The 67,500-nt window shown below is 33.9% G+C and overlaps 2 protein-coding genes and 1 long non-coding RNA gene across 11 annotated transcripts; all 3 read left to right on the top strand.

Moving 5' to 3' along the window:
* The first annotated feature begins 1,866 nt into the window (after positions 1 to 1,866).
* LOC134254928 (uncharacterized) lies at positions 1,867 to 2,516 on the top strand. The gene is made up of 2 exons (XR_009989411.1): positions 1,867 to 2,131; positions 2,279 to 2,516. It is a non-coding gene; the product is annotated as an uncharacterized LOC134254928 (long non-coding RNA).
* A 4,244-nt stretch (positions 2,517 to 6,760) lies between these two features.
* Positions 6,761 to 32,845, top strand: LOC134254930 (disintegrin and metalloproteinase domain-containing protein 10-like). Of its 7 annotated transcripts, XM_062737455.1 has the most exons (19): positions 6,761 to 6,899; positions 8,038 to 8,176; positions 8,774 to 8,895; positions 10,665 to 10,851; positions 13,683 to 13,788; positions 14,062 to 14,241; positions 16,216 to 16,365; positions 16,745 to 16,940; positions 18,309 to 18,481; positions 19,022 to 19,220; positions 19,688 to 19,859; positions 20,099 to 20,200; positions 20,910 to 20,994; positions 22,816 to 22,948; positions 23,358 to 23,483; positions 25,454 to 25,593; positions 25,764 to 25,940; positions 26,708 to 26,737; positions 30,213 to 32,845. In XM_062737455.1, the coding sequence occupies exons 1-19, from the start codon at positions 6,842 to 6,844 to the stop codon at positions 30,327 to 30,329; spliced, it is 2,592 nt and encodes an 863-aa protein (XP_062593439.1). In that variant the 5' UTR covers positions 6,761 to 6,841; the 3' UTR covers positions 30,330 to 32,845. The 7 variants fall into 7 exon arrangements, with proteins under 7 accessions (XP_062593439.1, XP_062593440.1, XP_062593441.1 ...); XM_062737456.1 differs by lacking the exon at positions 26,708 to 26,737; XM_062737457.1 differs by lacking the exons at positions 6,761 to 6,899; positions 8,038 to 8,176; positions 8,774 to 8,895 and adding an exon at positions 9,637 to 9,677.
* Positions 32,846 to 38,068: 5,223 nt separating this feature from the next.
* On the top strand, positions 38,069 to 64,410 carry LOC134254929 (disintegrin and metalloproteinase domain-containing protein 10-like). Of its 3 annotated transcripts, XM_062737452.1 has the most exons (18): positions 38,069 to 38,192; positions 43,696 to 43,831; positions 48,097 to 48,218; positions 49,061 to 49,244; positions 50,622 to 50,718; positions 50,934 to 51,110; positions 52,242 to 52,400; positions 53,242 to 53,443; positions 54,925 to 55,097; positions 55,823 to 56,003; positions 56,354 to 56,513; positions 58,411 to 58,512; positions 59,048 to 59,132; positions 59,424 to 59,565; positions 59,811 to 59,927; positions 62,157 to 62,296; positions 62,832 to 62,954; positions 63,840 to 64,410. In XM_062737452.1, exons 1-18 carry the CDS (start codon positions 38,132 to 38,134, stop codon positions 63,966 to 63,968), a joined length of 2,490 nt encoding a protein of 829 aa, XP_062593436.1. In that variant the 5' UTR covers positions 38,069 to 38,131; the 3' UTR covers positions 63,969 to 64,410. The 3 variants fall into 3 exon arrangements, with proteins under 3 accessions (XP_062593436.1, XP_062593437.1, XP_062593438.1); XM_062737453.1 differs by lacking the exons at positions 62,832 to 62,954; positions 63,840 to 64,410 and adding an exon at positions 62,527 to 62,795; XM_062737454.1 differs by lacking the exons at positions 62,157 to 62,296; positions 62,832 to 62,954; positions 63,840 to 64,410 and adding an exon at positions 61,792 to 61,859.
* The last annotated feature ends 3,090 nt before the right edge of the window (positions 64,411 to 67,500 follow it).

The following is a 67,500-nucleotide window of genomic DNA, read 5'->3' as shown; positions in this document are numbered from 1 at the left end:
AATATGTATCCTAGGTCAAGCGATCAGAGGTAAAAATTAATGGTAACCAAATAAAAGGTCTTAATTGTCACAAGAAATAAACCTATAAAATGTGGAAGCCATTTGTATAGCCCATCCCACTTAAAACTTATGGGCAAGGTTATAATTTCTGCAGACAAATAGACAGACATAATATAAACACAAGAAACAAAATATGTACATATTAATTAGTCAAATGGAAAAAAATATACTATTTAATTGGAATCACAAAATAGATTGTTATTTCAGGGATAGGGAGTGGGTAGGGAGATTGGATCCCCCCCCCCCTGGAATTTCCTTTGTTATTTAAACAAGACTAAATACTGAAGCAAATAAAAAATGACTTTGGACATCCTCCCCCTAACTTAGAAAACATTGACCCCACTATCATTGTTTTTATTTTGTTTATTTGTTTTCAGTTTATGAGTTTTTTTTCTCCTGCTTGTCAGGAAATTCTAGGCTTGAATTTTTTGACTGAGATGTGAACCCCCCTCCCTACTCCCGAAAAAAATTCTGGATCCGCACCAGTATTGGCAGTAACTGAATGTCACATCGACAAGGGGAGATAACTTCACAATATGAAATTCATCTAGTGTGGGATGCGATGATCTTTGACCCTTTTTGAACTTTAACCTAATCGTTTGGGTTTATTTTACCCCCCACTATACTTAAACTTGTACTTACCGACCTCCATAGGTCTGGTAAACTTCATGAAATATAAATCCAATTATAACACAAAATTTAATGAATTAATCCAATGCACACCATTCTGCAGCATGTTATAATGCTATTCCATTCGGAAAACCTTCGTGCCGTCGATTCCGTCACCTTATCAGATGAAGTGGGAATCGGCCGAGGTGTACCGAATGGAGTTTAATCTAAAAATATGATAATGGGTGACAACGTGATGTGATGTAGAATTTACATGTCAAGAACAAATTTTAAATTAATTCATAACAAACAATGTTTTAACAAAACTGTTCCATCTAGCCTATTCCAAAAAGTATGTACTGTGTGATTGTGGTGTCGAGGGGGGGGGGGGGATTAGTAAATTTAAAAAGGTCCTATTATGAGCAAAACATTTATCAAAATCTAATTTACATCATTAATAGAATTCAAACTGGTATATAATGAATTAAGCATGTAAAATAAATATAAGAGGTTCTGAGTTATAGGTCACAGGGATAATTTCATACTCAATTTGATGAATACATGTAAATTACAGGCACGTAGCAACCGGGGGGGGGGGGGGGGCGGCCCCCCTTTTTTTCCAAACATTACCTGTACTATAAGAAAATGTCCATTGAAAAGATGGTTGCCCCCCCCCCCCACTTTTTACCACAGTGTATACATAGCAAGGAAATATGGGGAAAAAATTGGAAGTGAAAGTAATTTTGCCTTGAAAAAAAGGTGGCCACTCCCCCCCCCCCCCCCATTTCATTTTTTTTCCTTGTTAATTTTTTTAGGTAAGTAAAAAAAATTTTCTCAGGTTGGGCCCCCCCACTTTCAAAAACGATGCTACGTGCCTGAATTATATAGAATTATTTTGACTTTTTCCTTGGTAAGCCGCACGTGGGATTGTGTATTTAGAGGCAAACACCTTAGTGCGGGTATTACTGTCTCATGACAGCATCTAGTTTAAAATTATCTCTGTTTGCAGAAAACATCACCTTAAACTGCGTATCTCAGACGTACTTCAGTATTCAGATTAATGTAATGTAAATTAATAATTATTATCTCTGTTCTATGTTCTATCTAATTCTGTAGGTGTCAGTATGAAAGACACCGGGGATTGACAATTAGATCTGATATAAAACAATTATCTCTGTGATTCCTTTTGTTTAATTTTACAGGTGACTCTATGTTAAACACAGGGAGTTCTTACAGAGATCTGTCTGGGATGTCCTTCAGTACCCCAGACAGAGACAATGACGGGTGGAGTGATAACTGTGCTGCTAACAGTGGCGTTAGAGGAGGCAGGTGGTTTAACAACTGCCACTACGCCTTCCTTAACGGTCAATGGTCCCCGGGAGACTGGTTCTACCCATGGCATCCTACAGTAACGAGTGGGACGTCAGTAAAGGGGACCACCATGATGGTCAGACGGCACTAGGTAAACATCATTAAATCCTAATATAACAGGGTTTTTTTTTTCTTTTTGTATTACTGTGAAAATTTCAAAAGGTTATATGAGGTTTTACAAAGTAAAATATGTTCTTATTCCTGTGAAACATTAATTTAATTCTAATTTTTTTAACAGACGAAAGATCATCCATCAATTAGACGAATCCATTTTGATCCAAGAGACGGTTTTAAATTTAACATTCATCACGGGGTTCTTTATTTTGTAAGACTGTTTAACATCAAGTGACTAAACAAATATGTTTTCAGGGGATAAAGGATTATGTAAAGCAATAAATTATTGTAATTTTGTTCTACTGAATATATTCTGTAAAAGATGTACTTTATATGTGTTGTAATAAATTTGAAATTAGAAATATTTTGTTGTTATTCACACTAATAAATGAAGATGTCTGGACGGAGAATAAAGATGTAGATTACATTATTGTCAAACCTATGACAGTGGAACCTGTTTAATCCGACACATTTGCAATACATTTTACTGTGGTGTCCGCCATTCAATAAATGCCATGCAAGAGCAATGTCATAAGCGAAAATCAAAATTTGAAATCATTTAAATTTATTGTTATTTAGGTTAGAGATAATTCAAGTAAGTTAAAAAAGAAATCAAATTTGCAAAACAAGACAAGGAGTTAGAAAAAAAAGCACTGTTTCATTATTTTTTGAAAGATGTTATCTTATATCTGCAACTGTCTTTGCAAATGAAACTTAGCGAGCTAACAATAATCAATATGTTTGCAAATACTTTTGCAATTATGAGACTACATCTTTTAAAAGAATGATTCAATGCTTAAATAATGACACAGCTAAAAATCGATATGTGTATTAAGACAATTCATTCTATTTTATGCGATGCGTGGACTATGGTTTATATATATCCAAAACTTTGATTGACTACAACTTGGAATTTTTTGTTAAACTAATAGGAAAAGTTTAAGGAGATAATGATAAAAAATCAAGATAATTTTGTGAAACAAAGCAGCTTATGATGAATGTTGTCGTTTGCAGGTCAAACACCAAGGTCAATATAAAATTATTTTTGGTGTTATTTTTGATTCACAGTGAATCTACCTTCGAAAAATAAAAGCTATAAAAGCAGCAACAGTTCAGTAATTATGACCGAAGTTAGAGATTTCAAAAGTAGGTCAAACTGGACAAGGTCAAGGAGTCAATATAAATAATACCCAAAGGAATTTCACAAAGAATACACAGGTGAAATATAACAGAGTCACAGAATCAGCCATTCAAAAGTCCTGACCGTAGTAACGTATTTTTTTCAAAGTATGGGGTCCTAGTAGAAGGATAAAAATGTTGGTATTCAAATTAAGCTCTTACCACAAAAAATAAACCGGTAAAATAGTTATCCCTTAGCACTAAATATCTAGGAGATACGGTCAAAGTAAACTTTTTGAAAAGTAGGTCAAATCCATAAGTTCAATGTCAAAGGTCATTGCGTTGCGGCTGAAACTCAATAGTATGTTTTGTCAAATTGATCATGAGGAGGATATCACTTGACTTATCCGTTCAATAGCTATGGTTTAGATTGAAATTTTGAAAATGTCATTAAAATTAAAGTCACTACTGCTAGTACTTACGAGAAGGTGTCAACAAAAATGAGCAATTATTATTTAACCCTGCATGCGCGGATCTAGAGGAGGAGGGGGAGGTGTCGGGGATCCCTTATTACACTTTATCAGACTATTGTTCTTGGGGAAATGTTATTTATTTCCAATAATTATACAATAATTATTCTTGTTGGGATCGGTTTAATTTTGATCAGGACTGGCCAAAACTAAAAAAAAAAAAATTCTCTCAAATTTGGCCATTCCCTTTCCAGGCACGTAGCATCGTTTTTGAAAGGGGGGGGGGGGGGCAACCAGAGAATTTTTTTTACTTACCTGTAAAAGTTGACAAGCAAAAAAAAAAGGAAATTGATTGCACAAACTCAAAATCCTATTTCTTGGGAAGGGGGTGGGGGGTAGTGGCCAACTTTTTCAAGGCCAAATTCCTTTCACTTTCAATTTTTTTTGCATACAATAGTACATTTCCTTGATATCACTATACTGTTGTAAGAAAGTGGGGGGAGGGGCAACCAACCTTTCAATGGACATAGTAAAGGTATTGTTGGGAAAAAAAGTAGGGGGCCAGGCCCCCTGACCCCCCCCCCCCCCCCCGTTGCTACGTGCCTGCTTTCCAATTCTTATACAAATATGATTAACATTAAACATGTTCTCCCTTGTTGTGACTGGTTTTAAGAAGATTTTAACCACAAGTCTAAAAAATATGCACAAATTATGTGTTTTATTTCCACAAATATATATATTTTAAATATTTCAAAATCTATACGGCTTTTCTTAACACATCAAGTTTTATTAAGTACTCATGTGATACATTCATTTTTTTTTTTTTCATTTTCTTTGAAAAAATACAATAAATAATTAAATAAATAAATAAATAAAATAATGAAAAGCTAATTTTGGCCTTTCAGTGCTGAAACCATTGTTTAAAAGGTTGCTTCAGAGATCTATAAAATAAAAAGTTGGTGCGGTATTCCTCTTTAATGTAGGTAACTTAATTACAGCTTAGACGAATGGGACTGGTCTTTTACTTTATTCATTATTGGTCACTTTTATAAAAAATACAAACATAGCCTTAATCCGAGATTCCTCTGACTCTCTCCCCTGCTTTTTATATTGTGACTTGTGCAGGGTTCGCACTGAGGGGTTAATTAAAATCAGAGGAATCTGTGTTGTGTTTGATTATTTTTTCCTGGGGGTAAATGCCACGTACTATATAGTGAAAATTAAATAAATTAGCTCAATATTAACACCTTTACACAATATATTTTTCAAAAGGTCAAACAAATATTTTGAATTGGCGTAGAGAGGGTCCTTAACTGACCTAATAAGACTACAGTTCATGGTGGTAACCCGAGACTGTAGAAAAGGGGGGGGGGGCAGAGGAATCTCGAATTAACTTTATTAACCTGAGACTGTGGAAAAAAGGGGGCAGAGGAATCTCGAATTCACTTCATAGGCGTCGGAACCGGGGGATAGGGGGGGGGCTTAGCCCCCCCCCACTTTCTTCCAAATATATACTTAGTATAGACATTGAACATTGCTTCGTAGGTTTAGCCCCCCCCCCACTTTCCACAGACACGTCGCAGTATAGGTTAAAAATGGGGAGAGTGGTGATGTTTTGAAAAAAAAATGGTACTGAAGTCTGACATCCGCCCCCCCCCCCCCCCCCCAACGAAATTGGTTTTTCGTTTTTGGGCAATTTTTTTTTTTTTTTTTTTTTTTGCTTGTCAAGTTTTTTTTTGAAGGTATAATTTTTTTTTTACACTTAGCCCCCACACTTTCAATTTGCTTCCGACGCCAATGAACTTAATTAATTGACCTGAGACTGCCAGTGTGGATATATCCAACGATGTTAAGAAAAAGGGGGATGGCAGAGGATTCTCGAATTAACTTAATTAACATGAGACTTTGGATATATCCAACGATGTTTAGAGAAAAAGGGTGGGGTTCAAATTTCTTATCATGTTTAAAACCTCTAAATCAGCTGATGGGATTTACTGTCTGTTTAAGTTAGATGCTACCGATCAGACAAAAAAATATGTATGTACATTCTGTTGAATTCTATCATTTGTTTTTATTTTATATTGTTCGATCCGCCCCAAGGAGTAGATGAATCACCGGGCTATTTATAAACCGGAACCTTCCTTTCGTCACGCCGTCGGCCCACTCGATTGGGACCCTTCTTATTCCAGAATAACCATTCTGTCTGCTCGATTGGTTTGGTAGAGTAGACTTAGAAGGCCATGGGACCCTTCTTATTCCAGAATAACCATTCTGTCTGCTCGATTGGTTTGGTAGAGTAGACTTAGAAGGCCTTCTTAGCCTTCCACGTCAGAGATGGAAGGATAGCATTCTAATATGGCGTCAAGCGGTTTGTTGAAAACTTGTGGGATTTTTATTATTGTAAATAAACCAAATTTAAAACAAAATACAGTTGCAAAGAAGTATTTTTATCATGTATGAAGAATAATTCTGTTAAGAAGCATTTTTTCTGTTATGTAATTGCAGTAAAATCAACCATTGAACACAATTTCATAATTTACCATGTTATATGGGGTGCAGATTTGAGCCGTAAATAGGTCCCTGATTTGACCATAATTATTTTATTTTTTTTTTACATACTCTTTAATATTCTTCTGTCTCAGACACTTGATGTTTTAAATCTTTCTTTACATAAATAAAAAAAAATTCCCATGCAATACTATTATATTAAATTATTTTTTTCCACTCTTAATTATCTCAAGTTTCCCTTTCGAACTAACATTTAATGCTTTAAAAAAACGGATTCAAATTCTTGAAATTCAACAACTGCAGTAATTCGAAACATTGCAGATAATATTCCATCCTATTCAATATCCTTCTGAACACTCGATTTAGACATACATATTCCAACCCCTCCAACATTCCCCTCTGCTTTTAGAAGGGTTCCAATTCGAGTGGGCCCACGATGTGTTGTGTACATCTCGAGCGCGCATGTGCGGGAAAGTGACTTCCTTGTTATTAGTGAAGAAAGAAGAGATGGGAAAGTTAACATAGTCCAGTTTTAGTCTGAGGAGAATTTGCTGATTTTTTCCTTTTTTTTGGGTGGCGTGGACAACACAATGCGGATTGTACAAGTTTCTGTGTTTGTCTTTGTGTACCTGGGGTTGAGTTTGGCGGGTAAGTTCACGACCTGTGTGTAAGCTGATAGAATTTATAACACCGGGCGGGGTGTGTCTCGCGTCACAGACGGGCGGGTGTCGCTCGGATGTTTTGTGAAAACACTTCAGCCTCAGGTTCAGGAATATAGAGGCTTATAAATTATACATTATACATTAATTATACACAGTTCATGTAGGAATAATTAATAATAAGTATAACTTGGGTTGGCTTAATCTGCTATAAAGTTATAACTGAAAGCAGTGTATATACCATTACATACCAATGTTGTATATGTAGTATGGAAAGGAGGAATGAGTTGACATACATTGAAAATTCATAAATACATATATAATGAAAACATACGGCTGGACCGGGAATTGAACCCGAGACCCCTGTATTTCTAGTCAGGTGCTCTTAACCTGGCTTTGATATCCAGACCGATTTCCTCAGTCTAGCCTAAATTATCTGATTGTTTACAAATAACTTATAAAAAGCCCCAATTTGATACATCATTGATCATATACATTAATGTAAACATGATGTATATCATGATTCTGAGTTTACATGTATATGACTTACATGAGAAATATTATGTAAATTTATAGTTGACAAATTAAATGTCCACGTTAAATCTGGAGATGAAACAGTTTTAAAATAGACAGAGGATTCATTTTAAATAGATTTACCATTGCTAGATGATTTCATTTAAGAAATGTTATAAAGTTTTGTGTGTCAAGTAATTGGTGTGTAAATTATACAGACTTTTCATGTAATGGGCATATTTGACGAAGCACGTTACGTAAAAGTCATGTAAGGTTTACACAGCAATAACTCGCACAAAACTAAAAACATTATTCATCATGTTTATATTTACATTTTACATGTCTAAAAGCACCAATACTATACAAAAATGTTTGAATTTCTCACTGTCCTTAGTGTCCTATACCATTTTATATTTACAAACGTCTCTGTAACCTTATTGTGACGTCACATTAGCGTACGTTTCTCTGAGTATATTTTTACGGGTGAGTATACACGAAAATGGTATTCAAATCAATTTCACAGTTGGCTTAGTAGAAAAACAGCGAATGTAGATATTAATCGATTGCTGGATGGTTACATAAAACATTACTGTATCATGTGTATGATATTGTAGAATTGCGATCGCTGGATGATTACATTAAACATTACGAGGAATTAAGTTATGACACACATGATCTACATAATAAACATCTGAGGTCAAAAAGGTCAACGCAGAACAAGAAGATACAGCTGAAATTTAAAGCTCACAACAGGTATGTCTATATGTTATTAGTGATACAGTTATTAATTACACACCTATCTACTCATATGATTTCGTCATATTTTGTATGGATTTTTGTTTGAAATACGTCTAATGTTTTACTATCATGAAGATACGGAAAATCGGAAATACTTTCATTTGGTTTTTAGCAGTCAGTTTCTGTTATGGTCTGTCTTAGTTTCAAGCTTTTTAAATCACTAAAAAAGAGAAAGATTTCAAACACAAAAGTGATGTCGGGGTTGCCAAAATGCCTTTGTGTTATAGAATGACAAAGACCATGTTGTTAAACCGTGTTTTTGTAATCATAAAAGCAGTTGTTTTCTTCTAATAAATATTTAATTCATTGAAAGTGAAATCTTACTGTCTAGTGTCAAATCTCACGGAAAAATTGAATAAAAAATACTGAGAGACAACAATATGGGTAAACAGATCTGTAATTACACTTAGTTTCTTCAGTATAATATCTGATTATTCTCTATCAAGTTTAGGTTGCTGGTGTATTTAAATCAATGTTAAATTTAAGGAAAATAACCCCCAAAACTTCAGCACCTCTTTCAAGTAATTATCGTTTTCTTAATCTTTTTTCCAGAGATTTCCATTTAGATTTGAAGCCATCAACCTCTGTATTTACGGAAAACTTTAGATCCACCCACAACAATGGAACGGAGGACCCTGTGGATCTGTATATAATATACGAGGGGTCAGTGAGAGGTATGTCAGTGTAACGGTCTGTCTGTCTGTATATCTGTCTATAATATACGAGGGGTCAGTGAGAGGTAGGTCAGTGTAACGGTGTGTCTGTCTGTTTATCTGTCTATAATATACGAGGGGTCAGTGAGAGGTAGGTCAGTGTAACGGTGTGTCTGTCTGTTTATCTGTCTATAATATACGAGGGGTCAGTGAGAGTTAGGTCAGTGTAACGGTGTGTCTGTCTGTTTATCTGTCTATAATATACGAGGGGTCAGTGAGAGGTAGGTCAGTGTAACGGTGTGTCTGTCTGTTTATCTGTCTATAATATACGAGGGGTCAGTGAGAGTTAGGTCAGTGTAACGGTGTGTCGGTCTGTATTTCTGTCTATAATATAAGAGGGGTCAGTTAGAGGTAGGTCAGTGTAACGGTCTGTCTAAAACTGTAGATCTGTGTATAATATACGAGGGGTCAGTGAGAGGTAGGTCAGTGTAACGGTTTGTCTGTCTGTAGATCTGTGTATAATATACGAGGGGTCAGTGAGAGGTAGGTCAGTGTAACGGTCTGTCTGTCTGTAGATCTGTGTATAATATACGAGGGGTCAGTGAGAGGTATGTCAGTGTAACAGTGTGTCTGTCTGTAGATCTGTGTATAATATACGAGGGGTCAGTTAGAGGTAGGTCAAGGTGACGGTGTGTCTGTCTGTAGATCTGTCTATAATATACGAGGGGTCAGTGAGAGGTAGGTCAGTGTAACGGTGTGTCTGTCTGTAGATCTGTCTATAATATACGAGGGGTCAGTTAGAGGTAGGTCAGTGTAACGGTGTGTCTGTCTGTTTATCTGTCTATAATATACGAGGGGTCAGTGAGAGGTAGGTCAGTGTAACGGTGTGTCTGTCTGTAGATCTGTCTATAATATACGAGGGGTCAGTTAGAGGCAAGATAATCTAAAAATGTTCCTCCAGGACAAAATGCTATTGATTTCCTTGATCCGTTTTAATTTTTTCATAATCCATCATCAAATTTCAAAATTACATCTAATAGACGACTTTCAAATTGATTTTCAAAAGTTATTCCCCTTTGCGGGGTTAATCTGGGGTCAACCAGCATAAGGCACCGTTTTCTCTGTATACATGGTAAACCTTGCCATCTTTAGGGGTCAGTATCTGAGAAGTAAAATTGGTATGGATAGGTTTTTTATGTTTTTTTTGTGTTTCCCCATACTCTGGGATACAGGTACAGATCAAAATAGACTAAGTCTGATAACGTTTGAAGTTTTAAAATATCAACAGGTAACTTTACAAAGGATAATGTGGGAAAATGACCATTACGCAAACAATGGGAGATAATTCTTAGGAATATGAAATTCATCTGATAAATACATTCTGAAATTATGGATTTTTTAAATTAATTACTTCTTAATGAAAGAAAATGGTGTATGCATCTGATACTAGCCAAATAAAATGAAGAAGAGGTGATCAAAACCTGAAAGGTGCATATGTAGAATGTTTCAAAGAAGCAAAACAACAAAGAAAACATGTTAAATATATTTGAAATCAGAATTTTCTTAATACTGTATACAGAGTTATTTTTGCCCCATGTTATTTTCGCTCCTACCTGACTGTATTAATTGTTTGAGATTCTTCTACCATCTAGTTCATCAGTAATCAATATGTATGAACTACGATATATCAGAGTTGACACTACTACCATTCTTTTTATAGTAGACTTTCTATTGGTCTGTAACACTGCACATTTTGTGAAATATTCGGATCCACCCGTTTGTTTTTCCAGGTGAGCCAGGTAGCCATGTCCATGGCGCGGTCATTCTGGGAATTTTTAGGGGGACAATCCGTGTCCCCGGAGACACCTTGTACCACATAGAGCCAGCGTACAGATTCTACGGCCTCAGCGAAGCACAGAAATTACCGTACCATTCTGTTATTTATAAGGATGAACATCTCAATATAGACCCATATAGGTAACAATAAAACTGTGTTAACACCTCAATATAGGCCCGCGCGCATCTGTTTTGACTATCCTTGTTTTATTGTAATGTTTGATAAAATAAAAAGTTGGTATTGCGGAGACCAATCAGGGAAAAAAATTTCTGACCTCATTTGTTTTGTATTTTAGTATTAAAATATCACTTCCGGTAACCATTTACAATGAGAATTTGGCTACTTCGTTTGAAAATACATTCGAGGACATTATCTAAGATGTTTACACGCTATTAAGCAATGGATAAAGCAGACATTTTGACCGGAAATGGAAAGTATATCTGTGATTAAAAATATTATCTTTATGTTAAAGAAAATTCGGAAATTAAAATTAAAAAAAATACTTCCCTCATCTACTTTATTGCCAATAAAATGAAAAATAAAATGCCGCCCTCCCGCATTTGTTTTGGAAAAAATTGGCCTGAGAACCAAGGAATCAAATTTAGCTAGCCTAACTATCCCTGTGTTAGCATCTCAATATAGACACATATAGGTAACTATCACTGTGTTAACATCTCAATATAGACACATATAGGTAACTATCACTGTGTTAACATCTCAATATAGACACATATAGGTAACTATCACTGTGTTAACATCTCAATGTAGACACATATAGGTAACTATCACTGTGTTAACATCTCAATGTAGACACATATAGGTAACTATCACTGTGTTAGCATCTCAATATAGACACATATAGGTAACTATCACTGTGTTAACATCTCAATATAGACACATATAGGTAACTATCACTGGGTTAACATCTCAATATAGACACATATAGGTAACTATCACTGTGTTAACATCTCAATATAGACACATATAGGTAACTACCACTGTGTTAACATCTCAATATAGACACATATAGGTAACTATCACTGTGTTAACATCTCAATATAAACACATATAGGTAACTATCACTGTGTTAACATCTCAATATAAACACATATAGGTAACTATCACTGTGTTAACATCAATATAAACCCATATAGGTAACTATCACTGTGTTAACATCTTAATATAGTCACATATAGGTAACTATCATGTCACTGTGTTAACATCTCAATATAGATCCATATAGGTAACTATCACTGTGTTAACATCTCAATGTAGACCCATATAGGTAAAACTGTGTTAACATCTCAATATAGTCTTATAAATCATCACTGTTTAACATCTCAATATAGACCCATATAGGTAACTATCACTGTGTTAACATCTCAATATAGACCCATATAGGTAACTATCACTGTGTTAACATTTCAATATAGACCCATATAGGTAATCATCACTGTGTTAACATCTCAATATAGACCCATATAGGTAACTATCACTGTGTTAACATTTCAATTAGTGTTGGCAACGAGTACCCGGTTAACCGGTTAACCGTCGAACGTTGCGAGTATCGGTTAGTAAAACTGCTATTCGGTTACTCGGATAAAATTAATTCTACATAGTAAAGGCATAGAAATGATTGTTTTATAATTTATATATGTATACTAACTTACTCATTTCCCTAATTTTAGGTACCGTTTGACTTGATCTAGTGCATGGTTGAAGTGAATCAAATTGTTTTTATAAGTTTTCACAGTTTATATAATTGATAGCTTTGATTGCTTGGGGTATATATTTTTTGAAGGCCTGAGGTATAATTACCTCATTTGATAATTTAACGAGATGCCGCCACAGACATAATAAGCTTGGAGTTGTAACAAAAGAACAGCTGATTCAAAATCTGTGAAATCACCTAAGCTTAAATTATTCGGAAACCAGCGATTTACTAGACACTCCACATACTAACTATTAATTATGGAGTATGTAAATAATTATTCTCCTTGATTGCGACATATTGCGGGGGCTGTAAAAGAATGTGTAAAATGGTGATCGATGATGACGTATTTATTTGTCTTTGTTTGTCCAATTCCCTATTAATTTTCTTTATTTTAAAATGGATATCGTATTTGTGTATTGTAAATATAATGTCCCAAGACAGTATATTTGTGCATTACTACTACCGATAAGTATAGAATAAGATAAATAATAGATATTGATATATTTACCAAAAATCATCCGAGTAACCGGGTACTCGATCGGAAGATGAAGCGAGTAACCGGTTACTAAAAATCGTCCGAATTGCCAACACTAATTTCAATATAGACCCATATAGGTAACTATCACTGTGTTAACATCTCAATGTAGACCCATATAGGTAACTATCACTGTGTTAACATCTCAATGTAGACCCATATAGGTAATTATCACTGTGTTAACATCTTAATATAGACACATATAGGTAATCATCACTGTGTTAACATCAATATAGATCCATATAGGTAACTGTAACTGTGTTAACATCTTAATATAGACCTATATAGGTAACTATCATGTCACTGTGTTAACATCTCAATATAGACACATATAGGTAACTAATATGTTTTACGGTGTGACCGTTGGGGCGAGCACAGTTTCTTTACTATCATAAACCTACACATGAATTGTCTATCATTCAAGAAATAGAAAGAAAAAAGAATAAAAGAAATTATTTTCTAAGCATCAGTATCGAGATCTCAAGTAAATAAAAAGCACTTATGTGAAGTTATCTTTTGTCTTTTCAATATGTATTCTTATATGTTCATGAATCTCCAATGAGAGGAAATAAAGAAAGAATGAAAAGGACATGAAAGCTAATCTGGATGTTAATTTTTTTATTTGATGTAATCTACATTCTATGAGTTTAAATGTAGATAAAGAATATGAGAGCTAATTTGGATGTTAATTTTTATTTGATGTAATCTACATTCTTTGGCAGACACAAGCGTGAGGCAGATTCCGAGGCAGCGCAGTGTGCTTTTGATAAATATAGAAACTGGATGGTCCGTCAAACGGAGGCGGAGGTCAATATACGACAGAAAAGAGTGAGTAGTTTATAAATAGAACAGTCTAAAAATAGAATAGACTAGAAATATAAATAGTCTATGTATAGAATAGTTTATTAAATAGTCAGAGGCAGAAGTCAATATACCTCAGAAAAGAGTGAGTATTCTTTGAATAGAATAAAATAGAATAAATATCTACATCACATGATGACATGGAGAAGTAACTAAAATAACTTATTCCTTTAATGATGAAGATGAATATTTTTCAAATGCTTGATTCAATGAAGATAATGTATCCCCTTTTCTTTTCAGTCATATTTTAGTTATAAGGACTCGGTCAGACACAATAAATACTCAGCGGAGAGTAACACCTACAATAATCGCCAGCGTCGAGCGACGGCCAGCTGTAGTATCGGGTCCCAGAACACCTGTATTCTCTACATGAGGTCCGATCCCATACTGTTCAACAAGTTCAAGTCTGACTTAAATGGGGTAAGTTATAACACCTGTATACACTACATAGGTATGATCATTATTGTTCAACAAGTTCAAGATCTGACTTAAATGGTAAGTTATAACACCTGTATACACTACATGAGGTCCAATCCCATACTGTTCAACAAGTTCAAGTCTGACTTAAATGGGGTAAGTGTAAACACCTGTATACACTACATTCCGATCCCATACTGTTCAACAAGTTCAAGTATGACTTAAATGGAAGTATACAACACCTGTATATTTTAATTACTGTTCAACAAGTTCAAGTCTGACTTAAATGGGGTAAGTTATAACACCTGTATACACTACATGAGGTCCGATCCCATACTGTTCAACAAGTTCAAGTCTGACTTAAATGGGGTAAGTTACAACACCTGTATACACTACATGAGGTCCGATCCCATACTGTTCAACAAGTTCAAGTCTGACTTAAATGGGGTAAGTTACAACACCTGTATATACTACATGAGGTCCGATCCCATACTGTTCAACAAGTTCAAGTCTGACTTAAATGGGGTAAGTTACAACACCTGTATACACTACATGAGGTCCGACCCCATACTGTTCAACAAGTTCAAGTCTGACTTAAATGGGGTAAATTAATATACTGTAGAAGTACTTTGTTCTGTGTGTTATCAATTTACACTATGTACACAATCACAAACTTGTCCCATCTCATTTAAGACACATGTAAGGCATATAAGGAGAATCTTAAGATATCCGCGTGATTTTTTACCTGCGGATTAAACAGAAATAGTTTTTGTAAAAATTTTGACACCCTCAAAAAAAGTACATCTACAGTAAAAGGTGTGTGATATATTTCCAGTATAATTAGTCCAATCTAATTAAAATAAGATGTTTGATCCGCTTGTATACCTGCCGCAGAGGGTCACTACAGAAGTCAAATTCAGAACAACTCCAGACTAATTGGCCTCTCAAATGTACGATGATTTGATTGGTTAATAGAATTTGACCTCTTACGCGACCCTCTACAGGATTTTGTTAGATGGTAGTAAAGCGAGTATGTGAGAGGATCTGACATCTAATTCTAATTGAATTGGGATAAAGTCATAAGAGTTAGAAAAGTTAGGAAAAAAAACACAATAAATTTTCTGGATAAAGTATCAGTGTAAAAATAAGATACATTTAGCTAATTGTACGGTGTTCAAAATAATCAGTTGTCTGTCAGTATACTATAAATGTAAACTATAATTTTCAGCACATACACTTATTCAACATGATAAATACTGTTTAATAATTAATTTTTGTGGGAGTTTAATTTTCAAGGTACGAGACTCACAAATTAATTTTCATATATATTACCACTGAACAATTCTTCAACCACGAAATCAAATCCTCATGAACGAATTCATTTTCCTCAAACCATGAAAATCTGACCCTTGAAAATATGTGATTTTACAGTTTATTATTTTTCTGTATTGTTCCAACTATCTGATTGGCTCAAACTGGATCACATGATCAAGTATAAAAAGTGTTACAGACTCGATGTTTCTATTTTTAAAATTTATAAACCTGCTGTTTCTAAAATTGGAAACGTTCTTCTGTGAAGCAACAATAGTGCTGACGTCACAATAGTCTTTATAGACTGGATGTTTCTAAAAACAGATACTGCAGCTGGTGTTCATTACTGTGACGTGATAATGCAATGACATAACAATGCCTTGTATGAGAAGGTACTGGGTATTATAAAGAAGGATTTTAAGACACTTCTTATTAACAGATAAAAAATAATAAAACAATTGTAGCCTTTTGATTCGGTACAATCCCTCGATATATAGACCTTAGAGAAAGCATATCAACCTCGCACTTCGTGCTCGGTCGATATGCTTTCTCTAAGGTCTATATATCGAGGGATTGACCTCATCAAAAGGCTATAATTGTATAATATTGAAATATGATATTTTTAAGTTTAGACTGTTTGACTATGAGGTGAGAATCTAATTTCAGAATGAGATCGCAGCCCGAGATGAAATTCTCTCCTTCTTTGCCAGCCATGTTGCTGCTATTAACGATATTTACGGCCAGACCAAATTCTCGCCCCTCAATGGACAGTCGCCGTGTTTTCAGGGCGTCCAGTTCCAAATTCAGAGAACCACAGTAAGTACATCACACACCAGTGTCAAGTCTTTTCTCCTTTTAGCTGCAAACCACTGATTTTTAGGATGAACATCCGACAAGCACTTGTGTACCGGTATTGACCTCTCCAAGGTAGTGAGGTATGCTGTTAAGTACATGTAAAACATAACAATTCAAAACTCTAAAATTATTTTGAACTTTGGATTGTTAATATATTAGTTCGAATTTCTAAATTTCAAAAACTCAAACTGCTTTGGTATATTGGAAATTGATATGTTATTTCAAAAATCTAAATTTTCAAATTTCCAAACAGGTTTTTAGAATTTTAAGTTTCTTAGGATTGTAAATGTAAATATCAATGTTTAGATCTTAAAGACAAGGCAAGTGATCTCTGTTACAGATTATGACGGACGAGACAGAGAAGTGTGGGAATGTTTTGGAGAAGACGGCGTTCTGTCAACCCAACATTGACGTCAGTAACTTCCTGAACCTGAATTCGCTGACCAATCACGACTCATTCTGTCTGGCGTATATCTTCACGTATCGTGACTTCTCCCACGGTACCCTAGGTCTGGCCTGGGTGGGATCATCTTCAGGTAAGATATGTTATATAATGTTAATATTTACTGACCAATCACGACGTATTCTTTCTGGCCTACATCTTCACGTATCACGACTTCTCACATGGTACCCTGGGCCTGGCCTTGGTTTATAAACTTTGTACAATAATGTATAGATTGATATGTAAACTACAGTGATTTTGGAATCCCAAGTTTTTTTTATGTACAAGCTTGAAAGGATTGTTCATTGCTGAACATGAAAAGTTGCCTTTCCCTGAAATTATTTTGCTTGTAGACGGAAAAAATGTTGTGAATTGCATAGATTTTTTTTTAGTAAACTTTTTTGAAAATTAGATTTATTTTTCAGCCGGTAAGTATTTTTAACATTCACAATATAGAGTCTGGAATTTTTGAATTTCTTAGATTGTAAAGTTGTACTTGCTTATTTATTATGTGCACGTGATGACAATAATATCTTATTAAGAAGATGTTCTTTATTAAGATTCAGATAGAATATATTTATTGTTTTCGTTATTATTGCGAGTATGCATATAACCCACAAAATTTTGAATATTCATTATATCATGAATAATCAACCACTTAATTCATAAAATATTTGAATATGCATCTCATGAATAATCAATGAAGTAAACTGTAAAATTTTGAGACATTCTTATCTCATGTATAGTCAATCAAGTAAACCATTATTCTTTTTGAATATTCATATCTTCTGAATAATCAAGTAGGTTTTAAAATTTTGGAATATTCATCGCGTTCATATTTCACAAATAATCAATCAAGTGAACGATTTAAATTTCATTTATTATACATTATGCCCTATCCTTAAACTCTTCTTTTTTTTTCTACCAAAACATAGTATTTGTAAATTATAATTATACTGTAAAAGCAGAAATATTTGTGGGGGATTAAAGTTGGTTTATTTCATTGTTAACAATTATAAACAAAATTAAATCCTACACAAAATTTTTATATGACTATATATTGAAAAGGGGTAGCTTCAAAACAGCGAAATTAAATTCCAACAAAATTCCAACAAAACTATTTTAGATGACAAATCAACGGAATATTACCCACACGAAAATTTGTGCTTCTACCGTAAACAATTCATAAACCATGAATTAAAAAATACATGTATTAGAAGAAAAAGTTTTTGTTGTATGTAGTGAAAATCCACCTGACACAACCAAGAAAAGGTCTTGTTTTCTGCAAGTGACTGCCATTCTATTATTTAAACCTCACTCTAAAGTAATGCCAAAGTGGAATTCTCCATCTGCACCTCTTTTTTAATGTTTTCATAACTTGAAATGCTTATATTTCATGCACAGTTTTGAATCAAATTTATTTCATCGAAATTAAATTATCCGTGATGATGTTTATTTTTAGCATCAGCAGGGGGGATATGTGAGAAATACAAATCCTACACGGAGGGGAACCAGCAAATCAGGAAAAGTCTAAACACGGGAATCGTCACCATCATCAACTACAACAAACGCGTGGCTCCGCGGGTCTCACAGCTCACGTTCGCTCACGAAGTGGGGCATAACTTTGGATCTCCGGTAAGAGTAGCATAACTACAATAAAGTGATTAGCGAATGCACTAACTGCTTAATAAATGCGTGGCTCCATTAATAATTTAATGCATTATATTAGAATTTTGAGAAAATTGTTTTTAAAAAGTGCACCAAATGATAGCTTGTGATGTAAGAGAGGTAACTCTTGTTAAATTCTAGGACAGCAACAAGTCATGTTTTGAAAAAAATGGATGTTTATTTGCTTTGACAGTAAGACAATGCCAAATTTTCATGTAATGTGTCATTTTTAATTTGATATGTAAACAAACAAGCAGTTACTATAAATCTCAGACTCACAAATTTTAACGATTCGTGGAAGAAGTTGTAACCCGGAAAGATCCAAAGTGAAAGAAGAATATTTTAACTTTGGGACCTTTAAAATCTTGGTTATCTATAATGTTCTTCGAAATGAAATGTTTCAATGCACCAGTTCCATTCTTTTAATGAACAGACCAAGCAAATCTTCCTATATAGTATGTTAGTTCAAGCAACATCTTCAGCAACATATATTTTTTATTTCCTCAGCATGATGATGGTCAGTACTGCGCCCCCTATGGTACGTCCCAGCCGTCATCCAGTCAGGGGAATTACATCATGTTCGCCAGCGCCACCCAGGGAAATCTGGGGAACAATGATGACTTCTCCCCGTGTAGCCGTGACAACATCACATATGTCCTTGATGCGGTCATCAACCAGCGGAGTGGCAAGGTCAACTGCCTAACACGTAAGTACACACTTACCAAAATGGTCAACTGCTGAACACATAAGTACACACGTACCAAATGGTCAACTGCCTAACATGTAAGTACACAAGTACTGAAATTGTCAACTTTCTTACACGTAAGTACACAAGTACTGAAATGGTCAACTGCCTCACACATGATAGGCTTTACATGTATGTACACACATACCAAGATGCTCAATAGGTTTTCAAATTGATTTGATAGTTGATGTTTACATTTGTGATGTGATGCATTACAGAGGGATGCACAAATTTAGTACAAAAAATTAATGTGCAGTACACAGACAATTTCTCTTGTTTATATGTTACAGAGTCCAACATGGCGTTCTGTGGTAATATTAGTGTTATATCTTACAGAGTCCAACATGGCGTTCTGTGGTAATATTAGTGTTATATCTTACAGAGTCCAACATGGCGTTCTGTGGTAATATTAGTGTTATATCTTACAGAGTCCAACATGGCGTTCTGTGGTAATGGTATCGTAGAGGAGGGCGAGGAGTGTGACTGTGGTTATGATACGGACTGTACTGATAAATGTTGTAATCCACGGAGGACGGGGACCTCTAACACTGACGCCTGTACACTCAAAACCAACCAAGCTGGTCAGAAATATGTATGCAGGTAACGTAATATAGAAACGTATACACACCTTTACCTTCAAAATCCAAAATCTTCAACAATTAAAAATATGTATGCAGGTAACAAACCACACATGTATCCTAAAACAACCCAGCCATCGGTTAAAAATATTTCTGCAAGTAACGTACATATACCGAATCCAAAATACTGCTGCTGGTAACACATGAAGTGACAGTGTTTTCTTGAACTGAAGAATTGGTTTTGTTTTGTTTAATTTGTAGTCCATCCCAGGGTCCCTGCTGTAATTCTGAGTGTGCTTATGTAGCGCAGAATTCCCTGGAGTGTCGAGCCAAGACAGACTGTATGAGGGCCCAACAATGCGAATATCCTTTTTTTCTGTGTACAATACCTAATGATGAAGTGCACTAATGTCGATTCCTAAATAAATGCGTGGAATTTATTTTTGAGTTATTTCATGACAGGCACCACATGCGAAATAGAATTACTCGCCTTTATTTTCATGGTGCTGAAATCTATGTAAAATCTCTTGACAAACCTTCCATTTGCAAATTATTCTTCCTATGATTTGACATTGAAGAGTCCATTCGTGATAATTAATACTTGTGAAAAATAAGAAATCTACAGTTCTTACTCTATTCACTTAAGAAATAAGATATCATTTTAAAGTTTCATTTGGAAATGGTATGAAGTTGGTCACATGATCAAAGGTGCTATAGAAGCGTAGATTACATAACAAACTTCCAAGTCATATGATTATCCCAATGAAAATCTGAAAATGATATTTTATTTTTTATATTTATATTTTCATATCTTATCACATAACAAAGAAAAAATGCACTTTTTAGACTTTGTTGCAGTGCAACATAACAGAAATATACGATGTCATATGACGTCACAATCAAGACTTTCCAATGTCTTTTTGCGGTTTTCTTTTAATCATGTGACCAACTGCATGTCATTGAAAATTGAATGTCAATTAAATTTGTATTGTCATGTAAGAAAAGACAAATGTATTATGTAAATATTTAGCAGTCTATTTTAGAGATAAGATTTTCTTTAACTCTTAATCACTGGGACTAAAGCAACATGCCCTGATTCGGTGAGGGAACCAGAACTCACTCTGTGTAACGACAACTCTCAAGTGTGTGTTCAGGGGGTAAGTAATAATTCTAAAATTATTTTAGTTTAAATTTAGGTGGTTTTCATTTTTTAGATTGTATTTTTATTTTGAACTCAAGTACATGGAGAAGTTGTAAATGTCTTAGAAAAGGGTCTATAAAGGTTTTAATACCCCCGCTCCGAAGGAGAGGGGGGTATACTGTTTTACCCTTGTGTGTCTGTCCGTCTGTCCGTCCGTCTGTATGTCCGTCCGTCTGTCTGTGTGTCCGTCCGAAACAAATTTTCGTCACAGTTTTCTCAGCAACTACTCATCCTAGATGCTTGAAATTTTAACACAATATTCTCTGTGGTATGCCATATCGTGGGATACATTTTCGCACAAATCCGATGTCAACTTCCTGTTTGTCTGTGCGTCTGTCCGTTTCATACATCACAAATTTTCGTCACAGTTTTCTCAGCAACTACTCATCGTAGATGCTTGAAATTCTAACACAATATTCTCTGAGACATGCCATATGGTGGGATACATTTTGGCTTAAATCTAATGTCAACTTCCTGTTTGTCTGTGTGTCTGTCCGTTTCATACATTACAAATTTTCGTCACAGTTTTCTCAGCAACTACTCATCGTAGATGTTTGAAATTTTAACACAATATTCTCTGAGACATGCCATATGGTGGGATACATTTTCGCACAAATCTGATGTCAACTTCCTGTTTGTCGGTGCGTCTGTCTGTTTCATACATAACAATTTTTCGTCGTAGTTTACTCAGCAACTACTCATCCTAGATGCTTGAAATTTTAACACAATATTCTCTCATGCATGCCATATGGTGGGATACATTTTCGCACAAATCTGATGTCAACTTCCTGTTTGTCTGTGCATCTGTCTGTTTCATACATAACAAATTTTATTCGCAGTTTTCTCTGCAACTTCTCATTGTAGATGCTTTAAATTTTAACACAATCTTCTCTAAGGCATGCCATATGGTGGGATGCATTTTTTTTAAATTGGATTTCAACTTCCTGTTTGTCTGTGCATCTGTCTGTTTCATAAATAACAAATTTTCTTTGCAGTTTTTTCATTACCTATTCATAGCAGATACTTCAAATTTTATTACACTCTTTGTTTAGGCATGTCATATGGTGGGATTAATTTTGATATGAATCTGATGTCAACTTCATATTTTTCTGTTCATCTGCCTGTAATTGAACTTGTGTGTATTAACATGATAGTGCTTATTTACATCAGAGCGGGGGTATTACTAGTGAGCATTGGCTCACAGATTTCTTGTTTTCTATAACTTTGTATGTTATATATATATCTTAAGATTTTCTCCTGATGTTTGTTACAATGTTTGCACGCTCTTTGACATCCCTCTTTTTCATTCATGTGGAGTTGCCACCACTTGCCAGTGGAGAGTTGTAAATTTCAACCTTTTTTTGGCACTCAGGGCCCCTGAGCAAGGAAGGTTGGATCTTTTCCGTGCCAGCACCTACTGCAACACGGGACCTTGGTTTATAAGGTCTCATCCAAAGGAACGGTCTCTGCGTCCCGCAGTGGATTTGAGCCGTCCAATGATTTACTTTGTTACTCTAGAGCAGATATTCTTAACCATGCGACTTTTCCTTAATAGTTTGTATATAAAGATATATCTTTAATGGTTTGGGCCATGGATATTGGCCTGGATAGCTCAGTTGGCAGAGCACCTGACTGAGCTATCATGGTTGATACCCACGGCCCAAACCATTAAATATATATCTTTACATACAAAGAATGATGCAGGGGTCCTAGGTTCGATTCTCAGTCCAGCCATACATTTTCTCCTTTCCTGTTACATATCTGTTTTCTTTTCCAGTTCTGTTCTGGGTCCCTGTGTTTGAGAATTAACAGTACTACAGGTCGACAGAGAGAATGGGAGGAATGTTTTATTACAAAGGAGGGGGACCTGACGGTACAACAGAAGGAGGAACTCTGTTACCTAGCCTGTAGTAAGTTACACAATGTTATTAAAGCCTCAGTTAGGGTTAGGTTGCCTGAGAATTAACAGTACTAGAAAGTCAGTTCATAAACTACGTTTACTTTACACAGTGTTCCCTAGTCTGTAATAAATTTGTTATACTGACTGTAACTACTACGTTTACTTTACACAGTGTTCCCTAGTCTGTAGTAAATTTGTTATACTGACTGTAACCTTGAGTGTAGCAAGAAAGGCAGGTCATATACTGTACGTAGTTTACACAATGTTATCTAGTTTGTAGTATGTTTTGTGATAAGGGTCCAGTCTATTGGTATGATGGACTGAGTTTAACATTTTTTGAAAATATCAAGACCCCTCAATCTATTGTTCCTTTCGTGACAATTTCTTATCTTTAAATAACTTGTTGTAATATTTTGCAGGAAAGTCCAATAGCACAACATGTTTTGCATCCAATCAGAATTTAGATCAGGCTCCAGAATTTAAGGCGCTGTTGGATGAAGTCAACAGAAATAAAGGATCGTCTGGGGGCGTGAAGCTACCAGCAGGTATATAGTGTATCAACACATACTGTAAAGTCACATGTTTTCGTGGGGACAGTGTTTTCCCTATAAGAACCGATTACCGGCAAAATTGACCACTTCAACTGACAAAAATGCCGCTTTGGAATAAAGATTTGTGGTAACATCCATAGAGATTCTGTTCATAAACCTCAGCCCCTAGCCTGTTACAATTGATCTATAATTCTTTACATTGAAATAAAGGGAAAACACTAGGGGTCACAGTGATTGGGATAAGCTAGGGAGTAAATGTGACAATGGCGCACTCCAAGTCAGTGTCAATGTGACATTTCAAAATTCAATGCGCCAAACAGACTTTTTAATGGGACATTTCCTAGTTACGAACTTGCTGTTAGAATTTCAGTTGACTTGACTTAATTGAAATTGTCAAATTATAGAATGACAACATTAAAAGATACAAAATTAGTATATTTAAATTCACAATTGTCAAAAAATAAATAATCACTGCAAATTAATTTCAATTTTTTATTTTTTGTCTCCGATGTTTGACATCTTTAAAATGAATGAAAGCCTGGTTTAGATCAATACCGCTTCCCTCAGATTCATGTTAAATTTTTGTTTGGTTTTTCCGCCGAGACTACATCAGTCTTACCGCAAGATTCATCTCCATTCGTTCTGTCAGCATGTTATACTTCTTCCGGGTCATTTTCTACAGAATTACTTCAATTCTGTTTGTTAGGATTGTTAAAAATTAAGAAAAGTCTGCCTTTTTATCAGTATGAGGTATTTTCTTAGGCAGCATGCTGCACGCCAGACACCAGTTTATTTCGTGCGCATTAGCCAATCAGAAAACACGTTACTGTTTGATTAGATACTGGAGAAAAGAAAGTCATAAGAACGCTTTAATTGAACGACATTAAATACTATTTTATCAAGCTTAAATTGACAGTGATTGTTTTGGGAAGTACTACAAGCGCTTGGGGGAAAGCTCAAAGTTTAAAAGTATGTAGTGCATGATTATATATGCGCCACGGTGGCGCAGCGATTTTAATTTTAATGTGACATTTTGAAATTTAATGGGACTATGGCGCAGGGCGCGTGCTTATCCCAATCACTGGGTCAAATTTTCAAGGTTTGAGAAACAAAGTATATACAGGGTTATTTTCTCCCCATCTTATTTTCGCCCTTTCACACTTGCAAACAATTTTGCCCTGTTTTAAATTAGCCCAGTCATAGTTTTGTTTAAGAAATTATACTGTATTCTTTGAATTTGCCCTGTTTGAAATTCGCCAAAATGATAGTAGGGTGAAAGGGGCGAAAATAAAATGGGGGCAAAAATTTCCATGTGTACAGTATATTGATTGGTGGGGATTTGAATTCGTGGTTGGAAACTGTTATGCATAATAATGCATACAGAATTTTACATTTTGTGTTGGTCGTAAGTTCGTGGGTCTATCATTACCTCGAAAACAATGAAAAGGTAACCCCCATAAAAATTAGTGCTTTCACAGTAAAGCTACCAGCTTGTAACTATGTAAATTACACAGAAGTGACACAAACCTTTAAAAGGTTCATGTTAAAATAAATCTACTGACAGGAAAATTCAATCAATGGAAGGTGGAATTTTCTTGCATACAGTACTGGTAATAGTGAAGAAATGGTACATATGTTTTTATGTCCCCAGTGTAGAAGGGTGGGCAAATTGCATGGCAACTTTCTGTCAGTCTGTCTGTTGGTACACCAATAGTTTCCATACATTCTCTTTGCAGAGGTTACACATGCTGAAAAGAAATTTGGTATACTGGTTTATTATAAGAATATCTAGGTCAGGGTTTGTTTTGGGTAGGCTTGAGCCATTTTTGACAGAGTTATGCTCCTTGGACTCTGAAAAATTCCAATTATTTTAATTCCTTCAGATAAGGGTTAGGGGTGACAAGCTCATTTTAAGTATATTTTACTGTGTACAGAATAAGAAATAATTGCTTATTATGTTTCAGGTTCACCGTGTAATAATTACCAGGGTTACTGTGACGTATTTTCACGTTGTCGAGGAGTTGACAATGAGGGACCACTACAAAGACTTAAAAATCTAATATTTAGTGAAGAAACGCTCACCAACATCAAAAACTGGATAATTGTAAGTATAGGCTGACAGTCAATAAATACACAATTGAAAAATCCCTGGATCTTATTAAGTACAGCGCAGTTTTTAATTGTATTAAGCATGTTAAGTTGACATTATTTACAGGAATATTTGTAAAGTACTGGTGGACTGATTTATTTACAACATGTCTGTTTTGTCTATAGGAATACTGGTGGGCTGTGATGCTGATGGCCATTGGTCTGATTTTATTTATGGGTCTATTTATAAAATTCTGTGCCATCCATACGCCGAGCTCTAATCCTAACGCCAAACCAGCTGTAAAACTGACAGACACGCTCCGGCGCAGACGGCGACAACCCGACCAACAATACAGAGCTCAGGTAAGCAAGGAATGCTGGGATAGGTGGGCGGGATGAATCCTGTTGTTACCGTAACGATATCTTAATACCTGTCAGTGTGTCTGGTTACTAACATTCCAATATTTGTTTAGGGTAAATAAAAAATAGATAGCAATACAAGTTTATAACTTTTGCAGTTAGAATAGCTTTTGCTTTGAGAGTTGTGAATATACATGTAAGTTAAACCTGTAGGAAAAAGTGCCAAAGGGGGGAGGCAACTTCTGAAAACATCTGAAATATGTCAAGCAGAGTACTTTTTATGGGAGGATTCTAATTTTGGCATCATGAACGAGGGTGCCGAGATCTCATATATTGAATAACCCTAAAAATAAATTGCGTTTTTAGTTGTGATAGCTTATTTAGTGAGCTTTTAATATCGCTAAAGTTACTTCTCGCTAAAAGTAAGATACAATTTTTTAAGGAACAAAAAATTTGTGTCTAGCTAAAATTTCCACTGATATGGTAAGAAAAAAAAAACTATTCATTTGGGGAGTGCAGGTTACAAGAATAATCTGACAAGCTAAAAAAATACTTAGTGGAATTTCTTTAACCTAACATAGAATGAAGTTAAGGGGGCTATAAGGTATATTACTGATTTAGAAGCTTAAAGATATACTTAAAGAACGAGGGGAAATCCCCTTCCACATTCTAATAAGACTTAAATACAAACGGAAACTTGATGTAAACAAAAGAAACCATATTAAGTATTACTTTATCAACTGAGATGATAGCATGTCAATATCTTTTAGAATCCAGAAGCTCAAGGATATTTATTAAGTGTAAGTATATAAACAAAGGCAAATTCTGTGTTGATAACCCCCACTGTAACCAGTAGTGGCGCCATACATGTGTATTTTAATTAAAAGTAACACCGGTAGAGAAAGCCTAATGCATCCATGTGTATTTTGATTATGTTAAACACAGGTAGAGAAGCGTAATGCATTCATGTGTAATCTAAGTGTAACACGTGTAGATACGTAGAATCTTTGTAAGCTCTCATTAACCCTGGTTTTGTTGGATTCTGTGTTGTTTACTTAATCAGAGACTTTTCACTGAATTCTGGCACGCCACAAGGAGATCCATTCTGACCAGTGTTATTTATTGTTACTTATTTTGTGTTAGTTCCTTAAGAACATGATTTTTCAGTTACCCTTGTAGTGTAAGAATTTAATGCTTTCTATGTTTTCATCCTATTTAAGCAGCTTATAATAATTCGAGCATCTATATAAATTTTACTATATGGAATTTATTTTTTCCTGTGTCAATGAAAAATACAAGCAAAAGCTTTTTTTGGAACAGTTTCCTTCCTTCATTTTTCTCTGTTCTGATAATTCAAACAATTGCGCATTGCTCAAATTCTATATTCCTTTACTAGTTAGGCTTATCTCAGTTATAACTGAAGCAAAATTTAAGTAGACTTGAAGCTTATTGTTAGTAGAGTTGAAGCTTATTTCAAGTAGACTTGAAGCCCTACCCAAACGTTATCATCTCCCTGGCGTCACTAGACCTTGATGTCAATATACTGTGTTTGGTTATGGACGCATTATTTGTCTTTGTTTTAAATCCTTGCATTCCCTGGCGACGCTAGTCATAAAGGCAGCAGAATTTATACACCGGGTATTTGATTTGAAAAACAAGTTGCTCTGCTCTCATATTTGTAATTTTGAATTTGTGAACAGTATTATGGTTTAATGGTTGTTTTAATATGGAGAATGTATAATTACATACTAATAGGTAAGTTTCCATAGAAATCATGCATAGAGCATGCGAAATTGGTTGCTCGAATGGCATTGAATTGGTTTACTGGTACTTTGTGATAACTTATGTAAATTAATGCCTACCATGACAGTTTCTGTAAAAAACAAAGATAACGGACACTTGATTTAAAGAAAAAAAATCTACAAACATGACAAATTTTGAAAAAAAGGCATAAATCACAGACTCCTAGAAATTCCTAGAGGTGGGATCAAGTGCATAGGAGGAGTGAGCATCCCCTGTTGACCGGTAACACCTCCAAGTAACTGGATGTCCTAAAAAAATAATACTTTCATAATTAACTGAGAACCAATTAAAATTTATAATAATTTTAATCATGGAAAACTTATGTTTTGATTATTTCTTATGATTCACAGTGAGATATCATTAGTATTGATTTAAGATAGTGAAAGGGAGCTTTAAAATAGATCACAGCTCAGCACGCTTCACATTGCACTTTGATAACCATGGTAAAGTTGTGTACTGTTGATCTGGTAACCATGGTAACCTCTCATACTGTTGACCTGGTAATCATGGAAACCTTTGGTACTGTTGACTTCTCCCTGTCCCTCTTCTGACTTTATATCAGTGCCGCTACCTCTGTTGTTTGTGTTCTATTTAGACCATTTTAAATCAATCAAATTAAAGTAGATTTTAGATCCGCTCTCATACTCGCAACTCAAACATATTTCAGAATCCCATAGAAGGTCAGATCAGAGGTCAAATTCTATGAACCAATCAAAGTGTTGCCTGCAAATTCATCTTATATTTGTTGAAGCAGTTAACATGAATAACTTTACTGTTGTTCCCTTGACCTTTGTCTTGACCTCTGCCTTGACCTCCATTGTGACTTCTCTCTTGACCTCTATCATGACCTCTGCCGTGACCCTCTATAGGATGTTAGATATAAGTGAAGCGAGTATACCAGAGAATCTTACATCTAATTTTAATTTGATTGATTTATAGTCTTAACTAATTTTTTCCAGTCATTGAAAACTTTGACTGATAAAAAGTCAATAGTACTTTCATTTTCAGTAAGAATTGTCTAAACTTGACCAGATATACCGAAAATATATAATTCATTAGTAGTTACTAGTAGGCTTACAGAATTTTCATCCCCCCCCCTCCAAAGTTCCATTTTCAAATGGCAATTACATTAAGTTTTTATATTTGCTTACGCTTAAGTAGTGATTGTATATTTGGTCAATAAAAATAGAAAATTAATAATAATTATTTTGTTTGAATTATTTATTTATAAGCCGCCAACCACAACCTCCAAGTTTTAGGTTTCTCGGTAAATACAAGCAATCAGCTTTATATAACATTAGGGTGCTTAGTAACAGTAAGCGGGTGGCGGGAAAACTGAGGTTCAACCAGGAATTTATAAACTCCCTGTATGCTATACTATATATAGTGTTGGATAGGATATGTCCAGGTTTTTTTTTATTATTGGGTAGAATTCTATTTATTTCATCGGTAGTTTGCATTTTGTGAGGTTTTATCAGAACATTGGTTAAGATCTGGAGGGATGGGTGGTTGTGGACATTTTTTTAGACTGTATTGGTCTCTTTTAGAAGAAGAACTCCATATATAGATACACAAAAACTTACGTAATTTTATAACTTAAATGTATTTTATATATTTGCTGAATGATGGTTTAAAATTTTAGATATCATATCTAAAAAATTAAGCTATAATATCTGATTGTGAATTTAATAGCAGTTTCGGGTTACAAATGTTATTATACTTGTATTTATCAACAAATGTCAGGGATTCTATTTCTCAATTCGATTCCTGGTAGAACTGTCAACGATCTTTGCTTAATTAAACTATTTTGAGAGGCACTATCTTCTTTCTAGAAAATAGGACTTACAAACTCAATTTATTTCCTTTAAATCATTCCATAAAAAGTTAATAGACATCAATTTAAGTTAATGGAAACAATTTCTGAATCTAAGTTGACCATTTTATCAGCTTCATTTTTAATTACATTAAATTTATTTTTAAAAAAAAGGGGGGGGGGTAACATATTTCATCATGAATATGATTTTTGGTACATGTATTTCAACAGCTTATTCTTTTTGTCATATTTTTTGGTCTTCTCTTGGTGAAACATACAAATTAATTATATTTTTTTTTTACTTTTGATTTGCTCACATTATTTAATTGTTCATTGTAGATTATATTCAGTGTTAAATAGCTCATTCAAGTGGGGGTTTAGATTTTGTGGTTTTTTGAGGTAAAAAGAGACCCATGAATTTCTGTGCACCATGAAATGTTTTTTCCTCATATATTAGTACTTAAATATTCTCCATCCTTAATAATAAATACTGACGAACCAATATATTTTCTCAAACCAGGAAAATTTGACCCCATATAATTATGCGATTTTACAGTATATATTGGAACTCATATAAACTAGAACTACATGATACATTGACTTTTTCTCTTACAAGCTCCCTCTGCCGGGTGTTTCATTGTTGTTTTTATTTCTTGTAGGGCCCTTCGGGACCCCCTCCACCATACTCAGCTCACGGGGGCCCCCCACAGGGGCATCGGAAAGGGGGCGGGGCCAAAGGCGGGAGATACAATAACTTAGAAATGAGGAAGGTTTGAACAAAGTGTGGATTTAAGTTTTATTTAGTCATGTTATTTTATTTTATACATAGTTTACGTATCATTTGATTGATGATTCCATTTTTTAATGTATTTACTCAATGTACATGTATGTATTTTCTAATGAAATTAATTGAATGGTTACTTCATGTATGAATATGTACTATTGAAGTCTATAAAAGTGACTGTACATACGTATTGTGAGTTGAAATGAAAATTCAATGTAAATTAGTTATAAATAAACTACTTACTTTTAATATTTGCCTTTAAATGCTACAAAAGAATAGATAACTGCTGTAGTTGTAGATCAGGAATATTGAAAGACTCGCTAATTTATGCTTACAAGGAATTAGAGCAGCTCGAAAATCATGATAAAATTCAAGACGTGCTTAAAAAGCGTCTATTTAATTTTTTTTTTCTATTGCATTTGTTGACTTGCATTGTTGATCAAATTTCTCTTTTTTGTATGCTTACAGCTTATATATATATATTTAATTATCAGAATTGATGATGTTCTTGTACCTTGTGATGTTGTAATACATTAAGCTTTTGTTACCATGTTTCAAACTTTGTTGACTTGGTGCAAGTAACTGAGTACTATTTATAGACAGTCTGAATACTATTTATAGACTGAGTACTATTTATAGACAGTCTACTATTTATAGACAGTCTGAGTACTATTTATAAACTGTGTTTCTTTATACAACATATCTCCTGATTTGCATTATTATAACAGTTTTTAAACTTTAATGTAAGATGGGTTTTTTTGGTTATTTTTCCTTCTGTTTTGATTTTTGTTTTTATCTTTTATGTGGTAAAAATGGTTTCTGTAACAATGTGAGTCAATGTGAGTCACTGGTCATATTTCATCATATAAATTAAATTTCCATTACATTAAAATAGTTTTTACGCAAGTACCATTGCTACCATGAGAGTTACCGGTAGAATAGTTTGGTTGTACAGAACATGTCAATTTTAGTAATTTATTTAATTATTCATCAAAGATACTGTATAATTATGATTTAAAATTTGAAAGTAGATTTAAATTTAAAAAAAAGCTTCAACAAAAGTAGGGACATTTATATAAAATTTTGTTGATTCCATGTCCAAAACCTACTGCTTATATACATCAGCGTGATTCATTTTCATAATAAGACACAATTGTTTATCATGTTCTGTAAGTTATTAATGTCCTAACAATGTCTAACCAATGTTTGTATTATGAATATGCAGAGCATTCGTTATCCTTGGTATTCATTGTTTATATAACGGATGTGTAATTTATACTTTAACATGAATGACTTTAAAACTTCAGTCCCCAGAAACCCTCACTACTTTATAACTTTTGTTATGTACTGTACAAATCTATGTGTATCCCAGAAACACCCACTACTTCATAACTTTTTGTATTGTACTGTACAAATGTATGTGTATTCTTTAAAATGTGATTTTGTTTGCTCTGGTGCATCTGTCCTTAAATTCATGTATTTTTACCCTCGCTGTTATAAATTGAGCATTACTTTGCCACGTTTTTTATTAAAGTTTAGATTTAAAGTTCTAAGGTAAGTTCAAATAGAACATAAATAATCAACAATTATTTGCTAATACGGTTTATTTAATTTTTCTTAAGGTTCATAAACCCCCTGCTCATTCATATAAAATGTTGCTTCAAAAAATATATCTTATAAATAAAATATAAACAATTATAGCATAGCTTGCGGGGCAAAAATTGGACATAAAGACAGTTCAACTTTGCAAATCTATAAAGGAATAATAGACATTTATGTCATTTAGAGTTATCTCTCTTATCAGAGTATCAATGTACCTTAAACTTTAACTTAAACTTTAAATTGAGCCCCAGTCTGTAGGAAGCCGTAGCAATGATAATAGTTTTGTCAAACTTAAATCATTCTCAGCCTGTTATTTTACAAGTTGAATCTCACTCAAAGTTTTTTTTTTTTAAACTTTTTTTTCTTTCGTTTGGGATAGGGATTTTGAATGACGATATACTGCGATTGTTTTTTTTTTTACAATATGTATTTCAATATTTTCAATGAAATAAAAATGCACACATACAACACCTTTCAACCATAATGTTTTGCACAATATCAAACATTTCTGACAAGTCATGCATTATATTAAATTGTAGAAATCATGAGTCTAAGCATTTTTTAATTAAAAGACTTTTGTTATCGTACATGTACCACAACAAACTTGAAAATGGATTGTTTTTCATGCATACTAAATTTTTGTCTTTTTTATGAGTTTGGTGCTGAATTTTAATTGGTATAATAAGTGCATAAAATTTGATCTTTTCTTTAAGTACAGAAATATATCGTAGATGGAGATACTAGAAAATTTTTACCAGAACCATCTTATATGTAAACGAAACCTTGTCTGATTCCATACAGTCAGTTAATAATGACAGACTCTATGTCATACCTTAATCTCTAGAAATATTGTCAGTCAATGCTGATTCGTGTTATTTATGCATCAATAAATTTATATGTATGATATACCTCTTCTTTTTTGTTAGCTCACCTGAGCCGAATGCTCAAGTGAGCTTTTCTGATCACATTTTGTCCGTCTGTCCGTCTGTCTGTCTGTCTGTCTGTCCGTAAACTTTTCACATTTTCGACTTCTTCTCAAGAACCGCTGGGCCAATTTCAACCAAACTTGCCACAAAGCATCCTTGGGTAAAGGGGATTCAAGTTTGTTCAAATGAAGGGCCACGCCCTTTTCCAAGGGGAGATAATTATGAATTAGAGAAAAATTAATGGCATTTTTAAAAAATCTTCTTCTCAAGAACCACTGGGCCAGGAAAGATAAAACTCATGTGGAATCATCCTCAGGTAGTGTAGATTCAAGTTTGTTCAAATCATGACCCCCGGGGCTAGGGTGGGGCCAAAATGGCCGACCCAAGTTTTACATAAAAATATAAAGGAAAAATCTTTAAAAATCTTCTCAAGAACCACTGGGCCAGGAAAGATGAAACTCATGTGGAATCATCCTCAGGTAGTGTAGATTCAATTTTGTTCAAATCATGACCCCCGGGGGTAGGGTGGGGCCAAAATGGCCGACCCAAGTTTTACATAGGAATATATAGGAAGAATCTTTAAAAATTTTCTTCTCAAGAACCACTGGGCCAGGAAAGATGAAACTCATGTGGAATCATCCTCAGGTAGTGTAGATTCAAGTTTGTTCAAATCATGACTCCTGGAGCTAGGGTGGGGCCAAAATGGCCAACCCAAGTTTTACATAGTAATATATAGGAAAAATCTTTAAAAATCTTCTTCTCAAGAACCACTGGGCCAGGAAAGATGTAACTCATGTGGAATCATCCTCAGGTAGTGTAGATTCAAGTTTGTTCAAATCATGACCCCCGGGTCTAGGGTGGGGCCAAAATGGCCGAACAATGTTTTACATAGGGATTTATAGGGAAACCTTTTAAAATCACCTTTCAAGTACTTCAAAGCTATGATTAGTGATATTAATATGGAATCATCTTCAGGTAGTGTAGATTCTAGTTTGTTCAAATCATGAACCCCTGGGGGGTTAGAATTCAAGCCCCCCCCCCCCCAGGTGAGCGCTCTGGCCCCTGGGCCTCTTGTTTATTTTGACTTTGTTGCAGCATTATTAGAAAGAACTTTGAGTGGTATTTATAGAAATGGACGACACATGCTACTCAGGTTAGACAATCTATATTCTGACATTTTCTCATCAGGGTTATATACAAGTACAAATATAAAAGTATCCGATGTTTTTTAAGCTCACCTGAGCGGAAGTGAGCTTTTCTGATCAAAATTTGTCCGTTGTCTGTCGTAGTCGTTGCCGTAAATTTTTCACATTTTTATCTCAAGAACCACCGGGCCAATTTCAACCAAACTTGCTACAAAGTATTCTTGGGTAAAGGGGATTCAAGTTGCTACAAAGTATTCTTGGGTAAAGGGAATTCAAGTTTGTTCAAATGAATGGCCACGCCCTTTTCAAAGAAGAGATAATTATGAATAGAGAAAAATTAATTGCATTAAAAAAAAATCTTCTCAAGAACCACTGGGCCAGGAAAGATGAAACTCATGTGGAATCATCCACAGGTAATTTAGATTCAAGTTTGTTCAAATCATGACCCCCTGGGCTAAGGTGGGGCCAAAATGGCCGATCAAATTTTTAGATAGGAAGATATAGGAAAAATCTTTAAAAATCTTCTCAAGAACTACTGGGCCAGGAAAGATGAAACTCATGAGGAATCATCCTCAGGTAGTGTAGATTCAATTTTGTTCAAATCATGACCCCCGGGGGTAGGGTGAGGCCAAAATGGCCGACCCAAGTTTTACATATTAATATATAGGAAAGTCTTTAAAAATCTTCTTATATCAAAAACCACTGAGCCAGAAAAGATTAAACTCATGTAAAATTATTCTCAGGTAGTGTAGACTCAAATTTATTCAAATCATAACCCCCGGGTCTAGGGTGGGGCCAAAATGGCCGATCAAAGTTTTACATAGGAATACATAGGAAACATCTTTAAAAATCTTCTTCTCAAGATCCACTGGACCAGGAAAGATGAAACTCGTGTGGAATCATCCACAGGTAGTGTAGATTCAGGTTTGTTCAAATCATGACCCCCGGGACTAGGGTTGGGCAAAAATGGTCAACCCAAGTTTTACATAGGGATATATAGGAATAACTTTTAAAATCTTCTGATTAGTGATATTTATATGGAATCATCCTCAGGTAGTGTAGATTCTAGTTTGTTCAAATCATAACCCCTGGGGAGGGAGGGGGGTAAAATTCAAGCCCCTCCCCACCTCAGTTAACTTTCAGTTCTGATCTGATATGTGCTTTTTCCTTGCCGATGTGCTCAGGTGAGCGATGTGGCCCCTGGGCCTCTTGTTTTTAATTTAATCCATTAGGATAAAACATGGAGATTACAAACAGTATTCAAGATCAAAGGTCAATATAACTATACAAAACACGGACCTCCAAAACATCAGAAGTAGGATCATGTGCCATGGAGGAGTAAGCATCTTCTGTAGACCGGTCACACCCGCCGTGTGCTCATTGTTATATTTGGAAGATAACGTAAAAATCAGTTGTCAATTCAGTGTAAAAACAATGGACTACATGTAAAAAATGTCAAAGACCACAGCAGGTTTTCTTCTTTTCACGTGTAAAATTTTGGACAAATTCTACTTCATAGGTCTGCTGATAAGGATACCGTTATGTTTTCCAACAGTTGAATGAAATTGATTACTGGTCATTTAAAACACGATTTTTTGAATTGAAAAATGGCGCATACTGGGGTATTTTAATATCGATTCAAAGGCCATTACAAGAGAAGTTTTGAATGAAGAAGGATATGGAAATAACAAACAGTATTCAATATCAAAGTCCATGACACAATACAAAATAGGAGCAGAGCAAACAAGGACCTCCGAAACATCAGAGATGGGATCAGGTGCAATGTAGGAGTGAGCATCCCCTGCAGACTGGTCATACCCGCCGTGTGCTCCTTGTCATGATCGGGAAATAACGGAAAAGCTCTCGTCAATTCAGTGTATGAATTATGGACTAACAATTAGTATAAAAAAACGTCAGTCAGCATTTGACTCAATGATAAATTTTATTTGCTGACAAGGTCATTGCATCGACCATAGAACTTACGAAATGATGACTCAAAACGAGAGAGCTGATATTATTCTTTCTTCAACTTGCTTGTCAATAATTTACCTCTGTTTAGAAATTGTTCATACGTAGAGCATGCTTTTGCGTATCGAATCGACTGAGATATATACACTCCGTATGCATGTATGCAGGTGATGAAGGTATATTACTGCATAAGTAAGGGAAATTGACGAAAGAAAGGTAAAAGTTATCACGTTTATTATATAGTTAGTTTGTTATATTACCATTAACGTTTTTTTCAAGTAAATTATCCAAGTATGAAACATATGTCTCAGACTCTGTGGTATCTTTTATCTCAAGCTCACCAAAAATATATCTTTTCGACGTAGGAATGGAATTTACCATTGTTAATTGAAAATATGTCGTCAATATATCTAAGTGTCGAGTTGAAGGCACAGCGAGTGTTTTCTTCTTTTTACGACTTAGATTTTGCATAAATCCTGTTTTGATGAATACAAAATAATAACGGAGCGCAATTGGTACCTAGGGGAATTCCAAAAGATTGTTGGAATACCTGGTCTCCAAAAACCACATAGATATTGTCAATAAGAATCTCTAGCGTCTTTTTGATGTCAACTTCAGAATACATCTGTGTCCAGTCAGAATGTGTTTTAACAAAATAATTTTGCAAATGACCAATGACCAGGTAAGTATGAGTTCCATTTTTATTGAAAAAGCAGCTTTCAATGATATCAAAAAGCCTGGACTTTAATTTATTGTGAGGAATGATTGTTTAGTCTATTTGAGCCAAAGAGCCAGGTGTGGTTTAAATAAATTTTTCAATGTCATTTTTGTCATTGTTTTTCATATATTTATTTTCTCCAGAACCCTTGGGGTATTTTCAACCAAACTTCAGCACGGAGTATTCTTTGGTACTGGGAATTCAAATGTGTTCCACGAAATTAAGGATGCACGACAAAGTCGAATGAAGGATAATTAAAAATATTTAGAAGTGCTAGGGGTCACATACTATAGACTATAGGGAATAACTAACAACTTAATTGTGTACTAAACGAAATAAACATATCGGTCCAATTGTTTAATTGTTAAATTTCCTTTTAAATGTTTTAATATCCCACTATACCCATTTACGATCTTCTTCAAATCCACTTAAGAGGAATTTATGAACCGAAGAAGACTATTGTCATATTAGTTAATGTTACAGGGATTTCAACACCCTTGCTTTAAGTTAGGTAATTATAAATTCTGTGATCTCTGATATGACCATGATAGGCCTACTGCGAAACAAGACTTCAGTTTATACAGTTTTATTTGAACGAAGGATTTTTTTCTAAACCATTCAGGAACCTGCAACTTATAAATTAGATTCTTATTTCACGATTCTAAAGGAAACCGTCCAACCACTGTTAAATTATGATAAACATCATAAAAAAAATTTATAAATCTGATATTAAAATTTGCTGCACTCCACCGGCAAGTGATGGCGTCTTCAAATGAGTGAAAAATTTTGAAGAATGACGTAAAACAGCATAAAGACGAATAAATTAAAATTCTGATATTTTTTTTATTATAAATTAAAATACATGTCTTGGCGGTTGCGACCGGTCGGCAGGGGATGCTTACTCCTCCATGATACCTGATCCCACCTCTGATACTTTAGAGGTCTGTGTTTGCTCTGCTCCTATTTTGTATTGTTTTATGGACTTTTGAATTCGAATACTGTTTGTTATCTCCATATATTTCATTGTTTCAATATTCTAAATAAAAGAACTAGGAAGTCATTAATACTATCGATGATATATTGATTAGTATATGTATCTACAATCCTGGGTAGCCATACAGTGTTTCTTTTACCTGTATTTACCTATCTCACCTGTATAATTTACTGTCACCTATTGTTTCAAAATTCTAAATAAAAGAACTAGGAAGTTATTTGAGTTTTATCGATGATATATTGATTATTATATGAATCTGCAATCCTGGGTAGCGAGGCAGTGTTTTTTTTTACCTGTATTTACTTATCACACCTGTATAAATCAATGTCACCTATCCCCACCTGCTGCGTTATCTCCGATTGTTTGGTCCCTCCCCGTTATCAGATCCCGGAAGTTCTTGGCCGCCATTACTACACAGGATGTTATTGTCCTAGCCTGGTCATGAGACTCCTTATTTTGTCCACTGTCATTCTAATTTATATAATTCATATTATAAATGCAGGTAAGTAGATAAAATACAATAATTAAAATTCAATTAGTCTCCAAATTATTACATTTATCAATGTTCATCTTCAAAACAATTGTCAAAGATACTGTTTCAAAATTATCTTTGCAATTTACATTAAGATTCTGTGATTCTGATTAATATTACAAATGCAGGTTAGTAGACAAAATAAAGTAATTAAAATTCAATTAGACTCCATATTCAAATTATTACATTCATTAACGTTCAACTACAGATCAATTGTCAAAGATATTTTCGATAACATTATCTTAATGTGTATGATATTGAATAATAATCTCTTTGCAGTACTTTTAATCTACTCAATTTATTTTTTTTTATTGGATGATTAAAGTCTTTCCCGGCAACATGGAATTTTAATATATCCTGTTACCTGTTACATAATCTTTAAATTTCTCTTATCAAGTCTGGTATATTTTATAATCATAGCAGTGAGAGAAAAGCAAAAATAGAAAAAAAGACAAAAAAATTTAAAAGAGAGACTTGACTGTTTACTTCAAGATTGTTTGATAATTTTATGATTAAAACGTATTGTTACATGTATATGTCAAATTTGGAGCACAGAAAACAGGACAACGTTTATCTTAAAATACATGTATTGAGTAGTAACATTCGTACTAATAGAATCCTTGACTTAACGTGACTTGAGAATCTGACTTTGTGTACATTGACGGAATTTAAATGTCCTTTTTATATAAATATAGAATTTTGCAAGAACCAATCAAATATTGCTCATACTAATACATTCAGCAATCCCTTCGTGAGCTAGGTAAAGAAATGTCTTCCCTGTATAAACATTTGCTTTCTTAAAAGTTACATTTATTAACCCTGTATTGATTGTCTTTAAAATCCTTATGTCTAGTAGAATGTATTTAGATTTTTGTTAGATGTATATGTTTGATATTTGTTTTCGTAATATAATTATGTAGATATAAAAGATGAGATAATTTTAAAACAGTACATATTTTGCAACTCCCTTTATAAAGATGTTCAGTTTATATACACTTCATTTAAACTACACTTTCGGAAACTAGCATGCAAAAAATAAACGAAGCCATAAAAGGGGTGGGCAGTTTTTTTTCATCGCACTAACAAAATAACAAAAGTTGCGCAACAAAAAGAAAGATTTTTATTGGATAAAGAAAATCCGTAACCATGGTAATTATCCGACAGTGTAATTAAACTAGATTTATCATAGCGGCATAAATGATAATATTGTTTTTTTGTGGTTTTTGTCTAAAAACTTATTTGTGATAAAGTATTATCTATATAAAATATTAAAAATCCTTCGAATATGTTAACTTTTGTAAATTGACTTGGCGGTAAGCGGGAGAACAATGCTTTCATTCGCAGTTTTTGAAGATGGGGAAATATTCAAAGATATGCAAACGTCAAGAGCTATAATAAATCTCAAAGTAAAAGATCCCAATCATTGGCTCACATTTCTGTTCATTTTGAATTTCTTTGCCTGATCAAATTTTTTTTTATTGGAGTGAGCATCCTATGTCTTCCGTGTGCTCCTTGTCTTGATCAGGAAATATACCGGGGAAAATCTGTCGACAATTCAGTGTGTATAAAGTGGCCTAATAATTAGTATAAAAAACGTCAGTTAGCATTTGTTTCCATGATAAATTATATTTGCTGACAAAATAATTGCTTCGACCATAGAACTTTTGAAATTATGACTTTTATAAAAAAAAAAGAAGACTTTTTTGTTTCAGCAAATTGTTTGTCAATTATTTATTCATTTTATTTCTCTAATACATATTAAATACTTCTGTATTTTAAAGTACATGTATACGTATCCAACATTTTAATATTGTTATACTGATATTTGTTTCAGGAATTTTGCACTCTAGTGTGGAAATGAATTGACTAAAAAACATCACGGATTGGTTAAAAATGAAGCATGTTGGCGTATATACACTACTCCTAAGACGACCCCAAAAAAGATTCAAAATTTTCTGCAATATACTTTCTCTTTCTTAAGAGTACTTAAACATTTGATAATTTTTAATACATATGTATTTACTTGATCAGTCTGACTAATACGAGCCACTACTATTTCACTTCATAGTAGGGACTGGCTTTAGTCAGACTGTTCTATTAATAAACTTATATGTTAAGAAAAAGACACCGGACTAGAAAAACTTAACATGTACTGACAACGGACGTTTTGATTATAAATTGCGATTTCTTAAAGTCTAATATCGAGAATAGACTGTCAGTTGTCTAACACATGTAAAAAAAAATAAGTTTTTATTCATATTTCAAAATAAAAGGACCATTTTAATAAATTTTACATCAGAAATATCTACATTTCAAGCTGGCGATCATAAATTCACACACTGGGATGTGATTGCCAACCAAAACTTCTCAAAATGTTTTGTAGATATCAAATAGATTAATCTTTGTATGGAATACTGAATGTTGTATCTCTTCCCCAAAATTTAAATTAAATCTCGAAATTGGTCAAAAACGTCATATTTTAGGCATTATGTATAAATTTTTGTATGTTTTTAATGACAACGGACGGATATTATCATAACCTTACCTGTCATGACAACGAGCCATTTTCAGTGCTTAACTTTAAAACTTTCTGACAACGGTACTGTCAAAATCTGTATAAATTTTTGTCACTTCAGATCCAATTTTTGTGAAATTTTGAATGAAAAATTAAAAACAATTTGGTTGAACGTTTTCATCTATTTTAACATTAAAGTTGTTATTTTCAATTCTTTTGACAAATTTTGTACCATGCATCATCTGTCCTTAATTCAATTCATATTTTATATATCCAAAATATTAATGCAGATAACGAACAGTATTTAACCTCAATAGTCCATAAGACAATACAAAACTGAAGCAGAGCAAACATGGACCTCTAAAACATTAAAAGATATAATGGAGGAGTGAATATTCCCTACTTCGCGATTTTATTGCAGGCGCTTTAACCCCCTTCTCAACAGTCACGCATTTTAACGCATACACCATTTCCTATTTCTGAAGCAAAATCACGTTATTACCGTTTCCCCGCAATCACGCATTTTCACGCAGTTTAAAAAGTTCATAAAATGTTTAATTTATTGACAAATCCCAACTATTTCATACTTGCTTAATCTCATAAAATAAGAAAAATTATTTTCAAATTAAAATATTACGTCATGATATTATTAACGCTAAACTTTAGAGAAACGTGTACCCTGCTAGAAAGTGCTTGCGGGGAAATGGTATCGTAATATTTCTATGACGTGGGGTTTTAGTTTATTTTGCATAACAATTTTGTAAGTTGTAAAGTTTTAATCTCACAACGGTGTTATATCTAAAATCCTCTAATAACACCTTACGTGTTACTACCCTGCCTCATTTTAAAAAAAATAGCCTTCCCAGACCATAACTTCAGAATCAAAAGTTTAAATTTAAACACAATTTTTAAGTGAAGTTTTGAAGTTTTGCTTTGCAAGTATGAGAATTTGACGAAGGAAAAGCTAAATTATCTAAAATGCTATCATTCAAACAAGGTTTTAAAGTTAGTATTAAATTCTGAATTTTAAAATGACGTCTTAGTTAAGATAAACGTTATCAGTAAATGTGATGTCGTTTACTTCAAATATTAATTTTAGAATTATTTCATGTCGTTATATAAGTGAAACTTAATTCAATCGTAGAGTTCTACATAAATATCGGACTGAAAGCCACACTCATTACGTTCTTGAAATATAAGAAATTTGAATAAAATATTTAAAACAGTTAAATTTTAATATAGTAGCAAACTTAGATCGTAATTCCGGCAGAATTCGTAATATCAGATATCACAATCTTACATATAGATGCTGTAGAATACTAATATAATACAATTGTAGACTACCTTATGCAATATCGATACTCACTCCTCCACTGATCATGATCCAACCTCTGATATTTTGAAGGTCTGTGTTTGCTCTGCTCCTATTTTTATTGTTTTATGAACACTTGATGTTGATTACTGCTCGTTATCTTCATATATTTCATTTAAAGTGTATGTTAATTTGAGTTCTCATTTATCTTCTCCTCCTCTTCCCAGGTAATATTTATGTCCCTCAGTTCTTTTTCCACTGTTCGCCTCCATGATGTTTTTTGGAAGACCAGTCCTTCTTTTTCTTACTGGGGTTCATCTTGTCACACTTCTGATATCATTTCTTTGTCTATCCATCTCCAGGTCCATCGTAGTGTCACACTTCTTATAATCTATCTTTTCCATCTAATATAAGTGCCTTTCTTCTGACATTATTTCTTTTCCTATTCAACTCCATCTCAGTAAAGTAAAAATATCTGATGTTTCCTTGTTTCTTATATTTTTTTGTTGCTGATTCTTTTTGGTCATTATATCCTCAAGATCTTCCCCAGGCACCTGTCATAGAAACTTGATAGCTTGTAAATCCTTACCTACAGCTCAACAAACTTTTAAAGCTCACATGGTTTTTCGCACAAATTAAGGTCACATTGTTGTAATAAAAGTTACCATTTTGGAACTGCAGTACAATGGCATAACCTTTTGTTATATTACATATAAAATGTCAAGCATAAATGTCTTTTAAAATCATAATCTTAAGTTTCCAAAGTAGATGTTTTAAAGGAAAATTTATAAATAAATGGTAAGATGTTTCGACTATACGATTCTACAATAGGTTTTTACAAATTATATAAAATGAGCTTCCCTTGATCCCATGTAGTTGAAAATTTTAAATTTTCTTTTTAAAGGTGAGCATTTTTAAAAAAATCATTGCTCATTTACCATACTCCTCTTTGTTTCGTCGAAATGTAGCGCCAAAAAGCGATAATATTGCATCAGGAAACCACACTAAAGGGTAGGATAATGAAGTATTGTTTATTTTTTTTTAATAGTAGATTCCTTTTATGAAACGGAAATTCTTCTGCATTTACGGTTTGAAACGTTAAAATTTTGCAGTGGGATGAATCTTTCATGATTCTAGATTTTAGAAGTTGACTCTTAAAAATCCCACCTTATTAACATAGAAAGCAGTCACACAGATGAAAAATACTATTATCACATCGAGTTCAGGAATCAAAATGTAATGAAAAAACAAGTTACTGTAATTGTAATGTACCTATGTCTACGTTTCTGCCAAGAGCTATTGCTTTCAAAAGAACGGATAAAAAGACAGTTACAATTGGCAAGAAACTACAAAAATTCAAATGAGAATAGTTGTTATTTTTCAGTTATGAATATATCAAAATTCTACCAATTGATTTGTATGAATTATGTTTCAGTAAATGAAATAAAACTCAAATAATGTACACAAAATACTTTTAAAATGTATTTTGTTGTCTCGATACACAATATCATATCATATCAATGTGACCTTAATTTGTGCGAAAATCCATGTGAGCTTAAAAAGTTTGTTGAGCTGTATATCATCAATCCAATTGGTAATTAATTTTGCTTTATTAAATCTTTTAACTATTTTAATTTTTGCTACAGAACAGCGGATTTTAAATGATTACATACGACATTACGAGGAACTACGATATGATACAGAACAATTTCATAAGGACCATCTAAGGGCAAAAAGATCAACAAGTAAAAATCTGGAACTTAAGTTTTCATCTCATGGAAGGTAGGTTGTAAATTTGTTACTTCGTGGAGAATAAGCTATGACTTTATTGGCACAATTACCTTATAACTTCCAAGATGGTATACAGTAAATGTATCATATTTTGTGTGTACGATATTTGGCGGAAATTCAATTTTCAACAAGTTAGCGTAGATCTGATTTAGCACTGTCTGAAATGCTAGTTATAAAATTAATATACAAGACATTTAGTGATATACATAAATAAGCGGACTCTGCTTTCCGCCAAAAAGCTAAAAGAAGGATATGGAAATAACGAACAGTATTCAATCTCAACGTCCATTAAACATATATACAAAATAAGAGCAGAGCAAACACGGACCACCGAAACATCAGAGGTGGGATCAGGTGCCATGGAGGAGTGAGCATCCCCTGCCGACCGGTCACACCCGCCGTGTGCTCGTTGTCATAATCAGGAAATAACGGAAAAAATCCGTGGTCAATTCAGTGTATAATTAATGGACTAACAATTGGTATGAAAAACGTCAGTCAGCATTTCATTCAATGATAAATTGTACTTGCTGACAAGGTCATTGTATCGACCTAAAAATTTACGAAATGATGACTTTAAACGAGACTGTTGATATTCTTGTTTCATCAACTTCCTTATCAACAATTTTCCTCGTTTTAGAAATTGTTCATACGTAGAGCATGCTCTTGCGTATCGAATCAACTAAGATATAAATACTCCGTATGCAGGTGATGAAGGTATATTGCTGCATAAGTAAGGGAAGTTGACGATAGAAAAGTTAAAGTCATCACGTTTATCATATAGCTTGGTTGTTAGATTACCATTAGAGTCTTTTTCAAGTAAAATATCCAAGTATGAAGCAGAAGTGTCGGACTCTGTGGTATCTTTTATCTCAAGCTCACCAGGATATATCGTGTCGACGTAGGAATGGAAATTATCATTATTAATTGACAATACGTCGTCGATATATCTAAATGTCGAGTTGAAGGCCACAGCAAGTGTTTTCTTCTTTTCACGCAAAAGATTTTGCATAAATTCTGCTTCATATGAATATAAAAATAAGTCTGCTAATAACGGAGCGCAATTGGTACCCATGGGAATTCCAATAGATTGTTGGAATACCTAAAAACCACATAGATATTGTCAATCAGAAACTCAAGCATCTTCTTGATGTCAACTTCAGAGTACTTATGTGTGCAATCAGAATCTGTTTTTACAAAATAATTTTTCAAATGACCAATGACGAGGTAAGTAAACTTACGAGTTCCATTTTTGTTGAAGAAGCAGCTGTCAATGATATCAAAAAGCCTGGATTTTCATTTGTCGTGGGGAATTGTTGTGTATAAAGTTGAAAAGTCGTAAGTTTTTATGCTGTTGATTTTTGTAAAGTCTTGTGATTTCAAATTGTCCAAAAGTTCTATAGAATTTTTAAGTATCCACATCTGATTTACACCACTTCTTGAATATATAGTTGTACAGTACTCTTGAAGTTTTTCCTTCACTACTGTCAATATTTTAGTGAGAAGTAACGAAAGAGGCTTGGTTGAACATTTACTTGCAATGTATCTTTGTTTGTAAGGATTCCGGAATCCAATATATATAAGGTAGTTCAAGTTCATTTTGGCTCTGTGGAATATTAAAAGTATTCAAAACTGACAGGTGATTTTGAAGAATTTCTTCCTTAGAAAGAGAAGAATATGTATAAGTAGGATTACCACTTGTAGAATTAAATCCAAGTTCTTCTAGAATGCAATTTATATAATGAGCCTTACAAACGAAGACAATGTTGTTACCTGCTTTGTCGGCAGGAACCAGTACGTACTGATCGTGTAATCTATCTAATTCTTTTTTCACTTCTGGTTTATTAAACACAGAAGGATAGATGGTTTTCATTTTGCCCCTCAATCTTTTAATACGCGACTTTAACATGGATCTGATACATTTAATCCATTCTGTCAAGGTGTCAATGTCTTCTTTTTCATATCTAGCCCATCGTCTGGCATAATTTTCAACAGAATCCATAATATTTATGAAATTCCGACGCCAGTTGAAGGATCGGGGTTCCCTATATTTAGGACCTTTTAAAATAAGTGATCTAAGGTCCTCATTACGAACTATTTTTACGTCACCTGTAATAACGTGTCCAGCAGGACTATAGTTATAGGGCGAAGAAGAACATGAACACGAAAGGGGATTATTTTTCAGATAGTCGATATCCAGGCCATGTAAAGTGTTTTTGTAATTGAAAAGTTTGGAAGCAATGGTCGATGTATATTTGTAGGAAATACAAGGCGTAGTCTTTAACTTGAAATATGGTGGAATACAAGACTGGACCCTTTTGTGATTAAGAATATTACTTATATTAACCGCGTCAATTCCTTTATTGGCACATTGAAGTTTAAGGAAAAGACGGATTGTTTTAGCTGCATTTTCTTCCGTGAAACGTGCGGGTTTAAAAAGCCTATGATGTGCAATATCCATAATCAAAAAAGCGAGCCTATATTCAGGTGTCGAGGAATCTAAATTTGGATGTTCCTTGGTCTTTTCAAGAAGACTATTTAAAAGTTTCAAAGGGACAGAGTAAAGTTTGGTTCGAATATGATGTAAAAAAATAATACCAAATTAATACGTTTACAGTATTGTAATGATCATCTTGAAGAAAATTGTGACAATTTAGAACTCCATCATAAAACAAATCAAGGTTGTTATATTTTTCTTTTGTCTCTTCACCTATTTACATTTTTATATCTTTATTCTTCATCTTTAGAACATTTATTTTGACCTTTCACCATCAGACAGTGTTTTACGCTGTTTTATAATTTAGGACCTTTCACCATCAGAGTATTTTACGCTGTTTTATATTTTAGGACCTTTTACCACCAGACAGTGTTTTACGCTGTTTTATATTTTAGGGCCTTTTACCACCAGACAATGTTTTACGCTGTTTTATGTTTTAGGACCTTTTACCACCAGACAATGTTTTACGCTGTTTTATATTTTAGGACCTTTTACCACCAGACAGTGTTTTACTCTGTTTTATATTTTAGGACCTTTTACCATCAGAGTATTTTACGCTGTTTTCTATTTTAGGACCTTTCAACATCAGACAATGTTTTACGCTGTTTTATATTTTAGGGCCTTTTACCACCAGACAATGTTTTACGCTGTTTTATGTTTTAGGACCTTTTACCACCAGACAATGTTTTACGCTGTTTTATATTTTAGGATCTTTTACCACCAGACAGTGTTTTACTCTGTTTTATATTTTAGGACCTTTTACCATCAGAGTATTTTACGCTGTTTTCTATTTTAGGACCTTTCAACATCAGACAATGTTTTACGCTGTTTTATATTTTAGGACCTTTTACCATCAGACAATGTTTTACTCTGTTTTATATTTTAGGACCTTTCACCATCAGACAATGTTTTACTCTGTTTATATTTTACCTTTCTCAGACAATGTTTATCTGTTTTCTATTTTAGGACCTTTCACCATCAGACAATGTTTTACTCTGTTTTCTATTTTAGGACCTTTCACCATCAGACAATGTTTTACTCTGTTTTCTATTTTAGGACCTTTCACCATCAGACAATGTTTTACTCTGTTTTCTATTTTAGGACCTTTCATCATCAGACAATGTTTTACTCTGTTTTCTATTTTAGGACCTTTCACCATCAGACAATGTTTTACTCTGTTTTCTATTTTAGGACCTTTCACCATCAGACAATGTTTTACTCTGTTTTCTATTTTAGGACCTTTCACCATCAGACAATGTTTTACTCTGTTTTCTATTTTAGGACCTTTCACCATCAGACAATGTTTTACTCTGTTTTCTATTTTAGGACCTTTCACCATCAGACAATGTTTTACTCTGTTTTCTATTTTAGGACCTTTCACCATCAGACAATGTTTTACTCTGTTTTATATTTTAGGACCTTTTACCATCAGAGTATTTTACGCTGTTTTCTTTTTTAGGACCTTTCAACATCAGACAATGTTTTACTCTGTTTTCTATTTTAGGACCTTTCACCATCAGACAGTGTATTACTCTGTTTTATATTTTAGGACCTTTCATCTAGACCTGCACCCCTCAGACAGTGTATTACTCTGTTTTATATTTTAGGACCTTTTACCACCAGACAATGTTTAACTCCGTTTTATATTTTAGGACCTTTTACCACCAGACAGTGTTTTACGCTGTTTTATATTTTAGGACCTTTTACCACCAGACAGTGTTTTACTATATTTTACTCTGTTTGTGACTGTTTTATATTTTAGGACATTTCATCTAGACCTTCACCCCTCAGACAGTGTCTTCACAGCTGATCACAAATCTCTTCATCCCGACGGGTCAGAGGAACTCGTTGATACCTCCTTTATTTATGATGGCCAAGTACGAGGTATTTATTTAGTGTGTATTTGTGTTTTGAATCAACCGTTACTTTATTGTAAGGTTTCCAAGTGTTTTTTTTTTACATGAAACAAACCAAAGTATACTGTATGTGTATTTACAAAAAAAAAAACTTTATAGTTTATTGCTTACATCACGAATATTCTTTATAAATCATTCAATTTATACGCGGCACAGGCGTATATAGTGCTTTCTTGTTTTGAACATACAGTGAAAACTGTCTTATCCAACACCTGAATAATCAGACACACTGTGAATTCCAACGTTAAATTCTTTCCAATTTTAGTACTTCTCCTTGTTTTTAACACTGTGCTATCCGACACCCTGTCTATAACGATACAAAATTCGTCTCCCAGTGCATGTCGGATTAGACAGGTTTCACTGTATTTTATTGATTCAATCAAAAGGATTGCAAACAAATTATTTACAACTTACTAAGTTCCTCTTTAATGTGCTTATTCTTGATTAGGCTTATCTTTCTAACTAGTGATAACGCTTAATTTGTCAACCGTCAATTGGTGTACTCATACATCAATAATGTAACACACTATTTCATTGATACTTTATAATATTTTTATTTCTAGGAGCTTCAGACAGCAGTGTTTACGGCGCTGTATTACGCGATATATCTCAGAGCTATATTTATATAATGTTTATTTCAGGGTTATATTTATATAATGTTTATTTCAGGGCTATATTTATATAATGTTTATTTCAGGGCTATATTTATATAATGTTTATTTCAGGGCTATATTTATATAATGTTTATTTCAGGGCTATATTTATATAATGTTTATTTCAGGGCTATATTTGTATAATGTTTATTTCTAGGTGCTCCACACAGCAGCGTTCACGGCGCCGTATTACGTGGGATATTTCGGGGCACCATCACGCTGTCACCAGAGGAAATCTATTTCATCGAGCCGGCGGACCGGTACTTCCCGAATTCTGTCCGTCCTTTAGAATTTCACTCCATTATATACAGGGAGGACCATATGAACCTTGACCCCTACAGGTAAACTCTAGGCCGTTTTTTTCATGTTCTTATACACACAGGAAAGAGGCCATATATAAGCGGTATATTATGATATACTATGGTCGATACAATGGCCTTGTCAACGAGTGTAGTTTGTAAAATTGAGTTGGGTGCTGTTTGACGTTTTTCATGCTGGAGGTTGCTCCATTGTTTATACACTGAACTGACGACGGACTTTCCCATTTTCCTGGCTTGGAGAACACGGTAGATGTGACCGGTCGGCAAGGAATGCTCGCTCCGTCATGGCACATGATCCCACTTATGATGTTTTGGAGGTCCGCGTTTGCTCTGTTCCTATTTTGTATTGTTTTGTGGACTTTTGATCTTGATTGATGGATTGATTGTTTACTGTTTAACGTCCCTCTCCAGAATATTTCACTGATATGGAGACGTCACAATTGCTGGTGAAGGGCTGCAAATTTAGGCCTATGCTCGGCACTTAGGGCCATTGAGCAGGGAGGGATCTTTATCGTGCCACACATGCTGTGACACGGGGCCTCGGTTTATACGGTCTCATCCGAAGAACAGCCCCATTTAGTCGCCTTTTACAACAAGCAAGGGGGTACTGAGGACCTATTCTAACCCGGATCCCCACGGGGCCTTTTGATCTTGAATGCTGTTTGTTTTCCCCATATGTTTTACTCTCCTCCTCTTATATGTAGCATTTTCATAATTACTCATATATTTTTTTATTATCTCAAAAGAAGAGAATGTTTTTAATAATTCATTTTTTTTCAATTCATGATAGTAGGTTACTGGCAAATAAGTCGATATTCCTAACAATAAGATACTTTAGTAAACAATTTCATTTCTATTATTATAACCAGAGTTTGCGATAGCTTAAAGTTTTTACTAAAGAGAATCAAAGTATTTTTGTATGGAAGAAATATATGGAGATAACAAACAGTATTCAATTTCAAAAGTCCTTTTGATAAACCTCCTAATTATCAGAAATGTGATCAGTTGTAATGAACGAGTGAACACCCCCTGCCTGCTTCAGAATAATTTTTTTACGTATATATTTTTTTCCAATTCAAGAATGTACATTTTTTGCTACTGAATAGAAAAAAAGAATAAAATTCCACGTTATCTTTATTTGTTTTCATTGAGTTTAAGGGAGTTAACGCTTTGAGATTGCAAAGCTTTCTTTAGCGAAATTTCATAGTGAATCATTAAATTTGCGTTTTTATTATGTTTTCTAATGGTACGCCGGTCGTCTTACAATTTTTCAATTATCTGGTTTATCTCAGCATTTTGTATTTCCCCTCTATGCGATTTCTGATACTGATATTAACTTTTGTTGATTATCTTAACATTTTTCATTTATGGAAGAAATCATTTATTTAATATTCTCAGACACAAACGTGCCAGCACCGGACTTGATGGGAGTTGTGGACTGGACAAATATCAGGACTGGATGTCAGAAAGAAGTCACACAGACGAAAAATTGTATGTAAGTCAGATGATTATACAATCGGAAATATAATTGATTCCGGAATATAAAAGTAAGACAATTTAATTATAATAGAAGTATTACAAGAGAGTAAATTAAAGTCGGTAAAGTGACTGTGCACATCCAACTCACTATGTAAGAACTGTGATGTTTTTTTTTAATTATACATGACCTTTAATTTTTTATGTCTTGTCTCTGTAATTTTCTTACGGTAGAGCGATGTCCATGGTCACTATAGGTCTAGTAGCATGTACAGTAGGGATTCCAACAGTAAACCCCACCGTACAAAGAGAGCTCCCCCAGGGAGCAGTTGTTATTCCAAACCTGAGCGGACGTGTAATCTGTATCTCAGAGCAGATCCTGTGTTGTTTAACGCCACAAGAAAAAATGGGGTGAGTAGCTAATTGTGACACTTGTAACATTTATATATGTAATTAAACTATTGGGTGCTAGCAATGAAACATATGGAAATAACAAAGAGAATTCAAGATCAGTCCATAAAACAATACAAAATAAGAGCAGAGCAAATACGGACCTCGGAAACGTCAGAGGTGGAATCAGGTGCCATGGAAGAGTAAGTATCCCCTGCTGACTGGTCACACCCGCCGTGTGCTCCTTGTCATGATCAGGAAATAACATAAAAACTGTCGTCTATCCAGTGAATAAATAACGGACTAACAATTAATATGAAAAGCGTCAGTCAACATTTGACTCAATGACACATTGTATTTGCTGACAAGGTCATTGTATCGACCATAAAACTTACGAAATGATGATTTTAAACGAGACTGCTGATATTCATGTTTTATCAACTTACTTGTAAATAATTTACCTCACTTTAGAAATTGTTCATACGTTGAGCATGTTGTTTCTTTATAAATCATTGTCTATCTGTAAATGTAAATGATGTTTCTATATAAATCATTGTTTTTTTACATTAAATGTAAATATTGTTTCTCTATAAATCATTTTAAATTACTGTTAATGTAAATGAATTTTATCTATAAATCACTATTTTACTGTCAATATTTTAATAAATTATTTTTCCGATAAATATCATTCTTTTATTCGAATGTAAATGTTGTTTCTCTATAAATTATTGTTTCAATGTTAATGTAAATTTTGTTTCTCTATCAATCATTGTTTTAATGTTAATGTAAGTGTTGTTTTTCTATAAATCTATATAAATGATTTTCCTCTATAAGTCATTGTTTTACAGTTAAAGCAATTGATTTTTCTCTATAAAATACTGTTTACTCTCATTATGAATGAATTTCATGTATAAATCATTGTTTTAGTGTAAATGTAAGTGTTGTCTCTCTAAATCAGTGTTTTACTGTCAATATCAATGATTTTTCATATAAATGGTTTTCTCTATAAACCATTGCTTTAAAGTCAATATCAATGATTTTTCACATAAATGGTTTTCTCTATAAACCATTGCTTTAAAGTCAATATCAATGAATTTTCTCTATAAATCACTGTTTTACTTTCAATATAAATACTATATCTTTATAAATTAGGATGTGGCGGCGGCTAAGGATGAAATCCTGGCTTTGTTCTCAAACCATGTGTCCGCCATTAACCAGATCTACAGTTCTACCAAGTTTCAGACGTTTTGGGGTAACACTCCAGGGACGCCATGTTTTGAAGGAATGAATTTTAGGATTCAGAGAACAACGGTAAGACGCCATTGTACAAATATCAGGAATATGTTACAATGTGTTATTGGTTAGATGCCAAAGTTCAAATATCAGGAATATATTAAAATTCATTATTGCATTATTTTCAGGCATTTGTTATAATTTATTATTGTATCATAATCATTACGTAATTTTTTGTAGTTTTATTGTAGAGATAGCTTGGATATGTTATTGATGACTTTGCATGAACATTTGTAATCTGTTATGAATAACATTTATACACTTTTGTAAAATCTGTGATGGTTAACATAGAACAGAAAGATAAAATAGATTGTGTGGATATCTGAAAGAACAATTTACCTTTGATACTTTATGGTTCATAATTTACAAATAAACTAAATATCCAAGTTTTACATTTTACAAGTATTATAGATTATACATTTGATAAATATCAAAAATATTACAATTTTCATTTTAAATTCACCTGAAATATACGAGAATTCCACATATACAGACCCAGCACTAAATATGTTAAAAAGCTGCAACTTACATGTAACAGAACTTTGAATATGTTACAGTTGATATGCACTTATAAAAAAATCTTAATTTTGTTTTTACTGTTTATACACACTGCTCGATATACATGTATACATATATTTCCGTCTCTTCATAAAAGCAAAAGTAAGGTACAGTAAAACTCGTTTAGTACGGACACGGATATTGCAAATTCATGGATATACGCAATTATCTTGGGTCCCCAGCTATATAAAGTTAACAAACAAATACGGATACAGTGTGTAAGGAATGTCGGATAAAGCGAAGTAATTTCCAAAGTCTCAGGGATTTTATTATAACCGATTTTTACTGTATTTAACACAAGATAATGACGGACGAATCTCTAAAGTGCACGACCTATCTACGGACGAACGCTCTCAGCTTCTGTAACCCAAACATTGACGTCAGCAACTTTCTGAACCTGAACTCTCTGGACGATCACGATCCATTCTGTCTGGCCTTCGCCTTTACCTATCGGGACTTCTCTGGAGGGACCCTAGGACTGGCATGGGTGGGGTCTCCCTCAGGTATGTTTATATTGTTCCACTTATTTATAATTTTTCTTATCGGGACTTCTCTGGAGTAGCTGCAATAATGTAGCCCTCTCCGATTTTTTTATCTGATATTTTCTGGAGATCGCTACAATTCCATAGCATCTCCATTATGTTGCATACCGGTATTTTTTTTTTTAAATACGAGCGACTGCAGGCCGAATAAATTGTATTAACATTCAACTTACTTCTAATAAGATTTTTATTCACTGTCGACATCATAGCTCGTTAAACGCGAAAACTATGTAAAATAAATCTGTGTGATTCTTCTCGCTTATTCCGCAGCCATGACAGTTCAAGCGTGACGTAGTGAGATTTGCGCTTGAAATTTTAAATAACTCAATAAAGCAAATGTCGATGTTAATAAATAATTGTGATGAATAGTAACACTAAACATCGATGAATAAAATCAATCCATGTGTCATTCTTTCGTAAACAGCGATATTTAGGCTTAAAATAAGGCAATTCCAAAGAAATCCGCTCCCTATAGATCCTTAATCTCATTGGCTGTCTCAAAATAAAATCAGTAAAGGTCAGTAAACATGGCGGATAAATTTAAGTTGTGATGTTGACATACACGAAAAATACCGATATATGTATTGTTCTGTATATTTTATGATCGATTTATGTCTTTGATAACTACATTTTGGAAGTTCAGGTAAGGCATATAAATAAAATAACCGTTTACCGACAATTTGAGCCGAAATCCGTGCGGGAGAGGATCACTCCCGCGATTGCACCATTAGGGAGATCCTAAGTAGCCCTCCCCCCCAAAAAAAATCGCAGAGGGCTACATTATTGCAGCTACTTTGGAGGGACCCTAGGTCTGACCTGGATGGGATTCCCAACGATATGTATTTTTTACTTAATGTAATTTTTTAAAAACCTGTATTGGAGATAAAAATATCCCAACAGAATATCGTTGGGATCAACTTTTGTTTTCTTTCACTTGATGATACTTTTATTCTTCTTTGCACATGTAAAGACACCAATATTTCAGGTGCCTATCGTATATAGGGATCCATTAAAAGTAATGCTTATTGTACCTGTCTACAAGTGAGACACTGATGCTTACTCCTCCATGGCAAAACTGTAAAAAACATTAGATTAAGTCATAAAAAACTTTGAAATTTGCAGTCCGTACAATAGTTTCACTAGGTATTGGGCATATTTCTAGACATGGTTAGTAATTCTGGAATTTATATGTAACTTTAACTGCATATCTAAGACATCTAAGTATCTATCCGATCCGATCAACAGTAACCTGAAAATTTACTAATCTAGACAACTGCTGTAAGAAGCACACTAGTTAAAATCATTAGGTTTGTCTTTCAGTGCACTATCGTAATGTTTCCAGGTCGATGTCTGCATTATTTTAATTAACTGGAGTTGTGAGTATAGTATCTTTTTTGTAATCTTCAAATTTGATCTACAGTTACATTATATATTTCATGTAGCTGCAGCGGGGGGCGTATGTGAGCGTTATAAAACAGTTAGGGAGCAGGGTAGAGCTGTACAGAAGAGTCTGAACACCGGAATAGTTACACTCATCAACTACGCACGCCGTGTTCCACCGAGAGTATCACACTTAACATTCGCTCACGAAGTAGGACACAACTTTGGATCTCCGGTAAGTATGACATAATTACACCCGCCGTGTTCCATCGTGGGTCTCACACCTAAAGTTTGCTCATGAAACAGGACATTACCTTGCCTCTCCGGTAAGTATGATTTATAATTACGCCCGCCGTGTTCCACCGCGGGTTTTTTGATAACCGTCCACCGCGGGTTTCACACCTAAAGTTCGCTCACGAAGCGGGATATAACTTTGGCTCCCTGGTAAGTATGGTATTATGTTTATGTCCGCCGTGTTTCACCGCGGGACTCACACCTAAAGTTTGCTCATAAAACAGGACATTACTTTGGCTCTCCGGTAAGTATGATTTATAATAACAACCGCCGTGTTCCGCCGCGGGTCTCACACCTCAAGTTCGCTCAAGACGTGGGACACGACTTTGGCTCTCCGGTATATTATTTCGCTTACATATTCTTAACCAAAGAAGACGTTCTTTAACACACAGTTGAATACATGTGTAATTATGTACGACATAAAAGGCTTTGAAACATGAATTTTCGGTACGAAGACAATCATGCAGTACCTCTTTAAATCAATACATTTAAGTTAGGGTCTTTATTCATTATTCATTCAATCAATCCTTTACTTTGTCAAATTGATTAACATTTGTACAGCATGAAAGATGTTTTTCGCGCTATCTTTAAAATGATAAATTCTTATGTTACCTTTTTTTTAATACTTAAGTTAGAGAAAAGTTAACTTTTGTTATTTCTTTTCAGCATGATAATGGAGAAATTTGCGCCCCGGGAGGGGATCAGGGCAATTTTATCATGTATCCAAGCGCGACCAAGGGTAACCGCCCTAACAACGATCATTTCTCTAAGTGCAGTAAGGGAAATATCACGTTAGTCTTAGACGCGGTAGTCAACGAGAGAAACGGGAAGTCTAACTGCTTTAAATGTTAGTAGCACATTATATAGTTACTGTACATATCAAAGGAGAAAAGTCTCATCTTATAGTAGCTGTAAACATCATAGGAGAAAGTAACATAATCCAACTTAAAAGAAAAGTATAATTGGTAAATGAAGTCATGATAAGCAGTAAGAAATACTATTTCTCAACACAATAGGATCATTTATTAATCGTTCTCATAGGCTTACTCTTTTTAAGATTTTTTTTAGATTTCAAAAATATCTAAGTTAGGAATTTGAGAAAATTAAGGAACATATATTAATGAACATTTGATGGGATCTAACATTAGTTTGCCGTATAAAATAAAAAAAAAATCATATGAGTAAATTTCTTTTAAGCATCGGGCGCGGCATTCTGCGGTAATGGTATAGTAGAGTCGGGGGAGCAGTGTGATTGCGGATATAAGGATGAGTGTACAGACAGGTGCTGCCACCCTCGGAGTAGTGACCCCAACGACAAACTGATGTGTACATACAGAGATCCGTCATATAAATGCAGGTGAGGATTTAATTATTAGTTTTTATGCCCCGCGATGAATATGACCGGGGCATATAGTGTTTGTCATGTCCGTCTTCCGTCCCTCTGTCCTTCCGTCTCTCCATCTCTTTGCATTGAGTTCTGTTAAAAGCTATTCAAAGAAACTATCGAAGATAATTTCATCAAACTTCATATGCTGATAGATATTGATGAGAGCTATGCAACTGTATCAACATCTTTTGACCTTGACCTTTCCTTTGACCTTGACCTCACTTTTCTTAAATGGGTGTTTAGCTCAGTTTAAAACATACCATTCAAGATGGTGTTATCAAACTTTACATGTTGATACAAACTTGCACGGATGATGCATCTCAGGATGAACATTACCGTACTTGATTCGGATGCTGGATATAACCTACATTTTACAGATGAGTGACCAGGTTAAAGTTTTTGGAGCAGGTCCATTCCTAAGTAACTATAAGCCCAACCTGAACCAAACTTGCATGGAGGATGCATCTAGGGATGGACACTACCAGACTCGCTTTGGATGCAGGATCTGACCTATATTTTGAATCCTAAGTAACTACAAGCTTTACCTGAACCAAATTTGCATGGACGATGCATCTAGGGATGGACACTACCAGACTTGCTTCGGATGCTGGATCTGACCTATATTTTTCAAACAAGCAATTCATCTGCATCACCATTCAAGATATCGTGATCAATATTTACACACATACAAATTTTCATGTTGCTTTACTAATATAGCCTCGGCGGGGCATTCATGTCATATGGACATATTTCTAGTTTTTAATTTTATGAAATATTTGTTATATAATACAAAGGCGTTTGTACATCCGATATGAACACTGACACGCCCCCCTGTATTACACACCCTGTATCAGCACCCTTTATTTAACATTTCGGGAACATCCCTGTACTTCCATACGGAGTACCTCGAATCTTTTCACTATCATATTCAATGTGTTATTTTCATTTGAACACACAAGGAGCTTAACAGGGCCTAAAATAAAATATTGTTTGTTTGCAGTTGCCGACCGACCCACTGAGAATGCACCCGACCCAATCTTTTTTTAGCCATTTTGTAATATTTTTTTCTCCAATTTTTCAGGATATTAAAACTGTTTCATTTTCAATTTTTGTCTTCATCAATCATTAAATTATTCCAAGAGTGCAGTTTATTCATGTATAATAGGCCTATGAAAAACTCTGTTTTATGTTATCTAACAAAAATCTGGAAACGATTTTTTTTTTTCAAAAAAAAAAATTGCCTACCTACCTACCAAGACTAAAAATTATAGGTCTGCAACTGCAAACAAAGAATTTTTTAAGCTTGGCCTAGCTGACGTTATCATTTAACGACGTCACCATGTAAGATAGGGGGTGTGATACAGATTTTGTCATGTATTAATCTGTATGTAATTAAAATCATATCTAACACATTAGAAAACAGAATTTGTTGGATAAAAAATTGAAATGGATTAGGAAAATATCACCTGTTTTTTTTTTAATGTTCATACCTTAAAGTAGTAATATTCTTTCTAGATGTCTGTACAATGTAACTATAAAAACCTATTATAACATACAATGGTTGAAACTACATTTCGTTTTGAAAAGCAGTCATTCTTAAATACTTTGGTATCATTAAAGTTTGTGGGGGCCAATTTCTAGCTTTGTATCAAAGTTGACATGTTCTGTTTGGGAAGCAATTTAATATGTATATCACTTATATCTAGAAAAGAATATGACTTTGATGCGCTACAATATTAATTCCCAGAGAATATTAACTCATCGATGAAGAATGCACAAGAATTCTGCTCATATGTAGCCAACGAATTTTATTTCTTCATATTGTTCATATTTATCACACAGTAAAGATTCTTGAATTTCTTTGCAGCCCGACAGAAGGACCTTGCTGTACTGAAGATTGTAATTTTAAATCAAACAATTCCTATATCTGCCGAGCCTCCACCGACTGTAGTCTAAATGAAACATGCAAATATCCTTTTGCCAACAATGATTCCTAGTTACAATTTAAGTTGATATATATTCAAAACTTCTAAAAAGCAAGAATACAGTCATTTTTTGGGCACTTCTATATAATTATTTAGAATCAAATTCATCAAAATTTGAAATTGTTTTATATACATCATGGAACGTAGCCAACAAAATTGATGTCAATGCAATTTAATAGTAAATCGGGTAATGAAAATTGTTCATATCCATTAGATATAGAGAAAATGAAGCTAAAAAGTATGTTTAATCAATACAAATCGAGAGCAAAGATTTCGTTTCTTGTGGTTTAAAGGAGTAAATCTTATAGTATGATCTTGTTCTTATTCATACAATTGTTTAAAGAATGGCAGTCCTCTATGCCACCTGATCCAATCTTTGATTTTTTAGAGGTCTATGTCTGCTCGGTTCCTGATTTTTGTCGTTAGAATGGACTTTTGAGCTTGATATATTTACCTGTAAGTAGGAATGTTAGTAGCAAATTGAACAAAATAAAAAACATTACTTCTTAACCTGTATACCGGAACTAGCGCAGAGTGTCCAGTTTCTGAAAATAAACCGGACATGACCTACTGTAACGACTATACTCAAGTCTGCATAAACGGGGTAAGATTGAATGTACATTTCTTTAACAAATCGTTCTCTGCATTTATTGTTCTTATACTTAGATAAATACAGATGATGTACATAATTCATTCTAATAATATGGTATGTAGATATGTTGATGCAAAAATCTCCAAGGTGTAGTGGATCGAATTGTAATGAAAGAGTGTTTTTTCACAAAAATAGTTTTTTAATTGAAGATGTTTTTTTTGCAAAATTTAGCCATTACTCTCTCCTCCCCTTTATTGTGAAGGGACTGACTGTTATTTACAGGAGTACTAGTTCTGTTTGTAGGTCTGCGAAGGATCCCTCTGTAAAAGAATAGGTTATAACAATACGTCATCACGTGGTCAGTGGGACGAATGCTACATCAGCAAGTCTGGTTCCCTCTCTGTGGTTGATAAAGAAAGACTGTGTTACTTGGCTTGTAAACAAGGTTTGATTTTCTACATTATATAAAATGAGTCTTTAAAATATTAAAAATAATACCAATGCTTGTTTACAGATCTTTTGTGTCGATATAAATACATTATTCCCCAGGTTTATTGGGAAAAAATTCTGAATGATTATTAAAGTCTCAAATTCATTTACTTATCTATACCAATAAATATTTACAATAAAAAGCAACCATTTATCTAAGTTTTTGTGTTAAAAAGTATAATCCTTCCATTTCTCCAAAAGATGCCAACGAGACGTGTTATGTTTCGGAAGATGACGGAATTCCAAAGGCATTCAGTGACCTAGTTACAAAAGTGAAGAATTTGCGTGGAGATACTTCACACATTTCAGTTGCCTCAGGTATAAAGCATAATTATAAACTGAAACAATAGCCTAATTTTTACACATTTTACAAAAGAAAGACACTGTGCAGCTAGGTTAAGGACTCCCAAAGTTTTATCAGTCTATATGCAGAGCTTTCAGATTCGATTATAACGTCACGGTGAAACTGTAATGAGTTTCGGCGAATAAATTATAATTTTCTCTTTTTAATACACTTTTACATAGTTTGATTTCTAATAATCATTGTAAACATAAATTAATGTGTAACTTATCTTGTTATAAAACTGTTTGAATGTAAAATCAAAACCAATTTGATCTCGCTGTTCTGACAGAAATGACGTCAAATACTACTTTGACATGCAGCTTTCTGTACTTGAGATGCAGATCAAGCCATTGTATCTACTTATAATTATGAAAATTAAAACTGAATAAGAGTGATCTGACTAAAGTTGTCATATTTTTGAAACAATACTCAATATTTCCACAGTCTTGTTAAATTGGTAACTAATAGGTCCCTTATAAAGCCGCAGTCATGCACTTTTTATACATATATTTACATCCACTGAATATTTTCTCCTTTATTTCTTAAGAAACCCCATTGCGTTCATCACTGTATAAACTACAGCAGGCATTTCGCCTGTACAGATTTCTTCATCGTGGCTGTTCCATCAATGAAACGTATAAAGACGTTCGCATCATTAATATAATAATTAATTTTTTTAATCCTACTTTAATTGATTATTTAAACAGATATAAATATAAACAATAAAATGCTTTCTTTGTTTGTTGTTATTGGAATGAACGGTCGCAGCTATTGCAGAAAAAACTTACATAACCCGCTTACACGGGTTATGTATTTTTTCTGCAACAGCTGCTTCCGTTCATTCCAGTAATAACAAACAAAGAAAGCATTTTATTGTTTAAAAACGTACTACAATCACAGACACAACCCCTCGAAAATCTCAAAAGTTCAACGATATTAAAATGTTTTAAGGCATGTTTCCTATGGGTGGCCTTAACCTAGCTGCATGATGTCAGTCTACCAGCTAAACGTCCTGATAACTGTGATGACCTTAAGAATTATATCACCAACGTTCACCTTTTAAGTAATTACATGTAATATTATGAGATAACGTACAGTACCCAATATTCATTTCTTATATGTCGATACGATATATCTTGGTGAGCTTGAGATAAGAGATTCCACAGAGTCGGAGACATCTGATTCATGTTTGGATATTTTACTTGAAAAGGACGTAAATGGTAATCTTACAACCAAGCTTTATGATAAACTTGATAACGTTATTATTTCTATCGTCAACATTCCTTACCAAAGGTATATGACTTCATCACCTGCATACGGAGTTTGTCAGGTAAATTATTGACAATCAAATTGCCGAAAAAATATTAGCAGTCTCGTTTAAAAGCCATCATTTCCTAAGATTTATGGTCGATACCATGATCTTATCAGCAAATACAATTTCTCCGTTTTGTAAACGAAGGTCCGAGTTATCATTCTTGGTACACTGTATTAGAAGTTTTATTTTGACATTATGAAAAATTTAACAAGCAACAAAAATCAAATTAACGACATTATGAAGTTTATATAACAACTTGAATTCATTTATTTTATCAATTTTCTATAAACGTATAAAGTCTTGTAAATGTAAAATACTTGATAACTGTCGAATGATAGGAGAAAGTCTCTCGTAAAACATGGCGCACCGGAATTTATCTAATGGACTAGATTCACTGGTTTAATAATTAAAAAAATACTCAATTTAATGTGAAATTGTCGCTATTATCTTGACCTAATCATTAATACTGAAAGAAAAAATATCAATATTCACGGCTATTGTGACGTAATTTGTATAATTTAAAGGCACACCCTGTAACAACTATCAAGGCTATTGTGACGTAATTTGTACATTTTAGGCACACCCTGTTACAACTATCAAGGCTATTGTGATGTAACTTGTACATTTTAAGCACACACGAATATCAAGGCTACTGTGACTTAATTTTTAAAATTTAGGCACACCCTGTAAAAACTATCAAGGCTACTGTGACTTAATTTTTGAAATTTAGGCACACCCTGTAACAACTATCAAGGAAATTGTGACGTTATTTGTACATTTTAGACACACCCTGTAACAACTATCAAGGCTATTGAGACATAATTTGTATATTTTAGGTACACCCAGTAACAACTATCAAGGTTATTGTGATGTTACTTGTACATTTTAGGCACACCCTGTAACAATTATGAAGGCTATTGTGACGTTTTCCATAGATGTAGAGGTGTGGACAACGAGGGACCTCTAGAACGACTGAAAAATTTGATCTTTGGAGAAGAAACTCTCACCACAATCAAAAACTGGATCATTGTATGTAATTAAGCTTCAATTCTATTGATTGTTTGTAAAATCAGTGATATGATTATTATTTCGCTCATTGTGGTCGGGGTCGTGATTCCGTTTATTTTTATTCGAACGTTGGTGAGGTGATGCTAATTGTGGTCGGTTTTGTGATTCTGTTGATTTTTACAGGAACATTGTAGGGATTTGATGCTACATTTAATTGTGGTTGGGACACGGATTCTGTATATTTTTTACAGGAAAACTGGTGGGGTGTGATGTTAATTGTAGTCGGGTTCGTGATTTTGTTTATTTTAACAGGAACACTGGATGAGTGTTATGCTAAATAGTCGGGATCGTGATCCTGTTTTTTTTTTCAGGAAAACTGGTGGGGTGTAATGTTAATTGTAGTCGGGTTCGTGATTCTGTTTAATTTTACAGAAACACTGGTTGGTTGTAAAAATAACTGTAGTCGGGCTCGTGATTCTGTTATTTTTTTTACAGGAGAACTTGTGGGTTGTGATGCTAATCGTGGTCGGGTTCGTGATTCTGTTTATTTTTACAGGAACATTGGTGGGGTGTGATGCTAATTGTGGTCGGGGTTGTGATTGTAATGGGTATCTTCATCAAAGTATGCTCTGTAAACACACCAAGTGAAGACCCAAAACTGAAGAAATTTAGAAAAAAGGTTTGTAAATAAACATTAGTGATCACATTAACAAGAAAGTTTAAAAAAAAAACTCATATAGAAGAAAAATCAGATGTTATGTAAAAAAACTTCATAGGTGAAAAAAATGCTTTCCAAACATATTTGATAAAACATTTACATCAAATTTATTACCGCCAGCTTTGAAAAGTTTATGACAGTGAAAATCAAAATGCAACAATTTATTTAGGAAAATGTATTCTTTTAAAGAAATATTTAAAAAAAAGTGATTTATCTCATACGTGTTGGGGATACAGGCTATTGGATAAATTTGTGCTTTGTCAACGGGTAGATGCTTTATCAATAGCACTTCCGGTTTTGACACGATCCCTCGCTTCAAGATTTAATTTTATGAAACTTTTATTTGAGAAAATTGTTGCCCTTATATAATGAATGATATAGGGCAATAATATCGTTAAAAGCAAGAAAAAGACTTGTATATGTCAAAGAAGTGTCTTATTTTATCAAGGAACCTGTATTGGCTACTTGAAGACAGATGTTACCTCCACCCCCCACCCCTTAAATCGTTTTCGGAGAAAGTAAAGCCTACCAGTTAAGTTGTTATCATAAGACTCCTTTGACATCTTCAACAATGCTTTTTTATATTATACTACGTATGCCTACCTTGTAATGTAGGTGTAACTTACCATGGATCAGCAATGAATCCAGACAACTAGACCCCTAGTCTTGCCTAACACGTTTTGTACTGCCATCGTAAAAAGAGTTGATTTTTACGATCCCCATATTCCTAACAACTTTCCGATATCGTTGAAATGTTGAAATATGATTATAAACCATTTCAACTCGTTGGATAAAGCCAATATCAAATCAAACAATATAGATATCCTCTATATATTAAAATTTTAGAATAAAAAGGAAAGAGGGCCGGTGAAAAATCCTGGACCGTATTACATAGGAGGAAAAAACAATGGAATAGAGAATGGACGAGGAGGAATGGGGAATAACAGACGGAATATGGAAATGGGGAAAGTCTAGATTAGATCAGTAAAAGTACAGCATATAGACGTGAACAGTGAAAGAAGTCAACAATGCATACCTGGCTCCAAAATCACAAACTAAGAACAGATTCTATCCGAAAATTTAAATCAATTTACATATTGAAAAAAAAAATAATGAAGCAGAATTTTCTACATGCCTGTAAAATTTGTATATAACACATACTTGCAAATTCAACGAAGGGATATTCATAACATTCCAAAGTAAAATATTTGACTAATAAGTATTTTCTCAATTTATGATCTTAAGGACTGTTATAAAAAGCACTATAAATGAATGGGATAACACTTTCTGAGATGTTAATTTTAGTGTACAAATTTTATATGTTTATCTAGAGGAACAGTTGTTTATGATTTTCTATTGTGCCAAAGTTTGATCAAATTTAAATCTAAACTGCTGTGTCCTGATAAAGAGTGTTTCTATGTTTCCTTTTTTATTGAATGAAAGGAACTCTTATTTGTTTCATTGTATATATCATGACATATTATGATTAAATACTTGTTTGCTTTTATGTAACTTAATAAATTGTACCTGATACATTAGATAGCATGGGTAATAACAGTATATTGTGAGAGATTTTTTTCGTTTCTCATTTTATCTGACGATTACTGAATGTATAAATGATACACATCTACTTTAGATGATTAGAAAAACAATTTTACCTTTTAATGTCTGATTTGTAATTCTGCACATGAAAAGATTAGTATACACTTATCCACTGGTTATGAGTGGGAAAGCTCTTTTGTCAAACCCGCGACAGGGAACTATTCACCGAGGGCTTGCCCGAGGGGAATAGTCCCTGTCAAGGGTTTGATAAAAGAGCTCTCCCACTCACAAGGAGTGGATGCGTTTTATTATACTGATGTATAATATTATATCTAATGTTTGAATTCTTTTTGGAGTAAGATAATATTGCAAGAATAATCTGAAATCACAAGATGAAACACACCCTTTAAGTCCGGTTAAATGGTGGTTTATAGGTCCTTAATGATGGTTTAAAGTCTCAGTGTCTTTAAGTCACCATTAAGCACCTTTTAGTAACATTTACACCACCATTTCCATTAAGTCATTTCAAATTCCTTAATGGGTGCTAAAATGTAACTTAATGGTAGCTTAATGGTGACCTTCAGGTCCTTAATGGTAGCTTTTAGACCACCATTAAGCTACCATTAAGGGGGACGTACAGGTGATTAATGCCCTAACTCCATTAAGCTACCATTAAGCCACCATTACGCAGTCGATAATACTGTTTATATGGGTGAAAAATTATCTTTATAGTGATTTGTTATCAATATTATATATGTAGAGTTCGAACATATCTTGATTTGGTAAAAATAATGAAAAGGAACGAAATTCAAAATTAAAAAAAAAATCGCCACAGGCGGCGCGCAAACCCATGACCTTATCCATTAGGCTATCACCGCTCTTTGTTTTCAAGGAAAATATTTAACTTTCATTTTTACAAGGTTTGTTTGTACTTCTAAAAGTATTTATTTTGAGGAACGTATCCGAAGTCTTGAATTGATTTTTAATCAAAATATAAACAATTTTATTTATGGATATTTTTAAAAGGCTTATTTCGCAGTAATATTTCTATACCATTGAGTTCGGCTTTTAGACTGATGTAATGTGATTGAGTTCTTCGCTCTGTTATTCGAAAATTTATACATGTAAGCATTAAATCATGATTGAAAATAAATTAATTATAGATAAAACACAACAATAGATCATCGAAAAAGAAAGTCGAAAAAACAGATTATACTTTTTTTTAAATATACTGCGGATATTAACGGTTTTTGTGTCTACAATTTAGAGACAATCCTCGCGTAAGAGTTACCAGGTTACGTTTACAAAAACTTTTTGTAGAATAGCAGATTCAGTTTTAATGCTTTTTGTGTCATAATGGGTATCAAAATAATTGTCATTTTACGATGAATCAATATTTTTAATTTGCTATATGCTTGCATTAAATTTAAATTTTGTAAAAATAATTGATCATCAAAATCTCTCTGTGTATGTTGTGTATGTATAGTTTCCTGTTAGTTAACAGGGGACGGTGGGACACCTAATCAAGGTCTATTGTCTGACCATTCGGTGTACTGTACATTGTTAATCTGTTAATCTTACCCCGTTTCTCAATGTGTATAAATCTGGTCGGATGTCATGTTTAGTTTGATCGACTGATCTTCTGATTGATTGATTGTATATTGTTTAACGTCCCTCTCGAGAGTTTTTCACTCATATGGAGAGGCACCATATGCCAGTGAAGGGCTTCAAATTTTGACCTTTACTCGGCACTCAGGGCCATTGAGCAGTGAGGGATCTTTATCGTGCCAACGCCTGCCGCTGACACGGGGCCTCAGTTTTTAAGGTCTCATTTGAAGGATCCGCAACTTTCACTTCAAAGTGCCGAGTGCATGGCGATGGAAAAGTTGCTACCCATTTTAACGACTAGGTCAGTCGCAGCCGAGATACGAACTCACGACCTTCCGATCACGGAGCGAGCGCTGCTGATCTTCTGAAAATCGATTTTGAAATAACAATGATTGACGACCGACTAGATTTTGACAGATACTTAACGCTGCATTATAAAAAAAAATAACGAATTAATTCAAATTATTCAAGTTGTAAAAGTCAATCATTGAAAACATAATATATATACATAACATGTATATCAGGAGCCCCCCCCCCCCCCCAAGAGATTTCTTTTTTCATGAGAACATATGATTTAAAGTTATCGAAGTGAACCTCCGGTCCCGTTTTTTCCCTCTATATAACAAAGCAATTTTACTCCTGCTCTTTCGAACTACTATCTCTTGAACCAAAACTTAGGTCCCATTACACATATTTCATTGAATTTTACTCTCTATCTCTCGAAGTTTTGATTGCGTGTACATACACGTTTATTATTGAAACTTTAGGAATTCGTTTTATTTATTCGCAATACGAACATACATGTAGTTTGTTGATATCAAGTAAATTACTTGTAAAATACGAATAAAAACGTGCAATAACTTTATTTACATATACTTCCGGTATCTATAAAAGTAGAACTTCGACGATCGGAACTGAACATTCCGGATTTCATTAACTTTCTATCTCTTAAACCCCTCGATCTCTCAAACTTTTCTTGGGTTCCCTGAACTTCGAGAGATCGAGAGTCCACTGTATATATTTTGTGTTCATGGATAAAGATAATTTTAAGAACAAATTGATTTTCGGATGATATAAGATGTTTCACAGGGGCTTGCTCCCGGCGTTTAATAATTATTTGTTTAAAAAAATATATATACACTAATAATAAAATCACTGCATGTAATAATTGTAATGTTTTTGATCTATTATTTCAAACGTTTCGATGACCCTAATCAGATTCATAATGGAATAACCCGACACCCCTTTATAATAGACTCTCCCTATAATATAAAATTAAGAGACGCTGAGACACAGTGTCATTCCTGTTAAAGCGAAGAAAGGGATAGGTAATAATTATTTCTAATTTTAACTTCTG

This window comes from Saccostrea cucullata, unplaced genomic scaffold (genome assembly GCF_032062105.1).
Source record: "Saccostrea cucullata isolate Sc308-1 unplaced genomic scaffold, CSIRO_AGI_Scuc_v1 ctg4694, whole genome shotgun sequence".
In the NCBI taxonomy this organism is placed as follows: domain Eukaryota; kingdom Metazoa; phylum Mollusca; class Bivalvia; order Ostreida; family Ostreidae; genus Saccostrea; species Saccostrea cuccullata.
The sequence above is the reverse complement of the archived record's forward strand: the minus strand, read 5'-3'. Positions and strand labels throughout refer to the sequence as shown.

Coding starts and splice junctions, on each gene's coding strand:
- LOC134254929 (XM_062737452.1), top strand. CDS start 38,132: ATGAGACTCCTTATTTTGTCCACTGTCATTCTAATTTATATAATTCAT. Junction 48,219..49,060: donor TTATGATGGCCAAGTACGAG/GTATTTATTTAG, acceptor GTTTATTTCTAG/GTGCTCCACACAGCAGCGTT. Junction 52,401..53,241: donor TTAGGATTCAGAGAACAACG/GTAAGACGCCAT, acceptor ATTTAACACAAG/ATAATGACGGACGAATCTCT.
- LOC134254930 (XM_062737455.1), top strand. CDS start 6,842: ATGCGGATTGTACAAGTTTCTGTGTTTGTCTTTGTGTACCTGGGGTTG. Junction 19,221..19,687: donor CAAGGTCAACTGCCTAACAC/GTAAGTACACAC, acceptor TATATCTTACAG/AGTCCAACATGGCGTTCTGT. Junction 22,949..23,357: donor ACTCTGTTACCTAGCCTGTA/GTAAGTTACACA, acceptor AATATTTTGCAG/GAAAGTCCAATAGCACAACA.